This window comes from Pristiophorus japonicus, chromosome 9 (assembly GCF_044704955.1).
Source record: "Pristiophorus japonicus isolate sPriJap1 chromosome 9, sPriJap1.hap1, whole genome shotgun sequence".
Lineage (NCBI taxonomy): Eukaryota > Metazoa > Chordata > Chondrichthyes > Pristiophoridae > Pristiophorus > Pristiophorus japonicus.
This window is the reverse complement of record NC_091985.1, coordinates 198,553,063-198,625,151: the sequence shown is the minus strand read 5'-3', so window position 1 is coordinate 198,625,151 and position 72,089 is coordinate 198,553,063. Positions and strand designations below refer to the sequence as shown.

The window sequence follows — 72,089 nt, the reverse complement described above, 5'->3', positions numbered from 1 at the left end:
CACCAGTAATGTTAAAGTAGGGTCACCACCGCTAAAGTTAGAGAAGGATCACCATCGGTAATATTAGTTTAGGGTCAGCAGCCATACTGTTAGAGTAGGGTCACCACCGGTAATATTAGAGTAGGAACACCACCAGTAATGTTAGATTAGTGTCACCACCGGTAATGTTAGAGTAGTGTCACCACCATTAATGTTAGAGTAGGGTCACCACCAGTAATGTTAGAGTAGAATCATCGCCAGTAATGTTAGATTAGTGTCACCACCGGTAAAGTTAGAGTAGGGTCATCACTAGTAATGTTAGAGTAGGGTCACCACTGGTAATGTTAGATTTGGGTCACCATCGGTAATGATAGTTTAGAGTCACCAGCCATACTGTTAGAGTAGGTTCAACACCAGTAATGTTAAAGTAGGGTCACTAACAGTAATGTTAGAGAAGGGTCACCAGCGGTAATGTTAGTTGAGTGTCACCAGCCATAATGTTAGAATCGCGTCACCACCAGTAATGTTCGATTAGTGTCATCACCAGTAATGTTAGAGTAGGGTCATCACCAGTAATGTTAGATTAGTGTTACCACCATTAATGTTAGAGTCATGTCACCACCAGTAATGTTAGTGTAGGGTCACCACCAGTAATGTTAAAGTAGGGTCACCACCGCTAAAGTTAGAGAAGGATCACCATCGGTAATATTAGTTTAGGGTCAGCAGCCATACTGTTAGAGTAGGGTCACCACCGGTAATATTAGAGTAGGAACACCACCAGTAATGTTAGATTAGTGTCACCACCGGTAATGTTAGAGTAGTGTCACCACCATTAATGTTAGAGTAGGGTCACCACCAGTAATGTTAGAGTAAGGTCACCACCAATAATGTTAGAGTAGGCTCACCACCAGTAATGGTAGATAGTGTCACCACCGGTAATGTTAGAATAGGGTCACCACCAGTAATGTTAAATTAGGGTCACCACCAGTAATGTAAGATTAGTGTCACCACCAGTAATGTTAGAGTAGTGTCACCACCAGTAATGTTAGAGTAGGGTCATCACCAGTAATGTTAGATTAGTGTTACCACCATTAATGTTAGAGTAGTGTCACCACCAGTAATGTTAGTGTAGGGTCAACACCAGTAATGTTAAAGTACGGTCACCACTGGTAATGTTAGAGTAGTGTCACCACCAGTAGTGTTAGATTAGTGTCATCACCGGTAATGTTAGAGTTGGGTCACAAGCGCTAAAGTTAGAGAAGGATCACCATCGGTAATATTAGTTTAGGGTCACCAGCCATACTGTTAGAGTAGGATCACCACCGGTAATATTAGAGTAGGAACACCACTAGTAATGTTAGATTAGTGTCTCCACCGGTAATGTTAGAGTAGGGTCACCACTAGTAATGTTAGAGTAGGGTCACCACTGGTAATGTTAGATTAGGGTCATCATCGGTAATGTTAGTTTAGAGTCACCAGCCATACAGTCAGAGTAGGGTCACTACCAGTAATGTTAGAGTAGGGTCACCACCAGTAATGTTAGAGTAGGGTCACCACCAGTAATGTTAGAGTAAGGTCACCACCAGTAATGTTAGAATAGGGTCACCACAGTAATGTTAGAGTAGTGTCACCTCCAGTAATGTTAAAGTAGGGTCACCACCAGTAATGTTAGTGTAAGGTCACCACCGGTAATGTTAGAATAGGGTCACCACCTGTAATGTTAGAGTAGTGTCACCTCCAGTAATGTTAGAGTCGTGTCACCACCGGTAATGTTAGTGTCGGGTCACCACCAGTAATGTTAAAGTAGGGTCACCACCTGTAATGTTAGATTAGTGTCACCACCATTAATGTTAGAGTAGTGTCACCACCAGTAATGTTAGAGTAAGGTCACCACCAGTAATGTTAGATTAGTGTCACCACCAGTAATGTTAGAGTAGTGTCACCACCAGTAATGTTAGATAGTGTCAGCACCAGCAATGTTAGAGTAGGGTCATCACCAGTAATGTTAGATTAGTGTTACCACCATTAATGTTAGATAGTGTCAGCACTAGTAATGTTATAGTCGTGTCACCACCAGTAATGTTAGAGAAGGATCACCATCGGTAATATTAGTTTAGAGTCACCAGCCACACTGTTAGAGTAGGGTCACCACTGGTAATGTTCGATTAGTGTCACCACCAGTAATGTTAGAGTAGGGTCACCACCAGTAATGTTAGAGTAGTGTCACCACCAGTAATGTTAGAGTAGTGTCACCACCAGTAATGTTAGATAGTGTCAGCACCAGCAATGTTAGAGTAGGGTCATCACCAGTAATGTTAGATTAGTGTCACTACCGGTAATGTTAGAGTCGGTTCACCACCAGTAATGTTAAAGTAGGGTCACTAACAGTAATGTTAGAGAAGGGTCACCAGCGGTAATGTTAGTTTAGTGTCACCAGCCATAATGTTAGAGTCGCGTCACCACCAGTAATGTTCGATTAGTGTCACCACCAGTAATGTTAGAGTAGGGTCATCACCAGTAATGTTAGATTAGTGTTACCACCATTAATGTTAGATTCGTGTCACCACCAGTAATGTTAGATAGTGTCAGCACTAGTAATGTTAGAGTCGTGTCACCACCAGTAATGTTAGTGTAGGGTCACCACCAGTAATGTTAAAGTACGGTCACCACCAGTAATGTTAGATTAGTGTCACCAACGGTAATGGTAGAGTGGGGTCACCACCAGTAATGTTAAAGTAGGGTCACCACCGCTAAAGTTAGAGAAGGATCACCATCGGTAATATTAGTTTAGGGTCACCAGCCATACTGTTAGAGTAGGGTCACCACCGGTAATATTAGAGTAGGAACACCATCAGTAATGTTAGATTAGTGTCACCACCAGTCATGTTAGAGTAGTGTCACCACCAGTAATGTTAGAGTAGGGTCACCACCAGTAATGTTAGAGTAGAATCATCGCCAGTAATGTTAGATTAGTGTCACCACCGGTAAAGTTAGATTAGGGTCATCACTAGTAATGTTAGAGTAGGGTCACCACTGGTAATGTTAGATTTGGGTCACCAACGGTAATGTTAGTTTAGAGTCACCAGCCATACTGTTAGAGTAGGGTCACTACCAGTAATGTTAGAGTAGGATCACCACCGGTAATATTAGAGTAGGGTCACCACCAGTAATGTTAGATTAGTGTCACCACCAGTAATGTTAGAGTAGGGTCACCACCAGTAATGTTAGAGTAAGGTCACCACCAATAATGTTAGAGTAGGCTCACCACCAGTAATGTTAGATAGTGTCACCACCGGTAATGTTAGAATAGGGTCACCACCAGTAATGTTAAAGTAGGGTCACCACCAGTAATGTTAGATTAGTGTCACCACCATTAATGTTAGAGTAGTGTCACCACCAGTAATGTTAGATAGTGTCACCACCGGTAATGTTAGCGTAGGGTCACCACGGGTAATGTTACAGTAGGGTCACCACCGGTAATGTTAGAGTAGAATCATCGCCAGTAATGTTAGATTAGTGTAGCTACCGGTAATGTTAGAGTAGGTTCACCACCAGTAATGTTAAAGTAGGGTCACTAACAGTAATGTTAGAGAAGGGTCACCAGTGGTAATGTTAGTTTAGCGTAACCAGCCATACTGTTAGAGTAGGTGCACCACCAGTAATGTTAGATTAGTGGCACCACCAGTAATGTTAGAGTAAGGTCACCACCAGTAATGTTCGATTAGTGTCACCACCAGTAATGTTAGAGTAGTGTCACCACCAGTAATGTTAGATAGTGTCAGCAACAGCAATGTTAGAGTAGGGTCATCACCAGTAATGTTAGATTAGTGTTACCACCAGTAGTGTTAGATTAGTGTCACCACCGGTAATGTTAGAGTGGGGTCACCACCGCTAAAGTTAGAGAAGGATCACCATCGGTAATATTAGTTTAGGGTCACCAGCCATAATGTTAGAGTAGGGTCACCACCTGTAATATTAGTTTAGAGTCACCAGCCATACTGTTAGAGTAGGGTCACCACCGGTAATATTAGAGTAGGAACACCACCAGTAATGTTAGATTAGTGTCACCACCGGTAATGTTAGAGCAGGGTCACCACTAGTTATGTTAGAGTCAGGTCACCACTGGTAATGTTAGATTATGGTCACCATCGGTAATGTTAGTTTAGAGTCACCAGCCATACTGTTAGAGTAGGGTCACTACCAGTAATGTTAGAGTAGGGTCACCACTGGTAATGTTAGATTTGGGTCACAATCGGTAATGTTAGTTTAGAGTCACCAGCCACACTGTTAGAGTAGGGTCACCACCGGTAATGTTCGATTAGTGTCACCACCAGTAATGTTAGAGTAGGGTCACCACCAGTAATGTTAGAAACATAGAAACATAGAAACATAGAAAATAGGTGCAGGAGTAGGCCATTCGGCCCTTCTAGCCTGCACCGCCATTCAATGAGTTCATGGCTGAACATTCAACTTCAGTACCCCATTCCTGCTTTCTCGCCATACCCCTTGATCCCCCTAGCAGTAAGGACCTCATCTAACTCCTTTTTGAATATATTTAGTGAATTGGCCTCAACAACTTTCTGTGGTAGAGAATTCCACAGGTTCACCACTCTCTGGGTGAAGAAGTTCCTCCGCATCTCGGTCCTAAATGGCTTACCCCTTATCCTTAGACTGTGACCCCTGGTTCTGGACTTCCCCAACATTGGGAACATTCTTCCTGCATCTAACCTGTCTAACCCCGTCAGAATGTTTTATGTTTCTATGAGGTCCCCTCTCCTTCTTCTGAACTCCAGTGAATACAAGCCCAGTTGATCCAGTCTTTCTTGATAGGTCAGTCCCGCCATCCCGGGAATCAGTCTGGTGAACCTTCGCTGCACTCCCTCAATAGCAAGAATGTCCTTCCTCAGGTTAGGAGACCAAAACTGTACACAATACTCCAGGTGTGGCCTCACCAATGCCCTGTACAACTGTAGCAACACCTCCCTGCCCCTTTACTCAAATCCCCTTGCTATGAAGGCCAACATGCCATTTGCTTTCTTAACCGCCTGCTACACCTGCATGCCAACCTTCAATGACTGATGTACCATGACACCCAGGTCTCTTTGCACCTCCCCTTTTCCTAATCTGTCACCATTCAGATAATAGTCTGTCTCTCTGTTTTTACCACCAAAGTGGATAACCTCACATTTATCCACATTATACTTCATCTGCCATGCATTTGCCCACTCACCTAACCTATCCAAGTCGCTCTGCAGCCTCACAGCATCCTCCTCGCAGCTCACACTGCCACCCAACTTAGTGTCATCCGCAAATTTGGAGATACTACATTTAATCCCCTCATCTAAATCATTAATGTACAGTGTAAACAGCTGGGGCCCCAGCACAGAACCTTGCGGTACCCCACTAGTCACTGCCTGCCATTCTGAAAAGTACCCATTTACTCCTACTCTTTGCTTCCTGTCTGACAACCAGTTCTCAATCCATGTCAGTACACTACCCCCAATCCCATGTGCTCTAACTTTGCACATCAATCTCTTGTGTGGGACCTTGTCGAACGCCTTCTGAAAGTCCAAATATACCACATCAACTGGTTCTCCCTTATCCACTCTACTGGAAACATCCTCAAAAAATTCCAGAAGATTTGTCAAGCATGATTTCCCTTTCACAAATCCATGCTGACTTGGACCTATCATGTCACCTCTTTCCAAATGCACTGCTATGACATCCTTAATAATTGATTCCATCATTTTACCCACTACCGATGTCAGGCTGACCGGTCTATAATTCCCTGTTTTCCCTCTCCCTCCTTTTTTAAGTAGAATCATCGCCAGTAATGTTAGATTAGTGTCACTACCGGTAATGTTAGAGTAGGTTCACCACCAGTAATGTTAAAGTAGGGTCACTAACAGTAATGTTAGAGAAGGGTCACCAGCGGTAATGTTAGTTGAGTGTCACCAGCCATAATGTTAGAGTCGCGTCACCACCAGTAATGTTCGATTAGTGTCACCACCAGTAATGTTAGAGTAGGGTCATCACCAGTAATGTTAGATTAGTGTTACCACCATTAATGTTAGAGTCGTGTCACCACCAGTAATGTTAGATAGTGTCAGCACTAGTAATGTTAGAGTCGTGTCACCACCAGTAATGTTAGTGTAGGGTCACCACCAGTAATGTTAAAGTACGGTCACCACCAGTAATGTTAGATTAGTGTCAACAACGGTAATGTTAGAGTGGGGTCACCACCAGTAATGTTAAAGTAGGGTCACCACCGCTAAAGTTAGAGAAGGATCACCATCGGTAATATTAGTTTAGGGTCACCAGCCATACTGTTAGAGTAGGGTCACCACCGGTAATATTAGAGTAGGAACACCATCAGTAATGTTAGATTAGTGTCACCACCAGTCATGTTAGAGTAGTGTCACCACCAGTAATGTTAGAGTAGGGTCACCACCAGTAATGTTAGAGTGGAATCATCGCCAGTAATGTTAGATTAGTGTCACCACCAGTAAAGTTAGATTAGGGTCACCACTAGTAATGTTAGAGGAGGGTCACCACTGGTAATGTTATATTATGGTCACCATCGGTAATGTTAGTTTAGAGTCACCAGCCATACTGTTAGAGTAGGGTCACTACCAGTAATGTTAGAGTAGGGTCACCACTGTTAATGTTAGATTTGGGTCACCATCGGTAATGTTAGTTTAGAGTCACCAGCCATACTGTTAGAGTAGGGTCACTACCAGTAATGTTAGAGTAGGGTCACCACCGGTAATATTAGAGTAGGGTCACCACCAGTAATGTTAGATTAGTGTCACCACCAGTAATGTTAGAGTAGGGTCACCACCAGTAATGTTAGAGTAAGGTCACCACCAATAATGTTAGAGTAGGCTCACCACCAGTAATGGTAGATAGTGTCACCACCGGTAATGTTAGAATAGGGTCACCACCGGTAATGTTAGGGTAGGGTCACCACGGGTAATGTTAGAGTAGGGTCACCACCGGTAATGTTAGAGTAGAATCATCGCCAGTAATGTTAGATTAGTGTCGCTACCGGTAATGTTAGAGTAGGTTCACCACCAGTAATGTTAAAGTAGGGTCACTAACAGTAACGTTAGAGAAGGGTCACCAGTGGTAATGTTAGTTTAGCATCACCAGCCATACTGTTAGAGTAGGTGCACCACCAGTAATGTTAGATTAGTGTTACCACCATTAATGTTAGAGTAGTGTCACCACCAGTAATGTTATATAGTGTCAGCACCAGTAATGTTAGAGTCGTGTCACCACCAGTAATGTTAGTGTAGGGTCACCACCAGTAATGTTAAAGTACGGTCACCACTGGTAATGTTAGAGTAGTGTCACCACCAGTAGTGTTAGATTAATGTCATCACCGGTAATGTTAGAGTTGGGTCACCACCGCTAAAGTTAGAGAAGGATCACCATCGGTAATATTAGTTTAGGGTCACCAGCCATACTGTTAGAGTAGGGTCACCACCGGTAATATTAGAGTATGAACACCACCAGTAATGTTAGAGTAGGGTCACCACTGGTAATGTTAGAGTAGGGTCACCACCAGTAATGTTAGAGTAGGGTCACCACCAGTAATGTTAGAGTAAGGTCACCACAAGTAATGTTAGAATAGGGTCACCACCAGTAATGTTAGAGTAGTGTCACCTCCAGTAATGTTAGATTAGGGTCACCATCGGTAATGTTAGTTTAGAGTCACCACCAGTAATGTTAGAGTAAGGTCACCACCAGTAATGTTAGAATAGGGTCACCACCAGTAATGTTAGAGTAGTGTCACCTCCAGTAATGTTAAAGTAGGGTCACCACCAGTAATGTTAGAGTAAGGTCACCACCAGTAATGTTAGCATAGGGTCACCACCAGTAATGTTAGAGTAGTGTCACCTCCAGTAATGTTAGAGTAGTGTCACCACCAGTAATGTTAGAGTAGTGTCACCTCCAGTAATGTTAGAGTAGGGTCACCACCAGTAATGTTAGAGTAGAATCATCGCCAGTAATATTAGATTAGTGTCACCACCGGTAAAGTTAGAGTAGGGTCATCACTAGTAATGTTAGAGTAGGGTCACCACTGGTAATGTTAGATTAGGGTCACCATCGGTAATGTTAGTTTAGAGTCACCAGCCATACTGTTAGAGTAGGGTCACCACCAGTAATGTTAGAGTAGGGTCACCACCGGTAATGTTAGATTAGTGTCACCACCAGTAATGTTAGATTAGTGTCACTACCGGTAATGTTAGAGTAGGTTCACCACCAGTAATGTTAAAGTAGGGTCACTAACAGTAATGTTAGAGAAGGATTACCAGCGGTAATGTTAGTTTAGTGTCACCAGCCATAATGTTAGAGTCGCGTCACCACCAGTAATGTTCGATTAGTGTTACCACCATTAATGTTAGAGTAGGGTCACCACCAGTAATGTTAGATAGTGTCAGCACCAGCAATGTTAGAGTAGGGTCATCACCAGTAATGTTAGATTAGTGTTACCACCATTAATGTTAGAGTAGTGTCACCACCAGTAATGTTAGATAGTGTCAGCACCAGCAATGTTAGAGTAGGGTCATCACCAGTAATGTTAGATTAGTGTTACCACCATTAATGTTAGATAGTGTCAGCACTAGTAATGTTAGAGTCGTGTCACCACCAGTAATGTTAGTGTAGGGTCACCACCAGTAATGTTAAAGTAGGGTCACCACCGCTAAAGTTAGAGAAGGATCACCATCGGTAATATTAGTTTAGGGTCACCAGCCACACTGTTAGAGTAGGGTCACCACCGGTAATGTTCGATTAGTGTCACCACCAGTAATGTTAGAGTAGTGTCACCACCTGTAATGTTAGAGTAGGGTCACCACCAGTAATGTTAGAGTAGAATCATCGCCAGTAATGTTAGATTAGTGTCACCACCGGTAAAGTTAGAGTAGGGTCACCACTAGTAATGTTAGAGTAGGGTCACCACTGGTGATGTTAGATTTGGGTCACCATCGGTAATGTTAGTTTAGAGTCACCAGCCATACTGTTAGAGTAGGGTCACTACCAGTAATGTTAGAGTAGGGTCACCACCGGTAATATTAGAGTAGGGTCACCACCAGTAATGTTAGATTAGTGTCACCACCAGTAATGTTAGAGTAGGTTCACCACCAGTAATGTTAGAGTAAGGTCACCACCAATAATGTTAGAGTAGGCTCACCACCAGTAATGTTAGATAGTGTCACCACCGGTAATGTTAGAATAGGGTCACCACCAGTAATGTTAAAGTAGGGTCACCACCAGTAATGTTAAAGTAGGGTCACCACCAGTAATGTTAGATTAGTGTCACCACCATTAATGTTAGAGTAGTATCACCACCAGTAATGTTAGATAGTGTCATCACCGGTAATGTTAGGGTAGGGTCACCACGGGTAATGTTAGAGTAGGGTCACCACCGGTAATGTTAGAGTAGAATCATCGCCAGTAATGTTAGATTAGTGTCGCTACCGGTAATGTTAGAGTAGGTTCACCACCAGTAATGTTAAAGTAGGGTCACTAACAGTAATGTTAGAGAAGGGTCACCAGTGGTAATGTTAGTTTAGCGTCACCAGCCATACTGTTAGAGTAGGTGCACCATCAGTAATGTTAGATTAGTGGCACCACCAGTAATGTTAGAGTAAGGTCACCACCAGTAATGTTCGATTAGTGTCACCACCAGTAATGTTAGAGTAGTGTCACCACCAGTAATGTTAGAGTAGGGTCATCACCAGTAATGTTAGATTAGTGTTACCACCATTAATGTTAGAGTAGTGTCACCAACAGTAATGTTAGATAGTGTCAGCACCAGCAATGTTAGAGTAAGGTCATCACCAGTAATGTTAGATTAGTGTTACCACCATTAATGTTAGATAGTGTCAGCACCAGTAATGTTAGAGTCGTGTCACCACTGGTAATGTTAGAGTAGTGTCATAGAAACATAGAAACATAGAAAATAGGTGCAGGAGTAGGCCATTCGGCCCTTCTAGCTTGCACCGCCATTCAATGATTTCATGGCTGTACATGCAACTTCGGTACCCCATTCCTGCTTTCTCACCATACCCCTTGATTCCCCTAGTACTAAGGACTTCATCTAACTCCTTTTTGAATATATTTAGTGAATTGGCCTCAACAACTTTCTGTGGTAGAGAATTCCACAGGTTCACCACTCTCTGGGTGAAGAAATTCCTCCTCATCTCGGTCCTAAATGGCTTCCCCCTTATCCTTAGACTGTGTCCCCTGGTTCTGGACTTCCCCAACATTGGGAACATTCTTCCTGCATCTAACCTGTCTAACCCCGTCAGAATTTTAAACGTTTCTATGAGGTCCCCTCTCATTCTTCTGAACTCCAGTGAATACAAGCCCAGTTGATCCAGTCTTTCTTGATAGGTCAGTCCCGCCATCCCGGGAATCAGTCTGGTGAACCTTCGCTGCACTCCCTCAATAGCAAGAATGTCCTTCCTCAGGTTAGGAGACCAAAACTGTACACAATACTCCAGGTGTGGCCTCACCAAGGCCCTGTACAATTGTAGCAACACCTCCCTGCCCTTGTACTCAAATCCCCTCGCTATGAAGGCCAACATGCCATTTGCTTTCTTAACCGCCTGCTGTACCTGCATGCCAACCTTCAATGACTGATGTACCATGACACCCAGGTCTCTTTGCACCTGCCCGTTTCCTAATCTGTCACCATTCAGATAATAGTCTGTCTCTCTGTTTTTACCACCAAAGTGGATAACCTCACATTTATCCACATTATACTTCATCTGCCATGCATTTGCCCACTCACCTAACCTATCCAAGTCGCTCTGCAGCCTCATAGAATCCTCCTTGCAGCTCACACTGCCACCCAACTTAGTGTCATCCGCAAATTTGGAGATACTACATTTAATCCCCTCGTCTAAATCATTAATGTACAGTGTAAACAGCTGGGGCCCCAGCACAGAACCTTGCGGTACCCCACTAGTCACTGCCTGCCATTCTGAAAAGTCCCCATTTACTCCTACTCTTTGCTTCCTGTCTGACAACCAGTTCTAAATCCATGTCAGCACACTACCCCCAATCCCATGTGCTTTAACTTTGCACATTAATCTCTTGTGTGGGACCTTGTCGAAAGCCTTCTGAAAGTCCAAATATACCACATCAACTGGTTCTCCCTTGTCCACTCTACTGGAAACATCCTCAAAAAATTCCAGAAGATTTGTCAAGCATGATTTCCCTTTCACAAATCCATGCTGACTTGGACCTATCATATTACCTCTTTCCAAATGCACTGCGATGACATCCTCAATAATTGATTCCATCATTTTACCCACGACCGATGTCAGGCTGACCAGTCTGTAATTCCCTGTTTTCTCTCTCCCTCCTTTTTTAAAAAGTGGGGTTACATTGGCTACCCTCCACTCCATAGGAACTGATCCAGAGTCAATGGAATGTTGGAAAATGACTGTCAATGCATCCACTATTTCCAAGGCCACCTCCTTAAGTACTCTGGGATGCAGTCCATCAGGCCCTGGGGATTTATCGGCCTTCAATCCCATCAATTTCCCCAACACAATTTCCCGCCTAATAAGGATTTCCCTCAGTTCCTCCTCCTTACTAGACCCTCCGACCCCTTTTATATCCGGAAGGTTGTTTGTGTCACCACCAGTAGTGTTAGATTAGTGTCACCACCGGTAATGTTAGAGTGGGGTCACCACCGCTAAAGTTAGAGAAGGATCACCATCGGTAATATTAGTTTAGGGTCACCAGCCATACTGTTAGAGTAGGGTCACCACCGGTAATATTAGTTTAGAGTCACCAGCCATACTGTTAGAGTAGGGTCACCACCGGTAATATTAGAGTAGGAACACCACAAGTAATGTTAGATTAGTGTCACCACCGGTAATGTTAGAGTAGGGTCACCACTAGTAATGTTGGAGTAGGGTCACCACTGGTAATGTTAGATTAGGGTCACCATCGGTAATGTTAGTTTAGAGTCACCAGCCATACTGTTAGAGTAGGGTCACTACCAGTAATGTTAGAGTAGGGTCAGCACCGGTAATATTAGAATAGGGTCACCACCAGTAATGTTAGAGTAGGGTCACCACCAGTAATGTTAGAGTAAGGTCACCACCAGTAATGTTAGAATAGGGTCACCACCAGTAATGTTAGAGTAGTGTCACCTCCAGTAATGTTAAAGTAGGGTCACCACCAGTAATGTTAGAGTAAGGTCACCACCAGTAATGTTAGAGTAAGGTCACCACCAGTAATGTTAGAGTAGGGTCACCACCAGTAATGTTAGAGTCAGGTCACCACCAATAATGTTAGAATAGGGTCACCACCAGTAATGTTAGAGTAGTGTCACCTCCAGTAATGTTAGAGTAGGGTCACCTCCAGTAATGTTAAAGTAGGGTCACCACCAGTAATGTTAAAGTAGGGTCACCACCGGTAATGTTAGAGTAAGGTCACCACCAGTAATGTTAAAGTAGGGTCACCAGCCATACTGTTAGAGTAGGGTCACCACCGGTAATATTAGAGTAGGGTCACCACCAGTAATGTTAGATTAGGGTCACCACCAGTAATGTTAGATTCGTGTCACCATCAGTAATGCTCGAGCAGTGTCACCACCAGTAAGGTTAGAGGAGTGTCACCGCCAGTAATGTTAGAGAAGTGTCACCACCGGTAATGTTGGAGGAATGTCACCACCAGTCATGTTGGAGTAGGGTCACCACCGGTAATATTAGAGTAGGGTCACCACCAGTAATGTTTGAGTAGGGTCACCACCAGTAATGTTTGAGTAGTGTCACCACCGGTAATGTTAGAATAGTGTCACCACCAGTAATGTTTGAGTAGGGTCACCTCCGGTAATGTTAGAGTGGTGTCACCACCAGTAATGTTAGAGTAGGATCACCACCGGTAATGTTAGAGAGGGATCACCATCGGTAATATTAGTTTAGGGTCACCAGCCATACTGTTAGAGTCGGGTCACCTCCGGTAATATTAGAGTAAGGTCACAACGAGTAATGTTAGATTAGGATCACCACCAATAATGTTAGATTAGTGTCACCAGCAGTAATGTGAGAGTAGTGTCACCACCAGTAATGTTAGAGTAAGGTCACCACCAGTAATGTTAGAATAGGGTCACCACCAGTAATGTTAGAGTAAGGTCACCGCCAGTGATGTTAGAGTAGTGTCACCACCAGTAATGTTAGGGTCGGGTCACCACTAGTAATGTTAGAGTAGAGTCACCACCGGTAATGTTAAAGTAGGGTCACCACCAGTAATGTTAGAGTAAGGTCACCACCAGTAATGTTAGAGTAAGGTCACCACCAGTAATGTTAGAATAGGGTCACCACCAGTAATGTTCGAGTAGTGTCACCTCCAGTAATGTTAAAGTAGGGTCACCACCAGTAATGTTCGAGTAAGGTCACCACCAGTAATGTTAGAATAGGGTCACCACCAGTAATGTTAGAGTAGTGTCACCTCCAGTAATGTTAGAGTAGGGTCACCTCCAGTAATGTTAAAGTAGGGTCACCACCAGTAATGTTAAAGTAGGGTCACCACTGGTAATGTTAGAGTAAGGTCACCACCAGTAATGTTAAAGTAGGGTCACCACTGGTAATGTTAGAGTAAGGTCACCACCAGTAATGTTAAAGTAGGGTCACCACCAGTAATGTTAAAGTAGGGTCACCACCGGTAATGTTAGAGTAAGGTCACCACCAGTAATGTTAAAGTAGGGTCACCACTGGTAATGTTAGAGTAAGGTCACCAGCAGTAATGTTAGAAGTGGGTCACCACCAGTAATGTTTGAGTAGTGTCACCACCAGTAATGATAGTGTAGGATCACCACCAGTAATGTTAAAGTACGGTCACCACTGCTAATGTTAGAGTAGTGTCACCACCAGTAGTGTTAGATTAGTGTCACCACCGGTAATTTAGAGTGGGGTCACCACCGCTAAAGTTAGAGAAGGATCACCATCGGTAATATTAGTTTAGGGTCACCAACCATACTGTTAGAGTAGGGTCACCAGCGGTAATATTAGTTTAGAGTCACCAGCCATACTGTTAGAGTAGGGTCACCACCGGTAATATTAGAGTAGGAACACCACCAGTAATGTTAGATTAGTGTCACCACCGGTAATGTTAGAGTAGGGTCACCACTAGTAATGTTAGAGTAGGGTCTCCACTGGTAATGTTAGATTAGGGTCACCATCGGTAATGTTAGTTTAGAGTCACCAGCCATACTGTTAGAGTAGGGTCACTACCAGTAATGTTAGAGTAGGGTCACCACCGGTAATATTAGAGTAGGGTCACCACCAGTAATGTTAGAGTAAGGTCACCACCAGTAATGTTAGAATAGGGTCACCACCAGTAATGTTAGAGTAGTGTCACCTCCAGTAATGTTAAAGTAGGGTCACCACCAGTAATGGTAGAGTAAGGTCACCACCAGTAATGTTAGAGTAAGGTCACCACCAGTAATGTTAAAGTAGGGTCACCACCGGTAATGTTAGAGTAAGGTCACCACCAGTAATGTTAAAGTAGGGTCACCACCGGTAATGTTCGAGTAAGGTCACCACCAGTAATGTTAGAGTAGGGTCACCACCAGTAATGTTAGAGTAAGGTCACCACCAGTAATGTTAGAAGAGGGTCACCACCAGTAATGTTTGAGTAGTGTCACCACCAGTAATGTTAGAGTAAGGTCACCACCAGTAATGTTAGAAGAGGGTCACCACCAGTAATGTTTGAGTAGTGTCACCACCAGTAATGTTAGAGTAGGGTCACCACCAGTAATGTTAAAGTAGGGTCACCACCGGTAATGTTAGAGAAGGACCACCATCGGTAATATTAGTTTAGGGTCACCAGCCATACTGTTAGTGTAGGGTCACCACCGGTAATATTAGAGTAGGGTCACCACCAGTAATGTTAGATTAGGGTTACCACCAGTAATGTTAGATTCGTGTCACCACCAGTAATGCTCGAGCAGTGTCACCACCAGTAAGGTTAGAGGAGTGTCACCGCCAGTAATGTTAGAGAAGTGTCACCACCGGTAATGTTGGAGTAGGGTCACCACCGGTAATATTAGAGTAGGGTCACCACCAGTAATGTTTGAGTAGGGTCACCACCAGTAATGTTTGAGTAGTGTCACCGCCAGTAATGTTAGAGAAGTGTCACCACCAGTAATGTTAAAGTAGGGTCACCACCGGTAATGTTAGAGTGGTGTCACCACCAGTAATGTTAGAGTAGGATCACCACCGGTAATGTTAGAGAGGGATCACCATCGGTAATATTAGTTTAGGGTCACCAGCCATACTGTTAGAGTCGGGTCACCTCCGGTAATATTAGAGTAGGGTCACAACGACTAATGTTAGATTAGTGTCACCACCAATAATGTTAGATTAGTGTCACCAGCAGTAATGTGAGAGTAGTGTCACCACCAGTAATGTTAGAGTAAGGTCACCACCAGTAATGTTAGAATAGGGTCACCACCAGTAATGTTAGAGTAAGGTCACCGCCAGTAATGTTAGAGTAGTGTCACCACCAGTAATGTTAAGGTCGGGTCACCACTAGTAATGTTAGAGTAGAGTCACCACCGGTAATGTTAGAGTAGGGTTACCATCATTAATGTTAGGGTAGGATCACCACCAGTAATGTTAGAATAACGTCACCACCAGTAATGTTCGAGTAGCGTCAACACCATTAATGTTAGAGGAATGTCAACACCAGTAATGTTAGAGTAGGGTCACCACCAGTAATGTTAGAGTAGGGTCGCCACCGGTAATGTTAGATTAGGGTCACCATCGGTAATGTTAGTTTAGTGTCACCAGCCATACTGTTCGAGTAGGGTCACTACCAGTAATGTTAGAGTAGGGACACCACCGGTAATATTAGAGTAGGGTCACCACAGTAATGTTAGAGTAAGGTCACCACTAGTAATGTTAGAGTAGCGGCACCACCAGTAATGTTAGACTAGGGTCTCCACTAGTAATGCTGGAGTATGGTCAACACCATTAATGTTAGAGGAATGTCAGCACCAGTAATGTTTGATTATGGTCACCACCAGTAATGTTAGAGTTGGGTCACCACCAGTAATGTTAGAGTAGGGTCACCACCAGTAATGTTAGAATAGGGCCACCACCGGTAATGTGAGAGTAAGGTCACTACCAGTAATGTTAGAGTAGGGTCACCACCAGTAATGTTCGAGTAAGGTCACCACCAGTAATTTTAGAGTAGGGGCACCACCAGTAATGTTAGAGAAGTGTCACCACCGGTAATGTGTGAGTAAGGTCACCACCAGTAATGTTAGAGTAGGATCACCACCAGTAATGTTAGACTACGGTCTCCACCAGTAATGTTAGAGTTGTGTCACCAGTGGTAATGTTAGCGTCGGGTCACCACTATTAATGTTAGAATCGGGTCACTATCAGTAATGTTAGAGTCGGGTCACCACCATTAATGTTATGGTAGGATCACTACCAGTAATGTTAGACTAGGGTCACCACTCGTAATGTTAGAGTAGGGTCAACACCATTAATGTTAGAGGTATGTCACCACCAGTAATATTGGAGTAGTGTCTCCACCGGTAATGTTGGAGGAATGTCACCACCAGTAATGTTAGAGTAGGGTCACCACCAGTAATGTTAGAGTAGGGTCACCACCAGTAATGTTCGATTAATGTCACCACCAGTAATATTAGAGTAGGGTCACCACCAGTAATGTTAGAGTAGTGTCACCACCAGTAATGTTAGAGTAGGGTCACCACCGGTAATGTTAGAGTAGAATCATCGCCAGTAATGTTAGATTAGTGTCACTACCGGTAATGTTAGATAGTGTCAGCACTAGTAATGTTAGAGTGGGGTCACCACCAGTAATGTTAAAGTAGGGTCACTAACAGTAATGTGAGAGAAGGGTCACCAGCGGTAATGTTAGTTTAGTGTCACCAGCCATAATGTTAGAGTCGCGTCACCACCAGTAATGTTCGATTAGTGTCACCACCAGTAATGTTAGATAGTGTCAGCACTAGTAATGTTAGAGTGGGGTCACCACCAGTAATGTTAGAGTAGTGTCACCAACGCTAAAGTTAGAGAAGGATCACGATCGGTAATATTAGTTTAGGGTCACCAGCCATACTGTTAGAGTAGGGTCACCACCGGTAATATTAGAGTAGGAACACCACCAGTAATGTTAGAGTAGGGTCACCACCAGTAATATTAGAGTAGGGTCACCACCAATAATGTTAGATTAGTGTCACCACCAGTAATGTTAGAATAGGGTCACCACCAGTAATGTTAAAGTAGGGTCACCACCAGTAATGTTAGATTAGTGTCACCACCATTAATGTTAGAGTAGTGTCACCACCAGTAATGTTAGATAGTGTCACCACCGGTAATGTTAGGGTAGGGTCACCACGGGTAATGTTACAGTAGGGTCACCACCGGTTATGTTAGAGTAGAATCATCGCCAGTAATGTTAGATTAGTGTCGCTACCGGTAATGTTAGAGTAGGTTCACCACCAGTAATGTTAAAGTAGGGTCACCAACAGTAATGTTAGAGAAGGGTCACCAGTGGTAATGTTAGTTTAGCGTCACCAGCCATACTGTTAGAGTAGGTGCACCACCAGTAATGTTAGATTAGTGGCACCACCAGTAATGTTAGAGTAAGGTCACCACCAGTAATGTTCGATTAGTGTCACCACCAGTAATGTTAGAGTAGGTGCACCACCAGTAATGTTAGATTACTGGCACCACCAGTAATGTTAGAGTAAGGTCACCACCAGTAATGTTCGATTAGTGTCACCACCAGTAATGTTAGAGTAGGGTCATCACCAGTAATGTTAGATTAGTGTTACCACCATTAATGTTAGAGTAGTGTCACCACCAGTAATGTTAGATAGTGTCAGCACCAGCAATGTTAGAGTAGGGTCATCACCAGTAATGTTAGATTAGTGTTACCACCAATAATGTTAGATAGTATCAGCACCAGTAATGTTAGAGTCGTGTCACCACCAGTAATGTTAGTGTAGGGTCACCACCGGTAATGTTAGAGTAAGGTCACCACCAGTAATGTTTGAGTAGTGTCACCACCAGTAATGATAGTGTAGGGTCACCACCAGTAATGTTAAAGTACGGTCACCACTGGTAATGTTAGAGTAGTGTCACCACCAGTAGTGTTAGATTAGTGTCACCACCGGTAATGTTAGAGTGGGGTCACCACCGCTAAAGTTAGAGAAGGATCACCATCGGTAATATTAGTTTAGGGTCACCAGCCATACTGTTAGAGTAGGGTCACCACCGGTAATATTAGTTTAGAGTCACCAGCCATACTGTTAGAGTAGGGTCACCACCGGTAATATTCGAGTAGGAACACCGCCAGTAATGTTAGATTAGTGTCACCACCGGTAATGTTAGAGTAGGGTCACCACTAGTAATGTTAGAGTAGGGTCACCACTGGTAATGTTAGATTAGAGTCACCATCGGTAATGTTAGTTTAGAGTCACCAGCCATACTGTTAGAGTAGGGTCACTACCAGTAATGTTAGAGTAGGGTCACCACCGGTAATATTAGAGTAGAGTCAACACCAGTAATGTTAGAGTAGGGTCACCACCAGTAATTTTAGAGTAAGATCACCACCAATAAAGTTAGAGTCGGGGCACCACCAGTAATGTTAGAATAGGGTCACCACCAGTAATGTTAAAGGAGGGTCACCACCGGTAATGTTAGAGTAAGGTTACCACCAGTAATGTTAGAGTAGCGTCACCACCAGTAATGTTCGATGAAAGTCACCACCAGTAATGTTATAGTAGGGTCACCACCTGTAATGTTAGAGTAGGGTCACCACCAGTAATGTTAGAGTTGCGTCACAACCAGTAATGTTAGAGTAGGGTCACCTTCTGTAATGTTAGAGTAGGGTCACCACCAGTAATGTTAGAGTAGGGTCACCACCAGTAATGTTCGAGTAAGGTCACCACCAGTAATGTTAGAGTAGTGTCACCACCGGTAATGTTAGAGTTGGGTCACCACCAGTAATGTTAGAGTCGGGTCACCACCTGTAATGTTAGAGTCGGGTCACCACCAGTAATGTTCGAGTAGGGTCACCACCAGTAATGTTAGAGTCGGGTCACCACCAGTAATGTTCGAGTAAGGTCACCACCAGTAATGTTCGAGTAGGGGCTCCACCAGTAATGTGAGAGTAGGGTCACCACCAGTAATGTTGGAGTAGGGTCACCACCGGTAATATTAGAGTAGGGTCACCACCAGTAATGTTAGAGTCGGGTCACCACCGGTAATGTTAGATTAGGGTCACCATCGGTAATGTTAGTTTAGGTTCACCAGTCATACTGTTAGCGTAGGGTCACTACCAGTAATGTTAGAGTAAGGTCACCACCAGTAATGTTAGAGTAAGGTCACCACCAGTAATGTTAGAGTAGGGTCACCACCAGTAATGTTAGAGTAAGGTCACCACCAATAATGTTAGAGTCGGGGCACCACCAGTAATGTTAGAATAGGGTCACCACCAGTAATGTTAAAGGAGGGTCACCACCGGTAATGTTAGAGTAAGCTCACCACCAGTAATGTTAGAGTAGCGTCACCACCAGTAATGTTCAATTAATGTCACCACCAGTAATGTTAGAGTAGGGTCACCACCAGTAATGTTCGAGTAAGGTCACCACCAGTAATGTTAGAGTAGGGTCACCACCGGTAATGTTAGAGTAGGGTCACCACCAGTAATGTTAGAGTAGGATCACCACCAGTAATGTTAGAGTAGTGTCACCACCAGTAATGTTAGAGTAGGGTCACCACCAGTAATGTTGGAGGAATGTCACCACCAGTAATGTTAGAGAAGTGTCACCACCGGTAATGTTGGAGGAATGTCACCACCAGTAATGTTGGAGTAGGGAATATTAGAGTAGGGTCACCACCAGTAATTTAGAGTAGGGTCACCACCGGTAATGTTAGAGTAGGGTCACCACCAGTAATGTTAGAGTAGTGTCACCACCAGTAATGTTAGAGTAGGGTCACCACCGGTAATGTTAGAGTAGGGTCACCACCGGTAATGTTAGAGTAGGGTCACCACCAGTAATGCTAGAGTAGTGTCACCACCGGTAATGTTAGAGTAGGGTCACCACCGGTAATGTTAGAGCAGTGTCACCACCGGTAATGTTAGAGTAGGGTCACCACCGGTAATGTTAGAGTAGCGTCACCACCAGTAATGTTAGAGTAGGGTCACCACCGGTAATGTTAGAGTAGTGTCACCACCGGTAATGTTAGAGTAGAGTCACCACCAGTAATGTTAGAGTAGTGTCACCACCGGTAATGTTAGAGTAGGGTCAGCACCGGTAATGTTAGAGTAGGGTCACCACCAGTAATGTTAGAGTAGTGTCACCACCAGTAATGTTAGAGGAGGGTCACCACCAGTAATGTTAGAGGAGGGTCACCACCAGTAATGTTAGAGTAGGGTCACCACCAGTAATGTTGAAGTAGGGTCACCACCAGTAATGTTAGAGTAGCGTCACCACCAGTAATGTTAGAGTAGGGTCACCACCAGTAATGTTAGAGTAGGGTCACCACCGGTAATGTTAGAGTAGGGTCACCACCGGTAATGTTAGTTTAGGTTCACCAGCCATACTGTTAGCCTAGGGTCACCACCAGTAATATTAGAGTAGGGTCACCACCAGTAATGTTAGAGTAGGGTCACCACCAGTAATGTTAGAGTAGGGTCACCACCTGTAATGTTAGTTTAGGTTCACCAGCCATACTGTTAGCCTAGGGTCACTACCAGTAATGTTAGAGTCGGGTCAACACCGGTAATGTTAGATTAGGGTCACCATCGATAATATTCGAATAGGGTCACCACCAGTAATGTTATAGTAGGGTCACCACCAGTAATGTTAAAGTAAGGTCACCATCAGTAATGTTAGAATAGGGTCACCACCAGTAATGTTAGAGTAGTGTCACCGCCAGTAATGTTAGAGAAGTGTCACCACTGGTAATGTTCGAGTAGTGTCACCACCGGTAATGTTAGAGTTGGGTCACCACCAGTAATGTTAAAGTAGGGTCACCACCGGTAATGTTAGAGAAGGATCACCATCGGTAATATTAGTTTAGGGTCACCAGCCATACTGTTAGAGTAGGGTCACCACCGGTAATATTAGAGTAGGGTCACCACCAGTAATGTTAGATTAGGGTCACCAACAGTAATGTTCGATTAGTTTCACCACCAGTAATGTTAGAGTTGTGTCACCACCAATAATGTTAGAGAAGTGTCACCACCAGTAATGTTACAGGAATGTCACCACCAGTAATGTTGGAGTAAAGTCACCACCGGTAATATTAGAGTAGGGTCACCACCAGTAATGTTAGAGTAGGGTCACCACCGGTAATGTTAGATTAGGGTCACCATCGGTAATGTTAGTTTAGGTTCACCAGCCATACTGTTAGCCAAGGGTCACGACCAGTATTGTTAGAGTAAGGTCACCACCAGTAATATTAGATTAGGGTCACCACCAGTAATGCTAGATTAGGCTCACCACCAGTAATGTTACAGTCGGGTCACCACCAGTAATGTTCAAGTAAGGTCACCACCAGTAATGTTAGAGTAGGGGCTCCACCAGTAATGTTAGAGTAGGGTCACCACCGGTAATGTTAGAGTAGTGTCACCACCAGTAATGTTAGAGTAGGGTCACCACCGGTAATGTTAGAGTAGTGTCACCACCAGTAATGTTAGAGTAGTGTCACCACCAGTAATGTTAGAGTAGGGTCACCACCGGTATTGTTAGAGTAATGTCACCACCAGTAATGTTAAAGTAGGGTCACCACCGGTAATGTTAGAGAAGGATCACCATCGGTAATATTAGTTTAGGGTCACCAGCCATACTGTTAGAGTAGGGTCACCACCGGTAATATTAGAGTAGGGTCACCACCAGTAAGGTTAGATTAGGGTCACCAACAGTAATGTTCGATTAGTTTCACCACCAGTAATGTTAGAGTTGTGTCACCACCAATAATGTTAGAGAAGTGTCACCACCAGTAATGTTACAGGAATGTCACCACCAGTAATGTTGGAGTAAAGTCACCACCGGTAATATTAGAGTAGGGTCACCACCAGTAATGTTAGAGTAGGGTCACCACCGGTAATGTTAGATTAGGGTCACCATCGGTAATGTTAGTTTAGGTTCACCAGCCATACTGTTAGCCAAGGGTCACGACCAGTATTGTTAGAGTAAGGTCACCACCAGTAATATTAGAGTAGGGTCACCACCAGTAATGCTAGATTAGGCTCACCACCAGTAATGTTATAGTAGGGTCACCACCAGTAATGTTCAAGTAAGGTCACCACCAGTAATGTTAGAGTAGGGGCTCCACCAGTAATGTTAGAGTAGGGTCACCACCGGTAATGTTAGAGTAGTTTCACCACCAGTAATGTTAGAGTAGGGTCACCACCGGTAATGTTAGAGTAGTGTCACCACCAGTAATGTTAGAGTAGTGTCACCACCAGTAATGTTAGAGTAGGGTCACCACCGGTAATGTTAGAGTAATGTCACCACCAGTAATGTTAGAGTAGGGTCACCACCAGTAATGTTAGAGTAGTGTCACCACCAGTAATGTTAGTGTAGGGTCACCACCGGTAATGTTAGAGTAGTGTCACCACCAGTAATGTTAGAGTAGGGTCACCACCGGTAATGTTAGAGTAGTGTCACCACCAGTAATGTTAGAGTAGGGTCACCACCGGTAATGTTAGTTTAGGTTCACCAGCCATACTGTTAGCGTAGGGTCACTACCAGGAATGTTAGAGTAAGGTCACCACCAGTAATGTTAGAGTAGGGTCACCACCGGTAATGTTAGTTTAGGTTCACCAGCCATACTGTTAGCGTAGGGTCACTACCAGTAATGTTAGAGTAAGGTCACCACCAGTAATGTTAGAGTAGGGTCACCACCGGTAATGTTAGTTTAGGTTCACCAGCCATACTGTTAGCGTAGGGTCACTACCAGGAATGTTAGAGTAAGGTCACCACCGTAATGTTAGAGTAGGGGCACCACCAGTAATAGTATCACCACCAGTAATGTTAGAGTAAGGTCACCACCAGTAATGTTAGAGTAGGGTCACCACTAGTAATGTTAGAGTAGGGTCAACACCATTAATGTAAGAGGAATTTCACCACCAGTAATGTTGGAGTATGGTCACCACCGGTAATGTTAGAGTAGGTTCAACACCGGTAATGTTGGATTAGGGTCACCATCGGTAATGTTCGATTAGGGTCACCACCAGTAATGTTAGAGTAAGGTCACCACCAGTAATGTTAGATTAGGGTCACCACCAGTAATGTTATAGTAGGGTCACCACCAGTAATGTTAAAGTAAGGTCACCATCAGTAATGTTAGAATAGTGTCACCACCAATAATGTTAGAGTAGTGTCACCTCCAGTAATGTTAGAGTAGGGTCACCACCAGTAATGTTAGAGTAGTGTCACCACCAGTAATGTTAGAGTAGGGTCACCACCGGTAATGTTAGATTAGGGTCACCATCGGTAATGTTAGTTTAGGTTCACCAGCCATACTGTTAGCCAAGGGTCACGACCAGTATTGTTAGAGTAAGGTCACCACCAGTAATGTTAGAGTAGGGGCACCACCAGTAATGTTAGAATAGGATCACCACCAGTAATGTTAGAGTAAGGTCACCGCCAGTAAGGTTAGAGTAGTGTCACCACCAGTAATGTTAGACTAGGGTCACCATTAGTAATGTTAGAGTAGGGTCAACACCATTAATGTTGGAGGAATGTCACCACCAGTGATGTTGGAGTAGGGTCACCACCGGTAATATTAGAGTCGGGTCACCACCAGTAATGTTAGTGTAGGGTCATCACCGGTAATGTTAGATTAGGGTCACCATCGGTAATGTTAGTTTAGGGTCACCAGCCATACTGTTAGAATAGGGTCACCACCAGTAATGCTAGAGTAGGGGCACCATCAGTAATGTTAGAATAGGGTCACCACGAGTAAGATTAGAGTAGTGTCACCACCAGTAATGTTAGAGAAGTGTCACCACCGGTAATATTAGAGTAGGATCATCACCAGTAATGTTAGATTAGGGTCACCACCATAATGTTAGAATAGGGCCACCACCAGTAATGTTAGAGTAGTGTCACCAGCGGTAATGTTACGGTTGGGTCACCACTATTAATGTTAGAATAGGGTCACTATCAGTAATGTTAGAGTAGGGTCACCACCATTAATGTTAGGATAGGATCACCAACAGTAATGTTAGACTAGTGTCACCACTAGTAATGTTAGGGTCGGATCACCTCTATTAATGTTAGAGTAAAGTCACCACCAGTAATGTTAGAATAGGGGCACCACCAGTAATGTTAGAATAGGATCACCACCAGTAATGTTAGAGTAAGGTCACCGCCAGTAAGGTTAGAGTAGTGTCACCACCAGTAATGTTGGAGTAGGGTCACCACCGGTACTATTAGAGTCGGGTCACCACCAGTAATGTTAGAGTAGGTTCACCACCGGTAATGTTAGATTAAGGTCACCATCGGTAATGTTAGTTTAGGGTCACCAGCCATACTGTTAGAATAGGTCACTACCAGTAATGTTAGAGTCGGGTCATCACCAGTAAGGTTAGAGTAAGGTCACCACTAGTAATGTTAGAGTAGGGGCACCACCAGTAATGTTAGAATAGGGTCACCACCAGTAATGTTAGAGTAAGGTCACCACCAGTAATGTTAGATTAGGGTCACCACGAGTCATGTTAGAGTAGGGTCACCACCAGTAATGTTAGAGGAATGTCATCACCAGTAATGTTGGAGTAGTGTCACCACCGGTAATGTTAGACTAGGGTCACCACCGGTAATGTCAGAGTAGGGTCACCACCAGTAATGTTAGAGTAGTGTCACCAGCGGTAATGTTAGAGTTGGGTCACCACTATTAATGTTAGAATAGGGTCACTATCAGTAATGTTAGACTCGTGTCACCACTAGTAATGTTAGAGTAGGGTCAACACCATTAATGTTAGAGTAGTGTCACCAGCGGTAATGTTAGAGTAGGGTCAACACCATTAATGTTAGAGGAATGTCACGACCAGTAATGTTAGAGTCGGGTCACCACCGGTAATGTTTGTGTAGTGTCACCACCGGTAATATTAGAGTAGGGTCACCACCAGTAATGTTAAAGTAGTGTCACCACCGGTAATGTTAGGGTTGGGTCACCACTATTAATGTTAGAATAGGGTCACTATCAGTAATGTTAAAGTAGGGTCACCACCATTAATGTTAGAGTAGGATCACCAACAGTAATGTTATGCTAGTGTCACCACTAGCAATGCTGGAGTAGGGTCAACACCATTAATGTTAGAGGAATGTCACCACCAGTAATGTTGAAGTAGTGTCACCACCAGTAATGTTAGAGTATTGTCACCAGCGGTAATGTTAGAGTAGTGTCACCAGCGGTAATGTTAGAGTCGGGTCACCACCGGTAATGTTTGTGTCGTGTCACCACCAGTAATGTTAGAGTAGTGTCACCACCGGTAATGTTAGAGTAGGGTCACCACCAGTAATGTTAGAGTAGGGTCACCACCAGTAATGTTAGAGTAGGGTCACCACCAGTAATGTTAGAGTAGGGTCACCACCGGTAATGTTAGAGTAGGGTCACCACCGGTAATGTTAGAGAAGGATCACCATCGGTAATATTAGTTTAGGGTCACCAGCCATTCTGTTAGAGTAGGGTCACCACCGATAATATTAGAGGTGGGTCACCACCAGTAATGTTAGATTAGTGTCACCACCAGTAATGTTAGAGTAGGGTCACCACCAGTAATGTTAGCTTCGTGTTGGTGAGAGGGGAGCGACCTATCAAAAGCCCAACGGGAGATCGAGAGCCAGCGGCAGTTGGTGAGAGGGGAGCGACCTATCAAAAGCCCAGCGGGAGATCGAGAGCCAGCGGCAGTTGGTGAGAGGGGAACGACGTATCTAAAGCCCAGCGGGAGATTGAGAGCCAGCAGCAGTTGGTGAGAGGCGGGAGCAGTGTCGGAGCGGCCTATAAAGGCCCAGCTGGAGATCGAGGGTCAGCGGCAGTTGGCGAGAGGTGGGAGCAGCGTCGGAGCGACCTATAAAGGCCCAGCGGGAGATCGAGAGCCAGCGGTAGTTGGTGAGAGGGGAGCGACCTATAAAAGGCCCAGCGGGAGATCGAGAGCCAGCGGCAGTTGGTGAGAGGGGAGCGACCTATAAAAGACCCAGCGGGAGATCGAGAGCCAGCGTACCGGTGCAGCTACAGCGGGAGAGAAAGCAAAATAGAAGTAGAAAGTAATCAAAAAGTTACGTTACAGCCAATGGGGTAAGTGATTGGCTGGTGATTGGTGAGTAGCTTTTCTTTTCTTTTTTATATCAGTAAGTGAACTGTAACATTGTTATTATTAATTTAAGGGTATCTAAGGGTTAAGACATGGCAGGAGAGCTCGGTCATATGATATGCTCCTCCTGTACCATGTGGGAACTCGGGGACAATTCCGGTGTCCCTGGGCACTACGTGTGTGGGAAGTGTATCCGCCTCGAGCTCTTGACGGTCCGCGTTGCGGAATTGGAGCTGAGGGTGGATTCACTCTGGAGCATCCACGATGCTGAGAATGACGTGAGTATCACGTGTAGTGAGTTGGTCTTACCGCAGGAGAAGGGTCCACAGCCAGATAGGGAATGGAAGACCAGCAGGAAGAGCAGTGCAAGAAAGATAGTGCAGGGGTCCCCTGTGGTCATCCCCCTGCAAAACAGATACACTGCTTTGAGTACTGTTGGGGAGGATGACTCATCAGGGGAGGGCAGCAGCAGCCAAGTTCATGGCACCGTAGGTGGCTCTGCTGCAAAGGAGGGCAGGAAAAAGATTGGGAGCGCGATAGTGATAGGGGATTCGATGGTGAGGGGAATAGATAGGCGTTTCTGCGGCCGCAACCGAGACTCCAGGATGGTATGTTGCCTCCCTGGTGCAAGGGTCAAGGATGTCTCGGAGCGGGTGCAGGACATTCTGAAATGGGAGGGAGAACAGCCAGTTGTCGTGGTGCACATTGGTACCAACGACATAGGTAAGAAAAGGGATGAGGTCCTACGAAAAGAATTTAAGGAGCTAGGAGCTAAATTAAAAAGAAGGACCTCAAAAGTAGTAATCTCGGGATTGCTACCAGTGTCACGTGCTAGTCAGAGTAGGAATTGCAGGATAGCGCAGATGAATACATGGCTTGAGCAGTGGTGCAGCAGGGAGGGATTCAAATTCCTGGGGCATTGGAACCGGTTCTGGGGGAGGTGGGACCAGTACAAACCGAACGGTCTGCACCTGGGCAGGACCGGAACCAATGTCCTCGGGGGAGTGTTTGCTAGTGCTGTTGGGGAGGAGTTAAACTAATATTGCAGGGGGATGGAAACCTATGCAGGGAGACAGAGGGAGACAAAAATGAGGCAAAAGCAAAAGACAGAAAGGAGATGAGGAAAAGTGGAGGGCAGAGAAACCCAAGGCAAAGAACAAAAAGGGCCACTGTACAGCAAAATTCTAAAAGGACAAAGGGTGTTAAAAAAGCAAGCCTGAAGGCTTTGTGTCTTAATGCAAAGAGTATCCGCAATAAGGTGGATGAATTAACTGTGCAAATAGATGTTAACAAATATGATGTGATTGGGATTACGGAAACGTGGCTCCAGGATTATCAGGGCTGGGAACTCAACATCCAGGGGTATTCAACATTCAGGAAGGATAGAATAAAAGGAAAAGGAGGTGGGGTAGCTTGCTGGTTAAAGAGGAGATTAATGCAATAGTTAGGAAAGACATTAGCTTGGATGATGTGGAATCTATATGGGTAGAGCTGCAGAACACTAAAGGGCAAAAATCGTAAGTGGGAGTTGTGTACAGACCTCCAAACAGTAGTAGTGATGTTGGGGAGGGCATCAAACAGGAAATTAGGAGTGCATGCAATAAAGGTGCAGCAGTTATAATGGGTGACTTTAATATGCACATAGATTGGGCGAGCCAAACTGGAAGCAATACGGTGGAGGAGGATTTCCTGGAGTGCATAAGGGATGGTTTTCTAGACCAATATGTCGAGGAACCAACTAGGGGGGAGGCCATCTTAGACTGGGTGTTATGTAATGAGAGAAGATTAATTAGCAATCTCATTGTGCGAGACCCCTTGGGGAAGAGTGACCATAATATGGTGGAATTCTGCATTAGGATGGAGAATGAAACAGTTAATTCAAAGATCATGGTCCAGAATTTAAAGAAGGGTAACTTTGAAGGTATGAGGCGTGAATTGGCTGAGATAGATTGGCTAATGATACTTAAGGGGTTGACTGTGGATGGGCAATGGCAGACATTTAGAGACCGCATGGATGAATTACAACAATTGTACATTCCTGTCTGGCGTAAAAATAAAAAAGGGAAGGTAGCTCAACTGTGGCTATCAAGGGAAATCAGAGATAGTATTAAAGCCAAGGAAATGGCATACAAATTGGCCAGAAATAGCAGTGAACCTGGTGACTGGGAGAAATTTAAAACTCAGCAGAGGAGGACAAAGGGTTTGATTAGGGCAGGGAAAATGGAGTACGAGAAGAAGCTTGCAGGGAACATTAAGGCGGATTGCAAAAGTTTCTGTAGGTATGTAAAGAGAAAAAGGTTAATAAAGACAAACGTAGGTCCCCTGCAGTCAGAATCAGGGGAAGTCATAACGGGGAACAAAGAAATGGCAGACCAATTGAACAAGTACTTTGGTTCAGTATTCACTAAGGAGGACACAAACAACCTTCCAGATATAAACAAGGTCAGAGGGTCTAGTAAGGAGGAGGAACTGAGGGAAATCTTTATTAGTCGGGAAATTGTGTTGGGGAAATTGATGGGATTGAAGGCCGATAAATCCCCAGGGCCTGATGGATTGCATCCCAGAGTACTTAAGGAGGTGGCCTTGGAAATAGCGGATGCATTGACAGTCATTTTCCAACATTCCATTGACTCTGGATCAGTTCTTATCGAGTGGAGGGTAGCCAATGTAACCCCACTTTTTAAAAAAGGAGGGAGAGAGAAAGCAGGGAATTATAGACCGGTCAGCCTGACCTCAGTAGTGGGTAAAATGATGGAATCAATTATTAAAGATGTCATAGCAGCGCATTTGGAAAATGGTGACATGACAGGTCCAAGTCAGCATGGATTTGTGAAAGGGAGATCATGCTTGACAAATCTTCTGGAATTTTTTGAGGATGTTTCCAATAAAGTGGACAAAGGAGTACCAGTTGATGTGGTATATTTGGACTTTCAGAAGGCTTTCGACTAGGTCCCACACAAGAGATTAATGTGCAAAGTTAAAGCACATGGGATTGGGGGTAGTGTGCTGACGTGGATTGAGAACTGGTTGTCAGACAGGAAGCAAAGAGTAGGAGTAAATGGGTACTTTTCAGAATGGCAGGCAGTGACTAGTGGGGTACCGCAGGGTTCTGTGCTGCGGCCCCAGCTGTTTACATTGTACATTAATGATTTAGACGAGGGGATTAAATGTAGTATCTCCAAATTTGCGGATGACACTAAGCTGGGTGGCAGTGTGAGCTGCGAGGAGGATGCTATGAGGCTGCAGAGTGACTTGGATAGGTTAGGTGAGTGGGCAAATGCGTGGCAGATGAAGTATAATGTGGATAAATGTGAGGTTATCCACTTTGGTGGTAAAAACAGAGAGACAGACTATTATCTGAATGGTGACAGATTAGGAAAAGGGAAGGTGCAACGAGACCTGGGTGTCATGGTACATCAGTCATTGAAGATTGGCATGCAGGTACAGCAGGCGGTTAAGAGGGCAAATGGCATGTTGGCCTTCATAGCGAGGGGATTTGAGTACAGGGGCAGGGAGGTGTTACTACAGTTGTACAGGGCCTTGGTGAGGCCACACCTGGAGTATTGTGTACAGTTTTGGTCTCCTAACTTGAGGAAGGACATTCTTGCTATTGAGGGAGTGCAGCGAAGATTCACCAGACTGATTCCCGGGATGGTGGGACTGACCTATCAAGAAAGACTGGATCAACTGGGCTTGTATTCACTGGAGTTCAGAAGAGTGAGAGGGGACCTCATAGAAACGTTTAAAATTCTGACGGGTTTGGACAGGTTAGATGCAGGAAGAATGTTCCCAATGTTGGGGAAGTCCAGATCCAGAGGTCACAGTCTAAGGATAAGGGGTAAGCCATTTAGGACCGAGATAAGGAGAAACTTCTTCACCCAGAGAGTGGTGAACCTGTGGAATTCTCTACCACAGAAAGTAGTTGAGGCCAATTCACTAAATATATTCAAATGGGAGTTAGATGAAGTCCTTACTACTCGGGGGATCAAGGGGTATGGCGTGAAAGCAGGAAGGGGGTACTGAAGTTTCATGTTCAGCCATGAACTCATTGAATGGCGGTGCAGGCTAGAAGGGCTGAATGGCCTGCTCCTGCACCTATTTTCTATGTTTCTATGTTTCTATGTCACCACCGGTAATGTTAGAGTAGGGTCACCACCAGTGATGTTAGAGTGGTGTCACCACCAGTAATGTTAGTTTAGGGTCACCACCAGTAATGTTAGAGTAGGGTCACCACCGGTAATATTACAGTAGGGTCACCACCAGTAATGTTAGAGTAAGGTCACCACCAGTAATGTTAGAATAGGGTCACCACCAGTAATGTTAGAGTAGTGTCACCACCAGTAATGTTAGATTAGGGGCACCACCAGTAAGATTAGAGTAGTGTCACCACCGGTAATGTTAGAGTAGTGTCACCACCGGTAATGTTAGGATCGGGTCACCTCTATAAATGTTAGAGTAGGGTCACGATCAGTAATGTTAGAGTAGGGGTCAACACCATTAATGTTAGGGTAGGGTCACCACCAGTAATGTTAGGGTAGGGTCAACACCATTAATGTTAGAGGAATGTCACCACCAGTAATGTTGGAGTAGGGTCACCACCAGTAATGTTAGAGTGGTGTCACCACCAGTAATGTTAGAGTGGTGTCACCACCAGTAATGTTGGAGTAGTGTCACCGCCAGTAATGTTAGAGAAGTGTCACCACCAGTAATGTTGGAGTAGGGTCACCACCGGTAATATTAGAGTAGGGTAACCACCAGTAATGTTAGAGTAAGGTCACCACCAGTAATGTTAGAGTCGGGTCACTATCAGTAATGTTAGAGTAGGGTCACCACGATTAATGTTAGGGTAGGATCACCACCAGTAATGTTAGACCAGGGTCACCACTAGTAATGTTAGAGTAGTGTCACCAGCGATAATGTAAGAGTGGTGTCACCAGCGGTAATGTTCGGGTCGGGTCACCACTATTAATGTTGAGTAGGGTCACCACCAGTAATGTTAGAGTAGTGTCGCCAGCGGTAATGTAAGAGTGGTGTCACCAGCGGTAATGTTCAGGTCGGGTCACCACTATTAATGTTAGAATAGGGTCACCACCAGTAATGTTAGAGTAGGGTCACCACCAGTAATGTTAAAGTATGGTCACCAGCGGTAATGTTAGAGAAGGATCACCACCAGTAATGTTAGATTAGTGTCACCACCTGTATTGTTAGAGTAGTGTCACCACCTGTAATGTTAGAGGAATGTCACCACCGGTAATGTTGGATGAGTGTCACCACCGGTAATGTTAGAGGAATGTCACCACCAGTAATGTTGGAGTAGTGTCACCACCGTTAATGTTAGAGTAGGATCACCACCAGTAATGTTAGATTAGTGTCACCAGCGGTAATGTTAGAGTAGTATCACCAACAGTAATGTTAGTGTAGGGTCACCACCAGTAATGTTAGAGCACTGTCACCAACATTTATCACCATAGTACAAAACAACATTGTAACTATCTCATGCATGAGGGAAGGTTTCAGACATTATTATGAGTCATCAAGAACCTTACTCAGTATGCCTGTGGGATGATCCCTTCAGGGATCACAGTGAATGTGCAGGGCACTTTCCAACTGGGACGAGTTTCTGTTCATTAATTTGAAATGATGGAGTTTGATGAACAGAGTTGTACAATTTCACCTTTGTAGTCCCAGGTGCACTGATGTGGAAAGTCTTGCATTGTTGGTTAAGTGACTGTTGCTGACACAACTTGCCGTGTGATTAAATGTCTCACCGGGGCATGGAATACCCTATAAAGGGGAGTGTTTATGGATTGCAGGTACACTCTGACACTAACCGCATACCCGGACACCAGTCACATATTCTTCCACAAAATGGCACTGCCAACAACTGAACTGATCAGCCTCATTTACTACCATGCTCTCGCAGCCTTTGGCATTCCAGGTAAGTCAATGTAACTTGGAGTCTAATCATCATCTTCATCATAGGCAGTCCCTCGGTGTCGAGGAAGACTTGCTTCCACTCTTAACATGAGTTCTTAGCTGGCTGTGCAGTCCAATATGGGAACCACAATCTCTGTCACAGGTGGGACAGATAGTCATTGAGGAAAGGAATGGGTGGGACTGGTTTGCCGCACACTCTTTCCGCTGCCTGCACTTGATTTCTGCATTCTCTCGGCAATGAGACTTGAGGTGCTCAGCGCCCTCCCAGATGCACTTCCTCCACTTGGGCGGTCTTTGGCCAGAGATTCCCAGGTGTCGGTGGGGATGCCGCACTTTATCAGGGAGACTTTGAAGGTGTCCTTGTAAGGTTTCCTCTGCTCACCTTTGATTCATTTGCCGTGAAGGAGTTCCGAGTCGAACGTTTGCTTTGGGAGTCTCGTTTCTGACATGCAGACTATGTGGCCTGCCCAGCGGAGCTGATCAAGTGTGGTCAGTGCTTCAATGCTGGGGTCGTTGGCCTGGTCGAGGACACTAATGTCCTCTGTCCTCCCAGGGGATTTGTAGGATCTTGCGGAGACATCGTTGGTGGTATTTTTCCTGTGACGTGAGGTGACTATCTTACTGATGATCATTATGTGACAGATTCCGAACATGTCTCCAGAGCAGAGCCACTGATCCAGCGGGATAATTCGCTGAATATCAGCGGGAGTCCCATTAGTCCGCGTGGCCACTGAGGCTCTGTTTTGTCGGTTAGATCATGGGCACCGGGTGCTCAACCTTCCTCCCTGTGCTGAGGGAGGGCAAGGCTGACTCCCCGGGCCCTCCAACAGTTCATAGATCACTAAAGCATGTGTTACTCAGTGTGGATGCTGATCGCCTCCATTGTGCCTTCGCTCCCCGTCAATTTTAAGTTGATAATTCCTCGGGCTGCAGGCACCCGCACCCAGCAGGAGACTCTGATGATATTTTAAGCAATAATTGCTGTTCAGGGAGCTGCTCCACTCCGCTCTGTTGCAAAGAAATTTTGCGGCTGCACCAGCTGCCCGCTCATTTACCGAGCAGCTCCCTCGGGGCGATTGTAAATAGAAAAAGCCTGGAGTTTTGACCTAAAGTCAATGACGTTTTCTCAACTGAATGTTTCGTTAGAATTCATAGCTTTTAATAATTGCTGTGTGAATTTATATTGAATATTTGGCGATGTCTGTCTGGAAGACCGCAGAATTTTCAATCCCTCTATATTGAGTACATAAAAAGATAAGAATTAGGAGCTGGTGTCGGCCATTCCGCCCTTCGAGCCTGCTCCGCCATTCAATAAGGTCGTGGTTGATCGGAACTTGGCCTCAACAGGAAAGATGCGATTGCACTCGAGTGCAGAGGAGATTTACGAGGATGTTGCCAGAACTGGACAATCTTACCTATGAGGGAAGGTTGGAAATGCTGGGATGGTTTTCTTTGGAATAGCAGAGGTTGAGGGGAGATTTAATTGAGGTGTATATGATTATGAGGGGCCTAGATAGGGTGGATAGGAAGGACATGTTTTGGGTGTTGGGGTGTATCTATGGGACAATTGAGTATAAAACGAGGTGTACTGTTTTGTCCTTGTACATGACCTTACAGGCCGCACTTGGAATACTATGTCCAGTTTTGGTCTCCTCACACGGTGGGTGATATTGAGGCTCTGGATAGGGTGCAGGAGAGGTCCACTGGACTAATTCCAAGTCTACAGCCTCTTAGTTATCAAGAGAGGCTAAAAGAGTTGGCCTCTTTACATTCGAGTGGCGTAGACCTAGCGGGGATATGATTGTGGTTTATAAGATAATGAAGGAAATAGACAGTGTTCCAGCTGACAGTTTATTTCAATTAAATAGGTTAGGCAGGACTAGGGGCACAAATGTAAGTTGTACAAGACTCGATCTAGGTTAGATGTCAGGAGGTGGTTCTTTCCCCAGAGAATAGTAGACCTCGGGAACAAGCTGTCGTTTCATGTGGTGGATGCAGACCCACTGAATTCCTTCAGGCGAAAGCTGGGTTTGTTTCTGTCTCCGGTGGAGATCACCTCTTACAGAAGGTAGGTACTGCAGGGAATGTAATGGCCAGCATGACCTCCTGGACTGGTTTCGATCTCCGAGATGGGTCGGAGAGGAATTTCCCAGATGTTTTCCCAAATGGGCCTGGGTTTTTTATCTGTTTTTTTGCCTCACGCAGGAGATCACATGGTTTGGGGTGGGGTGGAGTGGACATGTTGTGATACACAGGGTATCTGGATTGTGTGGAGCAGGCTGGATGGACCACACAGTCTTTAACTGACCGTCATTGTTCGTATCTTTGTATGTTCGTATTTCCTTTAGCAGAGAGGTCAATCACCAGGGCACACAGATTAAAACCAGATAGGAGAGGGGGTGAGGGAAAAGAATCACAGAGGGTGGTGGAGGGTGTGGAACTCACTGCCTGAAAGGGTGGTCAAGGCAGAAATCCTCATCTCTTTTAAGAAGTAATTGGACGTGCCCTTGAACAGCCGTGACCTACAGGGCTACGGAGCTGGTGCTGGAAGGTGGGATTAGGTTGGGTAGCTCTTTTTCGACCGACAGGGACACGATGGGCTGAATGGCCTCCTTCTGTCTTGTAATTTTTCCATGATTCTATGATTCCACATTCCTGCCTGTTCCCCATAACCCTTGCCTCCCCTATAGTTCAAGAATGTGTCCATCTTTCCCTTCAATATATTCAGCGACCCAGCCTCCACAGCTCTCTGGGCAGAGAATCCCAAACAATCACGACCCACTTAGAGGAGAAAATCCTCCTCATCTCCATTTCAAATGAGTGACCTCTAAACCTGAAACTATACACCCTAGTTCTAGATTGAACCTCGATGGGAACACCTTATCTGCATCTACCCTCTCAAGCCCCCTCAGTATCTTGTACGTTTCAATAAGATCACCTCTCATTCTTCTAAACTCCAATGAGTGCTCAATGTTTTCTTAAAAATAACTCTTCATTTGCGCTGGCCCATAGAGTAAAACAATCTGTGTGCATGAGCCTAAGTTGCAGCACATGTGAACATTGCCCCCACAATATTCAACTGAGTGTCACTGTTACTGACCACTACAAAATGCGGTGGTACAGAGGGACCTGGGGGTCCTTGTACATGAAATGCATAAAGTTAGTATGCAGGTACAGCAAGTAATCAGCAAATGGAATGTTGGCCTTTATTGCAAGGGGGATAGATTATAAAAGCAGAGAAGTCCTGCTACAACTGTACAGGATATTGGTGAGGCCACACCTGGAGTACTGCATATTGTTTTGGTCTCCTTATTTAAGGAAGGGTATACTTGCATTGGAGGCTGTTCAGAGAAGGTTCACTAGGTTGATTCCTGAGATCAAGGGGTTGTCATTATGGAGAAGGGTTGAGCAGGTTGGGGGCCTATTCTCATTGGCGTTTTGAAGAATGAGAGGTGATCCTATTAAAATATGTAAGATTCTGAGGGGGCTTGACAGGTTGATGCAAAGAGGATCTTTCCCCTCGTGGGGGAATCTAGAACTAGGGGACATCGTCTCAGAATAAGTAGTCACCCACTTAAAACTGAGAGGAGGAGGAATTTCTTCTTTCAGATGGTCGTGGATCTTTGGAATTCTCTCCCCCAGATAACTGTGGAGGCTGGGTCATTGAATATATTTAAGGTGGAGATCAACAGATTGTTGAAAGATAAGGGAGTGAAGGGTATGGGGAGCGGGCGGGGATGTAGAGCTGAGTCCACGATCAGATCAGCCATGATCTTATTGAATGGCAGAGCAGGCTCGAGGGGCCAAGTGGATGACTCCAGTTCCTATTTCTGACGTTCTTCTCCTTTTCCATACAGCGAACCTGATGACAATGGTGATTCTCGCCAGAGGCAAATGTGGCCTTTCTAGTGGCACCTCCGTCTACATGGTTGCCATGGCAGCAGCAGATCTACTGGTCATAACCATCAATGTAATGCTGCACCGCGTTTTTACATATCACTTTCCCCATTCATTCCTCGGCTACACCGCTGTCTGTAGGTCCCTTATATACCTCAATACTGCTGCCCTTGACATGTCGGTATGGTTTACTGTCTCCTTCACATGTGACCGTTTTGTATCCATCTGCTGTGAGAAGTTCAAAGCGAAATACTGCACAGTGAAAAGTGCAGCCGCGATTATAACAACGCTCTCTGTCCTGCTCTGTTTGGACAATATCCCCTTTTGGTATGCATACGAAACTGAACGAATAGTTCACAATATTCACTGGGGGTGCCGCACGAAGATTGGATTTTTCACTTCGGCTGCAGGCACAGCGTACGCCTGGTTAGAAACTGCCCTATCTCCAGGAATTCCCTTCGCTGTGATATTACTGTGTAACGGTTTGACAGTCAGACGTATTCTAGTGGCCAGCAGAGCCCGCAGGGGACTCCGGGGTCAGGCCAGTGAGAGTCAGAGCGATCCAGAGATGGCGAACCGGAGGAAATCCATCATTTTACTGTTCACTGTATCGGGTAGTTTTATACTGTTGTGGGTGACAGCTGCCGTTAGTTATTTAACAAGCTCCCTGGTCGTTTATGCCTTAAGCGATTATACATCTCCGGCATACATCGCCTCTGTAACTGGCTTCATGCTCATGTATTTGAGTTCCTGTACAAACACATGTATCTATGCAGCGACACAAACTAAATTCAGGGAGGAGTTGGTGAAGATGGTGAAGAATCCTTGTACATCGATTCTGACATTGGTTAAAAAAATTTGACGATCAAACCAGAGCTTCCTGTCCTCATTAAAGCTCGATTACAGATTATGTTCCGCTGCAGAATGGCAACTTGCAGTTGAAATGAAAATGTAATTATCGTTGTGAAAGTGAACAGGTATCAGAAAACATTTCTTCCATTTTGTCTCCGCTGCTTTCCCTGGGTGAACATGATCATTTCCTCCCAAATCAGTGCCCATCCCATCTCGAGATTCAAAGAGAACATGTCATAAGAACATAAGAACATAAGAAACAGGAACAGGAGTAGGTCATACGACCCCTCGAGCCTGTTCTGTCATTTAACATGATCATGGCTGATCTGGTCATGGACTCAGCTCCACTTCCCTGCGCACTCCCCATAACCACTTATTCCCTTATCGGTTCAGAAACTGTTATTCTCTGTCTTAAATTTATTCAATGTCCCAGCTTCCACAGCTCTCTGAGGCAACGAATTCCACAGATTTACAACCCTCACAGAAGAAAGTTCTCCTCATCTCAGTTTTAAATGGGTGGCCCCTTATTCTAAGATTTTGCCCTCGAGTTCTAGTCTCCCCCATCAGTGGAAACATCCTCTCTGCATCCACCTTGTCAAGCCCCCTCATAATTTAATACGTTTCGATAAGATTACCTCTCATTCTTCTGAATTCCAATGAGTAGAGGCCCAACCTACTCAACCTTTCCTCATCGGTCTATCCCCTCATCTCTGGAATCAATCGAGTGAACCTTCTCTGAACTGCCTCCAAAGCAAGTATATCCTTTCGTAAAGATGGAAACCAAAACTGCACACAGTATTCCAGGTGTGGCCTCACCAATACCCTGTACAGCTGTAACAAGACTTCCCTGCTTTTATACTCCATCCCCTTTGCAATAAATGCCAAGATTCCATTGGCCTTCCTGATCACTTGATATACCTGCCTTTTGTGTTTCATGCACAAGTACCCCCAGGTCACGCTGTACTGCAGCACTTTGCAATTTTTCTCCATTTAAATAATAACTTGCTCTTTGATGGGTTTTTTGCCAAAGTGCATGACCTCACATTTTCCAACATTGTACTCCATCTGCCAAATTTTTGCCCACTCACTTAGCCTGTCTTTGTCCATTGCAGATTTTGTGTGTCCTGCTCACACATTGCTTTTTCTCCCATCTTTGTATCATCGGTATTGTGTTCCTAACACAGATGAGGCTGCACACTGGGAGGTTAAAGTAACAGTGACCTCAGTCTTTAATAAGACACTCCAGAGTGAGGAACAGCCCTTAGGTGCCGGCTTATATACAGTGCTCTCAAGGGATGCTCGGATCCCTTCAGGGGATGCGATCACTGGTGGCGGAACGTGGGACTGCATGCTTTACAGATACACAACATCACTCCCCCCACAAAGTCAAAATGAAAACTATTTACAAGATGAGGCGGTCGGGAGCCTTTCTTTCCCTGGTGGACTGCCTCGGTACAAATGTCTGTTCTGGTGTTTTAGCTCTGCCCTCGCTGGGCTGGCGTGTTGTTGGCCCTGCAGGTCTGATAGGTGAGCCTGGCCTTGCTGGGCTGTTGGGCGTGATGGGTTCGATGTCCTGGTCCTGCGTGGTGTCGTTGATCCTTTGGGTGTGTGTTGTGGGTGCGAAAAAGGTGGTGTCTGCTGTGGCTTGTTCAGGGCTGTCTGTGAAACGCAGCCTCGTTTGGTCCAGGTGCTTTCTGCAAATTTGTCCGTCGTCTAGGTTGACTACAAACACCCTACTCCCTTCTTTAGCTATCACCGTGCCCGCGATCCACTTGGGACCATGTCCCAGTTTAGCACATACACAGGGTCATTCAGATCAATTTCCCGTGACACAGTGGCGCGACCATCGTTTACATTTTGTTGCTGACGCCTGCTCTCTACCTGATCATGCAGGTTGGGGTGAACCAGCGAGAGTCTGGTTTTAAGTGCCCTTTTAACGAGTAGCTCAGCCAGGGGCACCCCTGTGAGCAAGTGGGGTCTCGTGCGGTAGCTGAGCAGTACTCGGGGCAGGCGGGTTTGGAGTGAGCCTTCTGTGACTTGTTTAAGGCTCTGTTTGATTGTTTGTACTGCCTGCTCTGCCTGCCCATTGGAGGCTGGTTTAAACGGGGCCGAGGTGGTCATGAATTCTTTAATTGCGGTACTGGTGAAACATGGCCCGTTGTCACTGACCAGTATGTCAGGCAGGTCGTGGGTAGCAAACATGGCCCTCAGGCTTTCAATGGTGGCGGTGGTGGTGCTTCCCGACATTATTTCACATTCAATCCATTTTGAAAAAGCACCCACCACCACCAGGAACATTTTACTGAGAAACGGGCCAGCATAGTCGACATTGATCCTCGACCATGGTCTGGAGGGCCAGGACCACGAACGTAGTGGTGCCTTGCTGGGCGCGTTGCTCAACTGAGCACATACGCTGCATTGCCGTACACAGGACTCTAAGTCAGAGTCGATACCGGGCCACCACACATGGAATCTGGCTATTGCTTTCATCATTACTATACCCGCGTGTGTGCTGTGGAGATCGGAGATGAACGTCTACCTGCCCTTTTTTGGTAGCACTACGCAGTTACCCAACAACAGGCAGACTGCCTGAATGGACAGCTCGTAGTTTCGCCGCTGGAATGGCTTGATTGGCTCTTGCATTTCAATGGGATGCTGGCCCAGCTCCCATGCAGCACACAGTTTTTTACTAGGGACAGCACAGGATCTTGGCTGGTCCAAGTCCTAATCTGGCGGGCCGTGACAGGTGAATTATCAGTTTCAATTGCGTCCATGACCATCAACAAGTATGCAGACTGCGCCATTTCCACCCCCGTGGTGGGCAATGGTAGCCGACTGAGAGCATCAGCACAGTTCTCAGTGCCTGGCCTGTGGCGGATGGTATAGTTATACACTGAGAGCGTGAGTGCCCACCTTTTTATGCGGGCTGAGGCATTAGTATTTATCCCCTTGTTTTTAGCGAACAGGGATGTGAGAGGCTTGTGATCGGTTTCCAGCTCAAGTTTGAGGCCAAAGCAGCACTGATGCATTTTCTTTACCCCGAACACACACGCTAATGCCTCTTTCTCAATCATGCTGTAGGCCCTCTCGGCCTTAGACAAGCTCCTGGAAGCATAGGCGATAGGTTGCAACTTCCCCGCAACATTAGCTTGTTGTAATACACACCCGACTCCGTACGATGACGCGACACATGCTAGCACAAGTCTTTTGCACCGGTTCTACAATACCAGCAGTTTGTTGGAGCATAAAATGTTTCTGGCTTTCTCAAAAGCAATTACTTGTTTTTTTTCCCATACCCAGTTCTCGCCTTTGCGCACTAACACATATAGGGGTTCTAAATGGGTGCTTAACCCCGGTAGGAAGTTATCAAAATAGTTGTGGAGTCCCAGGAACGACCGCAGCTCTGTGTCATTCTGTGGCCTGTGTGGGGTCCTGATCTCCTCTGTCTTGGTGTCTGTTCACTGAATGCCGTCCACTACGATCTTTCTCCCCAAAAACTCCACTTCTGTTGCCATGAAGATGTATTTCGACCTCCTCAGCCGCAGGCCGACGCGATCCAGTCGCTGGAGAACCTCCTCCAGGTTTGTAGGTGTCAGTGTTGTCCCAACCCGTGACCAATATGTCCTGAAAGACTACGGTGTGTGGTACGACTTGAGTAGGCTCTCCGTGTTTCTCTGAAAGATCGCTGCAGCCGACCGAATTCCAAACAGGCATCTGTTGTAGATGAACAGTCCCTTGTGCGTGTTGATGCAGTTGAAGCCCTTCGAAGACTCCTCCAGCTCCTGCGTCATGTAAGCCGAAGTCAGGTCGAGCTTGGTGAACGTCTTGCCTCCTGCCAGCATTGCAACTAGGTCATCTGTCTTAGATAGTGTGCATTGGTCCTGTAGCAAGAAACGATTAATAGTTACTTTATAAACGCCACAAATCCTGACCGTGCCATCACTTTTGAGTACTGGAATAATCAGGCTGGCCCACTCACTGAATTCCATTGGGGCGATGATGCCCTCGAGTTGCAGCCTGTCCATCTCTATTTCCACTCTCTCCCTCATCATATGAGGTACCGCCCGCGCCTTGGGGTGAATGGGCCGTGTCTCTGGGACCAAGTGGATCCGCACCTTCACCTCGGAAAAGTTTCAAATGCCTGGCTCAAAAAGGGAAGGAAATTTCTTAAGAAACTGGGTCGATGAGGCCTCATCGACATGTGATAGTTCTCGGTTGTCATCACAGTTCCAGCGGATTTTGCCCAGCCAGCTCTTTCCAAGCAGTGTGGGATAATCCAGTGTGGCAGTTCATGCACCGTGCCCTCATAGGTGACCTTGAACATGGCGCTGCCCAGGACAGTGTTAAGATCTTTGGTGTACTTTCTCAGTTTCGTGTGGATGGGGCTCAGGCCTGGTCTGAATGCCTTGTTGCACCACAGTCTCTCAAACATCATTTTGCTCATGATGGATTGGCTAGCACCAGTGTCCAGTTCCATGGCTACAGGTAAGCCATTCAATGTTACGTTTAGCATTATAGGTGGACATTTCATCGAAAATATGTGCACCCCATGTACTTCAGCATCTGCCTCCTCTCTCTGAGGCTCGAAATTGCTTTGATCCACAATGGACCGATCTTCCTCTGCCATGTGATGGTTAGCAGGTTTTGCAGAGCTTGCATCTCTTTTGCAAGCTCGTTGGAGGTGCCCCATTGTTCCACAGCTCTTGCAAACATACCCTTTGAAGTGGCATGAATAGGCTGAATGGAAGCCTCCACAACGCCAACAAGGTGTGAATTGCCTTGCATTCATCCTTTGTTGCGGACTCTGAGTCATCTGGGTCAACTAAAGCCTGCTGGCAGTTGCAGACTCATGGGTTCTGCCCTGTACATTACTGCTCGCAAACACAGTTCCAGTTAATTTATGAACATTGCTAGCACTTGTGTGCTGAGAGATTTGTTTAGTGTTATCACTGGTGGACATAAATGCCTGTGCTATCGCAATGGCCTTACTGAGGGTCGGTGTCTCTACAGTCAAAAGTTTTCGTAGGATGGTCTCGTGGCCATTGCCCAGTACAAAAAAGTCTCTGAGCATTTGCTCCAGGTCGCCATCAAACTCACATTGTCCTGCAAGTTGCCTGAGCTCGGCGACGTAGCTCGCCAGTTCCTGACCTTCAGATCACTGGCACGTGTAGAACCGATACCTCACCATCAGCACGCTCACCCTCGGATTAAAATGATCCCGAACCAGTGTACACAGCTCACGTTCGACTTATCTGTGGGTTTCACCAGAGCCAGAAGATTCTTCATGAGGCTGTAGGTCAGTTCCCCACAAACCGTGAGGAGGACCGCTCTCCTTTTTGCAGCGCTTCCTTCTCCATCCAACTCATTGGCTACAAAGTAATGGTCTAGCCGTTCGGCATAGGCTTCCCAGGCCTCACCCTCCGAGAACATCTCCAGGATGCTCACAGTTTGCTGCATCTTTGCATTGGATTCGTATTCTCGTCGCCAGTTATTGTGTTCCTAACACAGATGAGGCTGCACACAGGGAGGTTAAATTAACAGTGACCTCAGTCTTTAATAAGATACTCCAGCATGAGGAACAGGCCTTAGGGGCAGGCTTATATACAGTGCTCCGAGGGGATGCTGGGATCCCTTGGGACTTCAGGGGATGAGCTCCCTGGTGGCGGACCATGGGAGTGCATGCTTTACAGATACACAACAGTCTGCAAACTTGGCTACGTTATACACAGACCCTTCAAGTCGTTAATATAACTAGTTGGGGTCCCAGCATTGATCCCTGCGGCACCCAACTAGTTACTGATTGCCAACCCGAGAATGAACAATTTATCCCAACTCTCTGTTTTCTGTTCGTTTACCAATCCTCTATCCATGCTGATATATTACTCCCAACCCCATGAACTTTTATCTTGTGCAGTAACCTTTTATGTGGCACCTTGTCAAATACCCTCTGGAAGTCCAAATACACAACATCCACTGGTTCCCCTTTATCCACCCTGTTTGTTACATCCTCAAAGGGTTACCCTCTTACTCTTAATATATTTATAGAACATTTTAGGGTTTTCCTTAATTTTACTGGCCAAGAATTTTTCATGCTCTCTCTTTGCATTCCTAATATCCTTCTTAACTTTGTCTCTTAATTTTGTATATTCCTCTAAAGATTCTATAGTATTTAGCCATTGGTGTATGACATACGCGTCCCTTTTTTCGTAATAATTCCCTGTAAGTCCCGAGACATCGAGGGGCCTCTAGAATTATTTTGCCCAGCCTTTTTCTTTCAGGGCACATGTTTGGCCTGAGCCTTCTGGATATCCTCCTTGAATGCCTCCCACTGTTCCGACACTGATTTACCCACAAGTAGCTGTTTCCGTCCACTATGGCCAAATCACCCTTGAACTTAGCAAAATTAGCTTTTCCCCAATTCAGGGTTTTTATTCCAGGCCTATTCTTGTCCTTATCCATAACCAACTTGAATCTGACTGAATTATGGTCACTGGCACCCAAATGCTCTCCCACTGATTCCCCTTCAACCTGCCCAGCTTCATTCCCCAAAACTAAAACCAAGACCGCCCCCTCTCGTGTTGGGCTTGCTACAAACTAACTTGCTCTTTGATTTTTTTCTGCCAACATTATACCCCATCTGTGAAATTTGTGTCCACTCACTTAGTCTGTCTCTGTCCTTTTTCAGATTTGTTGTGTCTTCCTCACTCATTGCTTTTCCTCCCATCTATTCAATCGGTTCTTTTGAGACAGCGGGAAAGATCATCGAGAATTGTCCATGTGTCATGCTGCTTCATGAAAGCGGTAATTAAAAAGTATGATTAGAAAGCAGCACCCAAACAGGGCCTTGAACCCTGAACCCTCAGATTAAAAGGTTTAATGCACTGCCGACTAAGCTGTCCGGGATGGCATTTTCTGACTTCCCACAGCGGCCTTCATTGGCTGACATGGAATATTATAACGGACACAGGTTGGAAATGCCACCTGTACAGCCCACTTTACTCAAACACCCAGATCGACTGCCTCACACAGACCTCGTTTCACAAATACTCTCCCTCCACCAACTGTACGATCTTCAACAGCAAATCTGATGTGAAAAAAGAATCCAAAATCTTGATTTAAAGACAAAGCCCAAACAGGGACTTGAATCCTGCACCCTCAGATTAAAAGTCTGATGCTTTACCGGCTGAGCTCTCCGGGCTTCTAGTACACCAGTTCACACAGCGACCTTCAATGCCTAACATGCAATAATACACAAACCACATTTTGACACCTGCTGTTTCCCGAAGGACTGAACAGGGGACCGAACCTTGCACCGTATTTATTGATGGCTTGGACGAAACAATCGGGTGATGTGTATCCAAGTTTGAACATGGCACCAAGTTCGGAAGGACAGTAAGTAGTGCAAATGCCAGCTGTAAATTACAGAGAGACATAGACAGAGTAAGTCACTGGGCAAAATTATATCAAATGCAGTTCATTGTGGGCAAGTGTGAGATTATTGAAACCGAGAAAGATAAATCGCAGCATTTTTTAAATGGTGTGAAGCCTAAATGGTCGGCGAGGTGAGCGGAGCAAAGAGATTTCGAAGTCCAAGTTCATAACTAAAAGCTAGTAGATATTTGCAACAAAAATGAAATTGATATGCTATGTTGACTTTTTTTCTCTCAATTGCGCTGGAACAGAATGGGGAGGAAGTTATGTTTCAGCTGTATAGAATCGTGCTCACTCCTATCAGGTGTGCTATTTATTTTGGGAATCACATCTCACAAAGGATCCACTGGCCTGAAATGGCAGCAGTGATTCACTGAAATTGTGACGGGATTTAACGGGTTCAATTATGAGAATACAAAGGATACAGCAGGGTTGTATTCGCGTGTATAAAAGATTGAGTGGTGATCTTATCAAGCAGGTTAAAATGTTAAAACGATTTGATAGGGTACAAACGGAGAAACTATTTTCTCCTTTGGCAGAATCAAGAACAAGTGGACACAATCAAAAATAGATAAACGCCATTCAGGAGCGAAATTTGGAATCTTTGTTCACACAACGTGTATTGGAAATCTCGACACCTATTCTCATTGAGGCTTCCACAAAAACAAGGGGAAATTATCATAAAATGCAATCTCGGACATTGAGGGGTGAATTCATGAAGTGTTGTGTCATCTAATGGGTAGTCGGAAATTTGGAACTCAGTCCTCAAAACGATTCTGGAAACTCAGACACTTGAACCTTTCAGGGCTGAGAAAGATTCCGGCTTGATGTAGATTTACCAAATCTATTCAATCGTTTCTTTTGATACAGGAGGAAAGATCATAGAGAATTGTCCATGTTTCATGGTGCTTCCTGAAAGGTGGAATTGGAAATGATGATTTGAAAGCAGCGCCCAAACAGGGCCTTGATTCCTGAACCCCTCAGATTAAAAGTTTCAATGCTGTGACTAAGCTATCCGGGATGGCACGTTCTGACTTCCCACAGCGACCTTCATTGGCTGACATGGAATATTACAACCCACACAGGTTGGAAATCCCACCTGTACAGCCCATTTCTCTCAAACACCCAGATCGACTGCCTCCCACAGGCCTCACTTCACAAATACCCTCGCTGCCCCTACTACACGATATTCAACAGCTGCATCTGATGTGAAAACAGAATGGAAAATCTGGACTTGAGCACAAAGCCCGAATAGGGACTTGACATAGTAGCTAGAGGCCCCATCATGATCACTAATATTATTATCACTTGCTATAAATGCCTTTTTTAGTAATAAAATGCCAAATCTAAAATAAAAGTTAATATTAGTATAATTATTAAATATAAGTATAAATCTGAGTGGATCTATCTGTCAAAGACCTTTAAATAACTCACAAATTATAACCCCTCATATTTTAGCAGCCTCGTCCCTTCCTCCGACATTGAAAATAGCGTCCGTAGTGCCCAGTCCTGTGAGGAAGGCCCGGGAAAAGCAATTATTCTCCAGCGCTGTTCTCGGCGAGCGATCAGCCCGGCGATGTGCCGAACTTTGGTCTGGGCGATGTGCGGGCGATCACCTCAGTGATCACCTCAACGATGTGAGCCGAAAGTTGGGGGGAGAATTTACCGGCGATGTTCCAGCCTAACTTTCCACTTTTCAGTAAAATGGGCGATAGCAGGCTGTTTTGGGCGATATATGGACACTGGTGATTCTGTGATATGACAGATTAAAGGTCTGATGCTCGACCGACTGAGATATCAGGGCTCTTCGACAAAATGTAACACAACGGCCTTCACTGACTGACGTGTCACATCACCTCGTTCACATCCTTCAGCACTGATCCCGTCTGAACAGTGCATTTCTCTCACATACCCGCACTTCACAAATACCCTCTGGTTACACATCCTCCTGCCACTGGAGACAGTTTCTCTCTATTTGCCCTGGGAGGACAGACACACCTACATTAGCGTCCTCGTCCAGGCCAACATCCTCAGCATTGAAGCACTGACCACACTTAATCAGCTCCGCTGGGCAGGCCACACAGTTCACATGCCAGACACGAGACTCCCAAAGCAAGTGCTCTACGCGGAACTCGTCCATGATAAACGAGCCAAAGGTGGGCATCAGAAATGTTACAAGGACACCCTCAAAACCGCCCAAATAAAGTGCGACTTGTCTACTGATACCTGTGAGTCCCTGGCCAAACACCGCCCTAAGTGGAGGAAGTGCAACCGGGAGGGCACTGAGCACCTCGAATCTCATCACCGAGAGCATGCAGAAAACAAGCGCAGGCAGCGGAAAGAGCGTGCGGCAAACCAGTCCCACCCACCCTTTCCTTCAACAACTATCTGTCCCACCTGTTACAAAGACTGTGGTTCAACCACCTAAGAATTCACTTTTAGAGTGGAAGCAAGTCTTCCTCGATTCCGAGGGAGTATATATGATGATGATGATGATCTACTCCATCATAACCATTCATAATTTTCAACGCCTCTATCAAATTTCCTCTCAACCTTCTCAGCATTAAGGAGAACAACCCCAGCTTTATGCAATCATAGATTACACAGGATTGCATTGGATATACGGCACAGAAACAGGTCATTTGGCCCAACTAATCCAAGCCGACATTTATGCTTCACTCGAGCCTCCTCCTGTCTTTCCTCACCTAAACAAATCTCAGCTGACACTCCAGTGCAGGGCTGAGGGAGCGCTGCTCTGTTGGAAGTGCTAAATTTCAGATGAGACGTTAAACCGAGACCCCGTCCGCTCTGTCAAGTGCACGTAAAGGATCCCATGGCACTATTTCGAAGAAGAACAGGGGAGTTATCCCCGGTGTCCTGGCCAATATTTATCCCTCAATCAACATAACAAAAACAGATTATCCTGTCATTATCACATTGCTATTTGTGAGAGCTTGCTGTGCGCAAATTGGCTGCCACATTTCCTACATTACAACATGACTATAGTCCAAGTACTTCCTTGGCTGCAAAGCGCTTTGAGATAGACGCTGGAAGTGAAAGGCGCTATAGAAATCCAATCTTTCTTTCTTTAAATCGAGGGGATATTATTAAGACGTTTGCAGATGATACAAAAATTGGCCGTGGGGTTGAATCATAGAATTAAAAAGAAATGACAATACAGAAGGAGGCCATTTGGCCCATCGTGTCCGTGCTAGTTGAGAAAGAGCTCCCCAGCCTTATCCCAGCTTCCAGCACTTGGTCCATAGCCCTGTAGATTACAGCGCTTTAAGTGCACATCCAAGTTCTTTGTAAATGTGATGATAGTTAATATCTACCACCCTTTCAGGCTGTGAGTTCCAGACCCCCACATCCCTCTGGGTGAAGACATTTTTCCCCAGCTCCCCTATAATCCTTCTACCAACTACTTGAAATCTATGCCCCCTGCTTATTGACCCCTCTGGTAAAGGAAATATGTCCTTCCTATCCACTCTATTTCTCAACCTCCTCAGTTCCAAAGGGAACAACCGGAGCCTATCCAATCTTTCCTCATAGCTATAATTCTCCAGTCCAGGCAGCATCCTCGTAAATCTCCTCTGCATCCCCTCCAGTGCAATCGCATCTTTCCCGTATTGTGGTGATCAGAACTGCACGCAGCACTCTAGCTGTGGTCTAACTAGTGTTTTGTACAATTCAAGTATAACCTCCTTGCTCTTGTATTCTATGCTTCGGCTAATAAAGGCAAGTATCCCGTATATCTTCTCAACGACCTTATTGACCTGGCCTGCTACCTTCAGGGATCTTTGGCATGCACTCCAAGGTCCCTTTCTTCGTCTACACTTCTCAGTGTCCTTCAATTTAATGTTTATTCCCTTGTGCCCTTAGCCCTCCCAAATGTATTACTTCACACATCGACAGATTGAACAGTTTGAAGAATGGCATTTCTTGGCCAGTTTTTGAAGTTCAGCATATGAATATATTCCATGGGCTTCAGACTGAACTTTCTGAAGCTGCCAATTGGCAAAGAAAATGTCCAATATAACGGTATAAAACAATGTTGTTAATATCATGTATCCTACATGTTTACTGCTTGGACTATTACGTATGATGTGCCACCAGAGGGCACTACTATGGGAAATTTGTACAGCAGCTGCATGGTCAATGAGGTGTGCCACCAAAGGGCACTGCAGTGGGAGACTTGTAGCTTACCTGTACAGGTGTGCCTGGCCGAGTATAAAAGGCAGGCCACCAGGTGTGATCCTCACTGTGGAGTTATCAATAAAGGACTAAGGTCACTACAGTTCAAGTACAACACATTGCCTCGTGGAGTCATTATCAGAGCATCTAAAGACATAACAATTAATATCTTTCATCACGACATCATTAGCTTTAGCTAAAAACTAGTAAAGGAATAATTGTATGATACAAACGGATGAATACCAGGCTGTAAACCTGTGTAATGTTGAATACATCCAGTAATAGAGCATCAGGATTTATTATGAGGGTGTCGGTCCCAATTCCCTGTGTCGGCCATTGCTTTTCTCAATGAAGACAACACCCATTTTACATGAGAAAGCTGTGACATTAGAAAATACCCTCGATTTAAAAGAAAAAATTGGGCTGTGACAAATCTTTGGGCTGTGACAAATGAGATCAGCGAGAAAGGCACGTCTTTTGTGCTGTTGTCTGAAAGAGTGAACTAAGAATTTTGATTTAAAAGCAACGCCTGAATAGGGACTTGACCCCTACACTCAGATTAAAAGTCTGATGTTCTACCGACTGAGCTATCCACGCTCATTACAAAAACAAGACCGGGCTCATTGTAAAAAGGAGACAGCACCCTTCAAGGGCTGATATTGGGCATGACATCGTTCTGCTTCAGCACCGATCCTGTCTGAGCAGCACATTTCTCTCAGACACCCACACTTCACAAATACTCGCTCGTTACAGACACTCCATCCACTGGAAGCAGTTTTTCTTTATTTACTCTAACGCAGCATTCGGTAGCCTGAGAAGAAGAGTGTTTTGAAGACCAGGCCCTCCAATCTACCACCAGGCTCATGGTCTACAGGGCTGCAGTAATACCGCACTCCTGAATGGCTCAGAGACATGCAGCATGTATAGTAGACACGTCAAGTCGCTGCAGAAATACCACCAACGATGCCTCCGCAAGATGCTACTAATTGCCTGGCAGGACAGACGCACCAACATTAGCTTCCTCGACCAGGCCAACATCCCCAGCATTGAAACACTGACCACACTTGGTCAGCTCTGCTGGGCAGGCCACATAGTTCACATGACAGACACGAGATTCCCAAAGCAAGCGCTCTACTTGGAACTCGTCCACTCGTAAACAAGCCAAAGGTGGGCAGCAGAAACATCACAAGGACACCCTCAAAACCTCCCTAATAAAGTGCGACTTCTCCACTGACACCTGGGAGTCCCTGGCCAAACACCGCCCGAAGTGGAGGAAGTGCATCCGGGAGAGCACTGAGCACCTCGAGTCTCATCACTGAGAGCATGCAGAAACCAAGCGCAGGCAGCAGAAAGAGCGTGCGGCAAACCTGTCCCACCCTCCCTTACCTTCAACAACAATCTGTCCCACCTGTGACAGAGACTGTGGTTGAACGACCAAAGAACTCACTTTTAGAGTGGACACGAGTCGTCCTCGAATCCGAGGGAATGCCGATGATGATGATCATGAGGAGGAGGAGGAGGAGGAGGAGGAGGATGAGGATGAGGATTGGATGAGGATGAGGAGGAGGATGATGATGATGATGATGATGATGATGATGAAAGATTAGGGTCACCATCGGTAATGTTAGTTTAAAGTCACCAGCCATACTGTTAGAGTAGGGTCACCACCGGTAATATTAGAGTAGGGTCACCACCAGTAATGTTAGATTAAGGTCACCACCAGTAATGTTAGAGTCGGGTCACCACCAGTAATGTTAGAGTAAGGTCACCACCAATAATGTTAGTGTAGGGGCACCACCAGTAATGTTAGAATAGGGTCACCACCAGTAATGTTAGAGTAAGGTCACCACCAGTAATGTTAGATTAGGGTCACCACCAGTAATGTTAGAGTAGGGTCACCACCAGTAATGTTAGAGTAAGGTCACCACCAGTAATGTTAGAATAGGGTCACCACCAGTAATGTTAGAGTAGTGTCACCTCCAGTAATGTTAAAGTAGGGTCACCACCAGTAATGTTAGAGTAAGGTCACCACCAGTAATGTTAGAATAGGGTCACCACCAGTAATGTTAGAGTAGTGTCACCTCCAGTAATGTTAGAGTAGGGTCACCTACAGTAATGTTAAAGTAGGGTCACCACCAGTAATGTTAAAGTAGGGTCACCACCGGTAATGTTAGAGTAAGGTCACCACCAGTAATGTTAAAGTAGGGTCACCACCGGTAATGTTAGAGTAAGGTCACCACCAGTAATGTTAGAAGAGGGTCACCACCAGTAATGTTTGAGTAGTGTCACCACCAGTAATGTTAGAGTAGGGTCACCACCAGTAATGTTAAAGTAGGGTCACCACCGGTAATGTTAGAGTAGGGTCACCACCAGTAATGTTAAAGTAGGGTCACCACCGGTAATGTTAGAGAAGGACCACCATCAGTAATATTAGTTTAGGGTCACCAGCCATACTGTTAGAGTATGATCACCACCGGTAATATTAGAGTATGGTCACCACCAGTAATGTTTGAGTAGGGTCACCACCAGTAATGTTTGAGTAGTGTCACCGCAAGTAATGTTAAAGTAGGGTCACCACCGGTAATGTTAGAGTAAGGTCACCACCAGTAATGTTAGAGTAGTGTCACCTCCAGTAATGTTAGAGTAGGGTCACCTCCAGTAATGTTAAAGTAGGGTCACCACCAGTAATGTTAAAGTAGGGTCACCACCGGTAATGTTAGAGTAAGGTCACCACCAGTAATGTTAAAGTAGGGTCACCACCGGTAATGTTAGAGTAAGGTCACCACCAGTAATGTTAGAAGAGGGTCACCACCAGTAATGTTTGAGTAGTGTCACCACCAGTAATGTTAAAGTAGGGTCACCACCGGTAATGTTAGACAAGGACCACCATCGGTAATATTAGTTTAGGGTCACCAGCCTTACTGTTAGAGTAGGATCACCACCGGTAATATTAGAGTAGGGTCACCACCAGTAATGTTTGAGTAGGGTCACCACCAGTAATGTTTGAGTAGTGTCACCGCCAGTAATGTTAAAGTAGGGTCACCACCGGTAATGTTAGAGTAAGGTCACCACCAGTAATGTTAGAGTAGTGTCACCTCCAGTAATGTTAGAGTAGGGTCACCTCCAGTAATGTTAGTTGAGGGTCACCACCAGTAATGTTTGAGTAGTGTCACCGCCAGTAATGTTAAAGTAGGGTCACCACCGGTAATGTTAGAGTAAGGTCACCACCAGTAATGTTAGAGTAGTGTCACCTCCAGTAATGTTAGAGTCGGGTCACCTCCAGTAATGTTAAAGTAGGGTCACCACCAGTAATGTTAAAGTAGGGTCACCACCGGTAATGTTAGAGAAGGACCACCATCGGTAATATTAGTTTAGGGTCACCAGCCATACTGTTAGAGTAGGGTCACCACCGGTAATATTAGAGTAGTGTCACCGCCAGTAATGTTAGAGAAGTGTCACCACCGGTAATGTTAGAGTGGTGTCACCACCAGTAATGTTAGAGTAGGATCACCACCGGTAATGTTAGAGAGGGATCACCATCGGTAATATTAGTTTAGGGTCACCAGCCATACTGTTAGAGTAAGGTTACCACCAGCAATGTTAGAATAGGGTCACCGCCAGTAATGTTAGAGTAGTGTCACCACTAGTAATGTTAGAGTAGAGTCACCACCGGTAATGTTAGAGTAGGGTTACCACCATTAATGTTAGGGTAGGATCACCACCAGTAATGTTAAACTAGGGTCACCACCAGTAATGTTAGAGTAGCGTCAACACCATTAATGTTAGAGGAATGTCAACACCAGTAATGTTAGAGCAGGGTCACCACCAGTAATGTTAGAGTAGGGTCACCACTGGTAATGTTAGATTAGGGTCACCATCAGTAATGTTAGTTTAGTGTCACCAGCCATACTGTTCGAGTAGGGTCACTACCAGTAATGTTAGAGTAGGGACACCACCGGTAATATTAGAGTAAGGTCACCACAGTAATGTTAGAGTAAGGTCACCACTAGTAATGTTAGAGTAGGGGCACCACCAGTAATGTTAGAATAGGGTCACCACCAGTAATGTTAGAGTAAGGTCACCACCAGTAATGTTAGATTATGGTCACCACCAGTAATGTTAGAGTCGGGTCACCACCAGTAATGTTCGAGTAAGGTCCACACCAGTAATGTTAGAATAGGGCCACCACCAGTAATGTTAGAGTAAGGTCACCACCAGTAATGTTAGAGTAGGGTCACCACCGGTAATGTGAGAGTAAGGTCACTACCAGTAATGTTAGAGTAGGGTCACCACCAGTAATGTTAGAGTAAGGTCACCACCAGTAATGTTAGAGTAGGGTCACCACCAGTAATGTTAGAGTAAGGTCACCACCAGTAATGTTAGAGTAGGATCACCACCAGTAATGTTAGACTAGGGTCTCCACTAGTAATGTTAGAGTAGGGTCACCACCAGTAATGTTCGATTAATGTCACCACCAGTAATGTTAGAGTAGGGTCACCACCAATAATGTTCGATTAATGTCACCACCAGTAATGTTAGAGTAGTGTCACCACCAGTAATGTTAGAGTAGGGTCACCACCGGTAATGTTAGAGTAGAATCATCGCCAGTAATGTTAGATTAGTGTCACTACCGGTAATGTTAGAGTAGGTTCACCACCAGTAATGTTAAAGTAGGGTCACTAACAGTAATGTTGGAGAAGGGTCACCAGCGGTAATGTTAGTTTAGTGTCACCAGCCATAATGTTAGAGTCGGGTCACCACCAGTAATGTTCGATTAGTGTCACCACCAGTAATGTTAGAGTAGGGTCATCACCAGTAACGTTAGATTAGTGTTACCACCATTAATGTTAGAGTAGTGTCACCACCAGTAATGTTAGAGTAGGGTCACCACCAGTAATGTTAGATAGTGTCAGCACTAGTAATGTTAGAGTCGTGTCACCACCAGTAATGTTAGAGTCGTGTCACCACCAGTAATGTTAAAGTACGGTCACCACCAGTAATGTTAGATTAGTGTCACCAACGGTAATGTTAGAGTGGGGTCACCACCAGTAATGTTAAAGTAGGGTCACCACCGCTAAAGTTAGAGTAGGGTCACCACCGGTAATATTAGAGTAGGAGCACCACCAGTAATGTTAGATTAGTGTCACCACCAGTAATGTTAGAGTAAGGTCACCACCAATAATGTTAGTGTAGGCTCACCACCAGTAATGTTAGATAGTGTCACCACCGGTAATGTTAGAATAGGGTCACCACCAGTAATGTTAAAGTAGGGTCACCACCAGTAATGTTAGATTAGTGTCACCACCATTAATGTTAGAGTAGTGTCACCACCAGTAATGTTAGATAGTGTCACCACCGGTAATGTTAGGGTAGGGTCACCACGGGTAATGTTAGAGTAGGGTCACCACCGGTAATGTTAGAGTAGAATCATCGCCAGTAATGTTAGATTAGTGTCGGTACCGGTAATGTTAGAGTAGGTTCACCACCAGTAATGTTAAAGTAGGGTCACTAACAGTAATGTTAGAGAAGAGTCACCAGTGTTAATGTTAGCTTAGCGTCACCAGCCATACTGTTAGAGTAGGTGCACCACCAGTAATGTTAGATTAGTGGCACCACCAGTAATGTTAGAGTAAGGTCACCACCAGTAATGTTTGATTAGTGTCACCACCAGTAATGTTAGAGTAGTGTCACCACCAGTAATGTTAGAGTCGGGTCATCACCAGTAATGTTAGATTAGTGTTACCACCATTAATGTAAGAGTAGTGTCACCACCAGCAATGTTAGAGTAGTGTCACCACCGGTAATGTTAGATAGTGTCAGCACCAGCAATGTTAGAGTAGGGTCATCACCAGTAATGTTAGATTAGTGTTACCACCATTAATGTTAGATAGTGTCAGCACCAGTAATGTTAGAGTCGTGTCACCACCAGTAATGTTAGTGTAGGGTCACCACTGGGAATGTTAGAGTAGTGTCACCACCAGTAGTGTTGGATTAGTGTCACCACCGGTAATGTATGAGTGGGGTCACCACCGCTAAAGTTAGAGAAGGATCACCATTGGTAATATTAGTTTAGGGTCACCAGCCATACTGTTAGAGTAGGGTCACCACCGGTAATATTAGAGTAGGAACACCATCAGTAATGTTAGATTAGTGTCACCACCGGTAATGTTAGAGTAGGGTCACCACTAGTAATGTTAGAGTAGGGTCACCACTGGTAATGTTAGATTAGGGTCACCATCGGTAATGTTAGTTTAGAGTCACCAGCCATACTGTTAGAGAAGGGTCACTACCAGTAATGTTAGAGTAGGGTCACCACCGGTAATATTAGAGTAGGGTCACCACCAGTAATGTTAGAGTAGGGTCACCACCAGTAATGTTAGAGTAAGATCACCACCAATAAAGTTAGAGTTGGGGCACCACCAGTAATGTTAGAATAGGGTCACCACCGGTAATGTTAAAGGAGGGTCACCACCGGTAATGTTAGAGTAGGGTTACCACCAGTAATGTTAGACTAGCGTCACCACCAGTAATGTTCGATTAAAGTCACCACCAGTAATGTTAGAGTAGGGTCACCACCAGTAATGTTAGAATAGGGTCACCACCAGTAATGTTAGAGTAAGGTCACCACCAGTAATATTCGAGTAAGGTCACCACCAGTAATGTTCGAGTAAGGTCACCACCAGTAATGTTAGAGTAGTGTCACCGCCAGTAATGTTAGAGTAGGCTCACCACCGGTAATATTAGAGTAGGGTCACCACCAGTAATGTTAGAGTAGGGTCACCACCGGTAATGTTAGATTAGGGTCACCATCGGTAATGTTAGTTTAGGTTCACCAGCCATACTGTTAGCGTAGGGTCACTACCAGTAATGTTAGAGTAAGTTCACCACCAGTAATGTTAGAGTAGGGTCACCACCAGTAATGTTAGAGTAGGGTCACCACCGGTAATGTTAGATTCGGGTCACCATCGGTAATGTTAGTTTAGGTTCACCAGCCATACTGTTAGCGTAGGGTCACTACCAGTAATGTTAGAGTAGGGTCACCACCAGTAATGTTAGAGTAGGGTCACCACCGGTAATGTTAGATTAGGGTCACCATCGGTAATGTTAGTTTAGGTTCACCAGCCATACTGTTAGCATAGGGTCACCACCAGTAATGTTAAAGGAGGGTCACCACCGGTAATGTTAGAGTAAGGTTACCACCAGTAATGTTAGACTAGCGTCACCACCAGTAATGTTCGTTTAGTGTCACCAGCCATACTGTTCGAGTAGGGTCACTACCAGTTATGTTAGAGTAGGGACACCACCGGCAATATTAGAGTAGGGTTACCACCATTAATGTTAGGGTAGGATCACCACCAGTAATGTTAGACTAGGGTCACCACCAGTAATGTTAGAGTAGCGTCAACACCATTAATGTTAGAGGAATGTCAACACCAGTAATGTTAGAGTAGGGTCACCACCAGTAATGTTAGAGTAGGGTCACCACCGGTAATGTTAGATTAGGGTCACCATCGGTAATGTTAGTTCAGTGTCACCAGCCATACTGTTCGAGTAGGGTCACTACCAGTAATGTTAGAGTAGGGACACCACCGGTAATATTAGAGTAGGGTCACCACAGTAATGTTAGAGTAAGGTCACCACTAGTAATGTTAGAGTAGGGGCACCACCAGTAACGTTAGAATAGGGCCACCACCGGTAATGTGAGAGTAAGGTCACAACCAGTAATGTTAGAGTAGGGTCACCACCAGTAATGTTAGAGTAAGGTCACCACCTGTAATGTTAGAGTAGAGTCACCACCAGTAATGTTAGAGTAGGGTCACCACCAGTAATGTTAGAGTAGGGTCACCACCGGTAATGTTAGATTAGGGTCACCATCGGTAATGTTAGTTTAGGTTCACCAGCCATACTGTTAGCATAGGGTCACCACCAGTACTGTTAAAGGAGGGTCACCACCGGTAATGTTAGAGTAAGGTTACCACCAGTAATGTTAGACTAGCGTCACCACCAGTAATGTTAGTTTAGTGTCACCAGCCATACTGTTCGAGTAGGGTCACTACCAGTTATGTTAGAGTAGGGACACCACCGGTAATATTAGAGTAGGGTTACCACCATTAATGTTAGGGTAGGATCACCACCAGTAATGTTAGACTAGGGTCACCACCAGTAATGTTAGAGTAGCGTCAACACCATTAATGTTAGAGGAATGTCAACACCAGTAATGTTAGAGTAGGGTCACCACCAGTAATGTTAGAGTAGGATCACCACCAGTAATGTTAAACTAGGGTCACCACCTGTAATGTTAGAGTAGCGTCAACACCATTAATGTTAGAGGAATGTCAACACCAGTAATGTTAGAGTAGGGTCACCACCAGTAATGTTAGAGTAAATATCACCACCGGTAATGTTAGATTAGGGTCACCATCGGTAATGTTAGTTTAGTGTCACCAGCCATACTGTTCGAGTAGGGTCACTACCAGTAATGTTAGAGTAGGGACACCACCGGTAATATTAGAGTAGGGTCACTACAGTAATGTTAGAGTAAGGTCACCACTAGTAATGTTAGAGTAGGGGCACCACCAGTAATGTTAGAATAGGGTCACCACCAGTAATGTTAGAGTAAGGTCACCACCAGTAATGTTAGATTATGGTCACCACCAGTAATGTTCGAGTAAGGTCACCACCAGTAACGTTAGAATAGGGCCACCACCGGTAATGTGAGAGTAGGGTCACAACCAGTAATGTTAGAGTAGGGTCACCAGCGGTAATGTTAGAGTAGAGTCACCACCAGTAATGTCAGAGTAAGGTCGCCACCAGTAATGTTAGAGTAGTGTCACCAGCGGTAATGTTAGCGTCGGGTCACCACTATTAATGTTAGAATCGGGTCACTATCAGTAATGTTAGAGTAGGGTCACCACCATTAATGTTATGGCAGGATCACTACCAGTAATGTTAGACTAGGGTCACCACTCGTAATGTTAGAGTAGGGTCAACACCATTAATGTTAGAGGTATGTCACCACCAGTAATGTTGGAGTAGTGTCACCACCGGTAATGTTGGAGGAATGTCACCATCAGTAATGTGAGAGTAGGGTCACCACCGGTAATGTTAGAGTAGAATCATCGCCAGTAATGTTAGAGTAGTGTCTCCACCGGTAACGTTAGAGTAGGGTCACCACCAGTAATGTTAGAGTAGGGTCACCACCAGTAATGTTCGATTAATGTCACCACCAGTAATGTTAGAGTAGGGTCACCACCAATAATGTTCGATTAATGTCACCACCAGTAATGTTAGAGTAGGGTCACCACCGGTAATGTTAGAGTAGAATCATCGCCAGTAATGCTAGATTAGTGTCACTACCGGTAATGTTAGAGTAGGTTCACCACCAGTAATGTTAAAGTAGGGTCACTAACAGTAATGTTAGAGAAGGGTCACCAGCGGTAATGTTAGTTTAGTGTCACCACCAGTAATGTTAGATAGTGTCAGCACTAGTAATGTTAGAGTCGTGTCACCACCAGTAATGTTAGAGTCGTGTCACCACCAGTAATGTTAAAGTACGGTCACCACCAGTAATGTTAGATTAGTGTCACCAACGGTAATGTTAGAGTGGGGTCACCACCAGTAATGTTAAAGTAGGGTCACCACCGCTAAAGTTAGAGAAGGATCACCATCAGTAATATTAGTTTAGGGTCACCAGCCATACTGTTAGAGTAGGGTCACCACCGGTAATATTAGAGTAGGAGCACCACCAGTAATGTTAGATTAGTGTCACCACCAGTCATGTTAGAGTAGTGTCACCACCTGTAATGTTAGAGTAGGGTCACCACCAGTAATGTGAGAGTAGAATCATCGCCAGTAATGTTAGATTAGTGTCACCATCGGTAAAGTTAGAGTAGGGTCACCACTAGTAATGTTAGAGTAGGGTCACCACTGGTAATGTTAGATTTGGGTCACCATCGGTAATGTTAGTTTAGAGTCACCAGCCATACTGTTAGAGTAGGGTCACTACCAGTAATGTTAGAGTAGGGTCACCACCGGTAATATTAGAGTAGGGTCACCACCAGTAATGTTAGATTAGTGTCACCACCATTAATGTTAGAGTAGTGTCACCACCAGTAATGTTAGATAGTGTCATCACCGGTAATGTTAGGGTAGGGTCACCACGGGTAATGTTAGAGTAGGGTCACCACCGGTAATGTTAGAGTAGAATCATCGCCAGTAATGTTAGATTAGTGTCGCTACCGGGAATGTAAGAGTAGGTTCACCACCAGTAATGTTAAAGTAGGGTCACTAACAGTAATGTTTGAGAAGGGTCACCAGTGGTAATGTTAGTTTAGCGTCACCAGCCATAATGTTAGAGTAGGTGCACCACCAGTAATGTTAAAGTAGGGTCACTAACAGTAATGTTAGAGAAGGGTCACCAGTGGTAATGTTAGTTTAGCGTCACCAGCCATACTGTTAGAGTAGGTGCACCACCAGTAATGTTAGATTAGTGGCACCACCAGTAATGTTAGAGTAAGGTCACCACCAGTAATGTTCGATTAGTGTCACCACCAGTAGTGTTAGAGTAGTGTCACCACCAGTAATGTTAGAGTAGGGTCATCAGAGTAATGTTAGATTAGTGTTACCACCATTAATGTTAGAGTAGTGTCACCACCAGTAATGTTAGATAGTGTCAGCACCAGCAATGTTAGAGTAGGGTCATCACCAGTAATGTTAGATTAGTGTTACCACCATTAATGTTAGATAGTGTCAGCACCAGTAATGTTAGAGTCGTGTCACCACCAGTAATGTTAGTGTAGGGTCACCACCAGTAATGTTAACGTACGGTCACCACTAGTAATGTTAAAGTAGGGTCACCACCGGTAATGTTAGATTAGTGTCACCACCAGTAATGTTAGAGTAGGGTCACCACCAGTAATGCTAGAGTAGCGTCAACACCAGTAATGTTCGATTAATGTCACCACCAGTAATGTTAGAGTAAGGTCACCACCGGTAATGTTAGAGTGGTGTCACCACCAGTAATGTTAGAGTAAGGTCACTACCAGTAATGTTCGAGTAAGGTCACCACCAGTAATGTTAGAGTAGGGTCACCACCAGTAATATTAGAGTAGGGTCACCACCAGTAATGTTAGAGTAGGGTCACCACCAGTAATGTTATAGTAGGGTCACCACCAGTAATGTTAGAGTAAGGTCACCACCAATAATGTTAGAGTCGGGGCAGCACCAGTAATGTTAGAATAGGGTCACCACCAGTAATGTTAAAGGAGGGTCACCACCGGTAATGTTAGAGTAAGGTCACCACCAGTAATGTTAGAGTAGCGTCACCACCAGTAATGTTCGATTAATGTCACCACCAGTAATGTTAGAGTAGGGTCACCACCAGTAATGTTCGATTAATGTCACCACAAGTAATGTTAGAGTAGGGTCACCACCAGCAATGCTAGAGTAGGCTCACCACCAGTAATGTTACAGTAGGGTCACCACCAGTAATGTTCGAGTAAGGTCACCACCAGTAATGTTAGAGTAGGGTCACCACCGGTAATATTAGATTCGGATCACCAGCAATAATGTTAGAGTAGGGTCACCACCGGTAATGTTAGAGTAGTGTCACCACCAGTAATGTTGGAGTAGGGTCACCACCGGTAATATTAGAGTTGTGTCACCACCAGTAATGTTAGAGTAGGGTCACCACCAGTAATGTTAGAGTAGGGTCACCACCGGTAATGTTAGTTTAGGTTCACCAGCCATACTGTTAGCGTAGAGTCACTACCAGTAATGTTAGAGTAAGGTCACCACCGTAATGTTAGAGTAGGGGCACCACCAGTAATGTTAGAATAGTATCACCACCAGTAATGTTAGAGTAAGGTCACCGCCAGTAATGTTAGAGTAGGGTCAACACCATTAATGTTAGAGGAATTTCACCACCAGTAATGTTGGAGTAGGGTCACCACCGGTAATATTAGAGTAGGGTCACCACCAGTAATGTTAGAGTAGGGTCAACACCGGTAATGTTAGATTAGGGTCACCATCGGTAATGTTCGAATAGGGTCACCACCAGTAATGTTAAAGTAAGGTCACCATCAGTAATGTTAGAGTAGGGTCAACACCGGTAATGTTAGATTAGGGTCACCATCGGTAATGTTCGAATAGGGTCACCACCAGTAATGTTAAAGTAAGGTCACCATCAGTAATGTTAGAGAAGTGTCACCACTGGTAATGTTAGAGTAGTGTCACCACCAGTAATGTTAGGGTTGGGTCACCACTGGTAATGTTAGCTTAGTGTCACCACCGGTAATGTTAGAGTTGGGTCACCACCAGTAATGTTAAAGTAGGGTCACCACCGGTAATGTTAGAGAAGGATCACCATCGGTAATATTAGTTTAGGGTCACCAGCCATACTGTTAGAGTAGGGTTACCACCGGTAATATTAGAGTAGTGTCACCACCAGTAATGTTAGAGTAGGGTCACCACCAGTAATATTAGAGTAGGGGCACCACCAGTAATGTTAGAGTAAGGTCACCACCAGTAATGTTAGATTAGGGTCACCACCAGTAATGTTATAGTAGGGTCACCACCAGTAATGTTAAAGTAAGGTCACCATCAGTAATGTTAGAATAGGGTCACCACCAGTAATGTTAGAGTAGTGTCACCACCAGTAATGTTAGGGTCGGGTCACCACTGGTAATGTTAGCTTAGTATCACCACCGGTAATGTTAGAGTTGGGTCACCACCAGTAATGTTAAAGTAGGGTCACCACCGGTAATGTTAGAGAAGGATCACCATCGGTAATATTAGTTTAGGGTCACCAGCCATACTGTTAGAGTAGGGTCACCACCGGTAATGTTAGATTAGGGTCACCAACAGTAATGTTAGATTAGTGTCACCACCAGTAATGTTAGAGTAGTGTCACCACCAGTAATGTTCGAGTAAGGTCACCACCAGTAATGTTAGAGAAGTGTCACCACTGGTAATGTTGGAGGAATGTCACCACCAGTAATGTTAGAGTAAATATCACCACCGGTAATGTTAGATTAGGGTCACCATCGGTAATGTTAGTTTAGTGTCACCAGCCATACTGTTCGAGTAGGGTCACTACCAGTAATGTTAGAGTAGGGACACCACCGGTAATATTAGAGTAGGGTCACTACAGTAATGTTAGAGTAAGGTCACCACTAGTAATGTTAGAGTAGGGGCACCACCAGTAATGTTAGAATAGGGTCACCACCAGTAATGTTAGAGTAAGGTCACCACCAGTAATGTTAGATTATGGTCACCACCAGTAATGTTCGAGTAAGGTCACCACCAGTAACGTTAGAATAGGGCCACCACCGGTAATGTGAGAGTAAGGTCACAACCAGTAATGTTAGAGTAGGGTCACCACCAGTAATGTTAGAGTAACGTCACCACCTGTAATGTTAGAGTAGTGTCACCACCAGTAATGTCAGAGTAAGGTCGCCACCAGTAATGTTAGAGTAGTGTCACCAGCGGTAATGTTAGAGTAGAGTCACCACCAGTAATGTCAGAGTAAGGTCGCCACCAGTAATGTTAGAGTAGTGTCACCAGCGGTAATGTTAGCGTCGGGTCACCACTATTAATGTTAGAATCGGGTCACTATCAGTAATGTTAGAGTAGGGTCACCACCATTAATGTTATGGCAGGATCACTACCAGTAATGTTAGACTAGGGTCACCACTCGTAATGTTAGAGTAGGGTCAACACCATTAATGTTAGAGGTATGTCACCACCAGTAATGTTGGAGTAGTGTCACCACCGGTAATGTTGGAGGAATGTCACCATCAGTAATGTGAGAGTAGGGTCACCACCGGTAATGTTAGAGTAGAATCATCGCCAGTAATGTTAGAGTAGTGTCTCCACCGGTAACGTTAGAGTAGTGTCACCACCAGTAATGTTAGAGTAGGGTCACCACCAGTAATGTTAGAGTAGGGTCACCACCAATAATGTTCGATTAATGTCACCACCAGTAATGTTAGAGTAGTGTCACCACCAGTAATGTTAGAGTAGGGTCACCACCGGTAATGTTAGAGTAGAATCATCGCCAGTAATGCTAGATTAGTGTCACTACCGGTAATGTTAGAGTAGGTTCACCACCAGTAATGTTAAAGTAGGGTCACTAACAGTAATGTTAGAGAAGGGTCACCAGCGGTAATGTTAGTTTAGTGTCACCACCAGTAATGTTAGATAGTGTCAGCACTAGTAATGTTAGAGTCGTGTCACCACCAGTAATGTTGGTGTAGGGTCACCACCAGTAATGTTAAAGTACGGTCACCACCAGTAATGTTAGATTAGTGTCACCAACGGTAATGTTAGAGTGGGGTCACCACCAGTAATGTTAAAGTAGGGTCACCACCGCTAAAGTTAGAGAAGGATCACCATCAGTAATATTAGTTTAGGGTCACCAGCCATACTGTTAGAGTAGGGTCACCACCGGTAATATTAGAGTAGGAGCACCACCAGTAATGTTAGATTAGTGTCACCACCAGTCATGTTAGAGTAGTGTCACCACCTGTAATGTTAGAGTAGGGTCACCACCAGTAATGTGAGAGTAGAATCATCGCCAGTAATGTTAGATTAGTGTCACCATCGGTAAAGTTAGAGTAGGGTCACCACTAGTAATGTTAGAGTAGGGTCACCACTGGTAATGTTAGATTTGGGTCACCATCGGTAATGTTAGTTTAGAGTCACCAGCCATACTGTTAGAGTAGGGTCACTACCAGTAATGTTAGAGTAGGGTCACCACCGGTAATATTAGAGTAGGGTCACCACCAGTAATGTTAGATTAATGTCACCACCAGTAATGTTAGAGTAGGGTCACCACCAGTAATGTTAAAGTAGGGTCACCACCAGTAATGTTAGATTAGTGTCACCACCATTAATGTTAGAGTAGTGTCACCACCAGTAATGTTAGATAGTGTCATCACCGGTAATGTTAGGGTAGGGTCACCACGGGTAATGTTAGAGTAGGGTCACCACCGGTAATGTTAGAGTAGAATCATCGCCAGTAATGTTAGATTAGTGTCGCTACCGGGAATGTTAGAGTAGGTTCACCACCAGTAATGTTAAAGTAGGGTCACTAACAGTAATGTTAGAGAAGGGTCACCAGTGGTAATGTTAGTTTAGCGTCACCAGCCATACTGTTAGAGTAGGTGCACCACCAGTAATGTTAGATTAGTGGCACCACCAGTAATGTTAGAGTAAGGTCACCACCAGTAATGTTCGATTAGTGTCACCACCAGTAATGTTAGAGTAGGGTCATCAGAGTAATGTTAGATTAGTGTTACCACCATTAATGTTAGAGTAGTGTCACCACCAGTAATGTTAGATAGTGTCAGCACCAGCAATGTTAGAGTAGGGTCATCACCAGTAATGTTAGATAGTGTCAGCACCAGTAATGTTAGAGTCGTGTCACCACCAGTTATATTAGTGTAGGGTCACCACCAGTAATGTTAACGTACGGTCACCACTAGTAATGTTAAAGTAGGGTCACCACCGGTAATGTTAGAGTAGTGTCACCACCAGTAATGTTAGAGTAGGGTCACCACCAGTAATGCTAGAGTAGCGTCAACACCAGTAATGTTCGATTAATGTCACCACCAGTAATGTTAGAGTAAGGTCACCACCGGTAATGTTAGAGTGGTGTCACCACCAGTAATGTTAGAGTAAGGTCACTACCAGTAATGTTCGAGTAAGGTCACCACCAGTAATGTTAGAGTAGGGTCACCACCAGTAATGTTAAAGGAGGGTCACCACCGGTAATGTTAGAGTAGGGTCACCACCAGTAATGTTATAGGAGGGTCACCACCAGTAATGTTCGATTAATGTCACCACCAGTAATGTTAGAGTAGGGTCACCACCAGTAATGTTCGATTAATGTCACCACAAGTAATGTTAGAGTAGGGTCACCACCAGTAATGCTAGAGTAGTGTCACCACCAGTAATGTTGGAGTAGGGTCACCACCGGTAATATTAGAGTTGTGTCACCACCGGTAATGTTAGAGTAGGGTCACCACCAGTAATGTTAGAGTAGGGTCACCACCGGTAATGTTAGTTTAGGTTCACCAGCCATACTGTTAGCGTAGAGTCACTACCAGTAATGTTAGAGTAAGGTCACCACCGTAATGTTAGAGTAGGGGCACCACCAGTAATGTTAGAATAGTATCACCACCAGTAATGTTAGAGTAAGGTCACCGCCAGTAATGTTAGAGTAGGGTCAACACCATTAATGTTAGAGGAATTTCACCACCAGTAATGTTGGAGTAGGGTCACCACCGGTAATATTAGAGTAGGGTCACCACCAGTAATGTTAGAGTAGGGTCAACACCGGTAATGTTAGATTAGGGTCACCATCGGTAATGTTCGAATAGGGTCACCACCAGTAATGTTAAAGTAAGGTCACCATCAGTAATGTTAGAGTAGTGTCACCGCCAGTAATGTTAGGGTCGGGTCACCACCAGTAATATTAGAGTAGGGGCACCACCAGTAATGTTAGAGTAGGGTCAACACCGGTAATGTTAGATTAGGGTCACCATCGGTAATGTTCGAATAGGGTCACCACCAGTAATGTTAGAGTAAGGTCACCACCAGTAATGTTAGGGTCGGGTCACCACCAGTAATGTTAGAGTAGTGTCACCACCAGTAATGTTAGGGTCGGGTCACCACTGGTAATGTTAGCTTAGTATCACCACCGGTAATGTTAGAGTTGGGTCACCACCAGTAATGTTAAAGTAGGGTCACCACCGGTAATGTTAGAGAAGGATCACCATCGGTAATATTAGTTTAGGGTCACCAGCCATACTGTTAGAGTAGGGTCACCACCGGTAATGTTAGATTAGGGTCACCAACAGTAATGTTAGATTAGTGTCACCACCAGTAATGTTAGAGTAGTGTCACCACCAGTAATGTTCGAGTAAGGTCACCACCAGTAATGTTCGAGTAAGGTCACCACCAGTAATGTTAGAGAAGTGTCACCACTGGTAATGTTGGAGGAATGTCACCACCAGTAATGTTGGAGTAAGGTCACCACCGGTAATATTAGAGTGGGGTCACCACCAGTAATGTTAGAGTAGGGTCACCACCGGTAATGTTAGATTAGGGTCATCATCGGTAATGTTAGTTTAGGTTCACCAGCCATACTGTTAGCCAAGGGTCACGACCAGTATTGTTCGAGTAAGGTCACCACCAGTAATGTTAGAGTAGGGGCACCACCAGTAATGTTAGAATAGGATCACCATTAGTAATGTTAGAGTAGGGTCAACACCATTAATGTTGGAGGAATGTCACCACCAGTGATGTTGGAGTAGGGTCACCACCGGTAATATTAGAGTTGGGTCACCACCAGTAATGTTAGTGTAGGGTCACCACCGGTAATGTTAGATTAGGGTCACCATCGGTAATGTTAGTTTAGGGTCACCAGCCATACTGTTAGAATAGGGTCACCACCAGTAATGCTAGAGTAGGGGCACCATCAGTAATGTTAGAATAGGGTCACCACGAGTAAGATTAGAGTAGTGTCACCACCAGTAATGTTAGAGAAGTGTCACCACTGTTAATGTTAGAGTAGTGTCACCACCAGTAATGTTAGGTTCGGGTCACCACCGGTAATATTAGAGTAGGATCATCACCAGTAATGTTAGATTAGGGTCACCACCAGTAATGTTAGAGGAATGTCACCATCAGTAATGTTTGAGTAGTGTCACCACCGGTAATGTTAGAGTTGGGTCACCATTATTAATGTTAGAATAGGGTCACTATCAGTAATGTTAGAGTAGGGTCACCACCATTAATGTTAGGATAGGATCACCAACAGTAATGTTAGACTAGTGTCACCACTAGTAATGTTAGGGTCAGATCACCTCTATTAATGTTAGAGTAAGGTCACCACCAGTGATGTTAGAGTAGGGGCACCACCAGTAATGTTAGAATAGGATCACCACCAGTAGTGTTAGAGTAAGGTCACCGCCAGTAAGGTTAGAGTAGTGTCACCACCGGTAATGTTGGAGTAGGGTCATCACCGGTAATATTAGAGTCGGGTCACCACCAGTAATGTTAGAGTAGGTTCACCACCGGTAATGTTAGATTAGGGTCACCATCGGTAATGTTAGTTTAGGGTCACCAGCCATACTGTTAGAATAGGTCACTACCAGTAATGTTAGAGTCGGGTCATCACCAGTAAGGTTAGAGTAAGGTCACCACTAGTAATGTTAGAGTAGGGGCACCACCAGTAATGTTAGAATAGGGTCACCACCAGTAATGTTAGAGTAAGGTCACCACCAGTAATGTTAGATTAGGGTCACCACGAGTCATGTTAGAGTAGGGTCACCACCAGTAATGTTAGAGAAATGTCATCACCAGTAATGTTGGAGTAGTGTCACCACCGGTAATGTTAGACTAGGGTCACCACCGGTAATGTCAGAGTAGGGTCACCACCAGTAATGTTAGAGTAGTGTCACCAGCGGTAATGTTAGAGTTGGGTCACCACTATTAATGTTAGAATAGGGTCACTATCAGTAATGTTAGACTCGTGTCACCACCATTAATGTTAGGGTAGGATCACCAACAGTAATGTTAGACTCGTGTCACCACTAGTAATGTTAGAGTAGGGTCAACACCATTAATGTTAGAGGAATGTCACCACCAGTAATGTTGGAGTAGTGTCACCACCAGTAATGTTAGAGTCGGGTCACCACCGATAATGTTTGTGTAGTGTCACCACCAGTAATGTTAGAGTGGTGTCACCACCAGTAATGTTAGCTTAGTGTCACCACCGGTAATATTAGAGTAGGGTCACCACCAGTAATGTTAAAGTAGTGTCACCACCGGTAATGTTAGGGTTGGGTCACCACTATTAATGTTAGAATAGGGTCACTATCAGTAATGTTAGAGTCGGGTCACACCATTAATGTTAGGGTAGGATCACCAACAGTAATGTTATGCTAGTGTCACCACTAGTAATGCTGGAGTAGGGTCAACACCATTAATGTTAGAGGAATGTCACCACCAGTAATGTTGAAGTATTGTCACCACCAGTAATGTTAGAGTAGGGTCACCACCAGTAATGTTAGAGTAGGGTCACCAGCGGTAATGTTAGAGTCGGGTCACCACCGGTAATGTTTGTGTCGTGTCACCACCAGTAATGTTAGAGTAGGGTCACCACCAGTAATGTTAGAGTGGTGTCACCACCAGTAATGTTAGAGTAGGGTCACCACCAGTAATGTTAAAGTAGGGTCACCACCGTTAATGTTAGAGAAGGATCACCATCGGTAATATTAGTTTAGGGTCACCAGCCATTCTGTTAGAGTAGGGTCACCACCGGTAATATTAGAGGTGGGTCACCACTAGTAATGTTAGATTAGTGTCACCACCAGTAATGTTAGAGTAGGGTCACCACCAGTAATGTTAGCTTTGTGTTGGTGAGAGGGGAGCGGCCTATCAAAAGCCCAGCGGGAGATCGAGAGCCAGCGGCAGTTGGTGAGAGGGGAACGACCTATCTAAAGCCCAGCGGGAGATCGAGAGCCAGCGGCAGTTGGTGAGAGGGGAACGACCTATCTAAAGCCCAGCGGGAGATCGAGAGCCAGCGGCAGTTGGTGAGAGGGGAACGACCTATCTAAAGCCCAGCGGGAGATCGAGAGCCAGCGGCAGTTGGTGAGAGGGGAACGACCTATCTAAAGCCCAGCGGGAGATTGAGAGCCAGCAGCAGTTGGTGAGAGGTGGGAGCAGTGTCGGAGCGGCCTATAAAGGCCCAGCGGGAGCTCGAGGGTCAGCGGCAGTTGGCGAGAGGTGGGAGCAGCGTCGGAGCGACCTATAAAGGCCCAGCGGGAGATCGAGAGCCAGCGGCAGTTGGTGAGAGGGGAGCGACCTATAAAAGACCCAGCGGGAGATCGAGAGCCAGCGGCAGTTGGTGAGAGGGGAGCGACCTATAAAAGACCCAGCGGGAGATCGAGAGCCAGCGGCAGTTGGTGAGAGGGGAGCGACCTATAAAAGACCCAGCGGGAGATCGAGAGCCAGCGGCAGTTGGTGAGAGGGGAGCGACCTATAAAAGACCCAGCGGGAGATCGAGAGCCAGCGGCAGTTGGTGAGAGGGGAGCGACCTATAAAAGACGTACCGGTGCAGCTACAGCGGGAGAGAAAGCAAAATAGAAGTAGAAAGTAATCAAAAAGTGACGTCACAGCCAATGGGGTAAGTGATTGGCTGGTGATTGGTGAGTAGCTTTTCTTTTATTTTTTATATCAGTAAGTGAACTGTAACATTGTTATTATTAATTTAAGGGTATCTAAGGGTTAAGACATGGCAGGAGAGCTCGGTCACGTGATATGCTCCTCCTGTACCATGTGGGAACTCGGGGACAATTCCGGTGTCCCTGGGCGCTACGTGTGTGGGAAGTGTATCCGCCTCGAGCTCTTGACGGTCCGCGTTGCGGAATTGGAGCTGAGGGTGGATTCACTCTGGAGCATCCACGATGCTGAGAATGACGTGAGTATCACGTGTAGTGAGTTGGTCTTACCGCAGGAGAAGGGTCCACAGCCAGATAGGGAATGGAAGACCAGCAGGAAGAGCAGTGCAAGAAAGATAGTGCAGGGGTCCCCTGTGGTCATCCCCCTGCAAAACAGATACACTGCTTTGAGTACTGTTGGGGAGGATGACTCATCAGGGGAGGGCAGCAGCAGCCAAGTTCATGGCACCGTAGGTGGCTCTGCTGCAAAGGAGGGCAGGAAAAAGATTGGGAGCGCGATAGTGATAGGGGATTCGATGGTGAGGGGAATAGATAGGCGTTTCTGCGGCCGCAACCGAGACTCCAGGATGGTATGTTGCCTCCCTGGTGCAAGGGTCGAGGATGTCTCGGAGCGGGTGCAGGACATTCTGAAATGGGAGGGAGAACAGCCAGTTGTCGTGGTGCACATTGGTACCAACGACATAGGTAAAAAAAGGGATGAGGTCCTACGAAAAGAATTTAAGGAGCTAGGAGCTAAATTAAAAAGTAGGACCTCAAAAGTAGTAATCTCGGGATTGCTACCAGTGCCACGTGCTAGTCAGAGTAGGAATCGCAGGATAGCGCAGATGAATACATGGCTTGAACAGTGGTGCAGCAGGGAGGGATTCAAATTCCTGGGGCATTGGAACCGGTTCTGGGGGAGGTGGGACCAGTACAAACCGGACGGTCTGCACCTGGGCAGCACCGGAACCAATGTCCTAGGGGGAGTGTTTGCTAGTGCTGTTGGGGAGGAGTTAAACTAATATTGCAGGGGGATGGGAACCTATGCAGGGAGACAGAGGGAGACAAAAATTAGGCAAAAGCAAAAGACAGAAAGGAGATGAGGAAAAGTGGAGGGCAGAGAAACCCAAGGCAAAGAACAAAAAGGGCCACTGTACAGCAAAATTCTAAAAGGACAAAGGGTGTTAAAAAAGCAAGCCTGAAGGCTTTGTGTCTTAATGCAAGGAGTATCCGCAATAAGGTGGATGAATTAACTGTGCAAATAGATGTTAACAAATATGATGTGATTGGGATTACGGAGACGTGGCTCCAGGATGATCAGGGCTGGGAACTCAACATCCAGGGGTATTCAACATTCAGGAAGGATAGAATAAAAGGAAAAGGAGGTGGGGTAGCATTGCTGGTTAAAGAGGAGATTAATGCAATAGTTAGAAAAGACATTAGCTTGGATGATGTGGAATCTATATGGGTAGAGCTGCAGAACACTAAAGGGCAAAAATCGTAAGTGGGAGTTGTGTACAGACCTCCAAACAGTAGTAGTGATGTTGGGGAGGGCATCAAACAGGAAATTAGGAGTGCATGCAATAAAGGTGCAGCAGTTATAATGGGTGACTTTAATATGCACATAGATTGGGCGAGCCAAACTGGAAGCAATACGGTGGAGGAGGATTTCCTGGAGTGCATAAGGGATGGTTTTCTAGACCAATATGTCGAGGAACCAACTAGGGGGGAGGCCATCTTAGACTGGGTGTTATGTAATGAGAGAAGATTAATTAGCAATTTCATTGTGCGAGGCCCCTTGGGGAAGAGTGACCATAATATGGTGGAATTCTGCATTAGGATGGAGAATGAAACAGTTAATTCAAAGATCATGGTCCAGAACTTAAAGAAGGGTAACTTTGAAGGTATGAGGCGTGAATTGGCTAGGATAGATTGGCGAATGATACTTAAGGGGTTGACTGTGGATGGGCAATGGCAGACATTTAGAGACTGCATGGATGAATTACAACAATTGTACATTCCTGTCTGGCGTAAAAAGAAAAAAGGGAAGGTAGCTCAACCGTGGCTATCTAGGGAAATCAGGGATAGTATTAAAGCCAAGGAAATGGCATACAAATTGGCCAGAAATAGCAGTGAACCTGGTGACTAGGGAGAAATTTAAAACTCAGCAGAGGAGGACAAAGGGTTTGATTAGGGCAGGGAAAATGGAGTACGAGAAGAAGCTTGCAGGGAACATTAAGGCGGATTGCAAAAGTTTCTATAGGTATGTAAAGAGAAAAACGTAGGTCCCCTGCAGTCAGAATCAGGGGAAGTCATGACGGGGAACAAAGAAATGGCAGACCAATTGAACAAGTACTTTGGTTCAGTATTCACTAAGGAGGACACAAGCAACCTTCCGGATATAAAAGGGGTCAGAGGGTCTAATAAGGAGGAGGAACTGAGGGAAATCTTTATTAGTCGGGAAATTGTGTTGGGGAAATTGATGGGATTGAAGGCCGATAAATCCCCAGGGCCTGATGGATTGCATCCCAGAGTACTTCAGGAGGTGGCCTTGGAAATAGCGGATGCATTGACAGTCATTTTCCAACATTCCATTGACTCTGGATCAGTTCCTATCGAGTGGAGGGTAGCCAATGTAACCCCACTTTTTAAAAAAGGAGGGAGAGAGAAAGCAGGGAATTATAGACCGGTCAGCCTGACCTCAGTAGTGGGTAAAATGATGGAATCAATTATTAAAGATGTGATAGCAGCGCATTTGGAAAATGGTGACATGACAGGTCCAAGTCAGCATGGATTTGTGAAAGGGAGATCATGCTTGACAAATCTTCTGGAATTTTTTGAGGATGTTTCCAATAAAGTGGAAAAAGGAGTACCAGTTGATGTGGTATATTTGGACTTTCAGAAGGCTTTCGACAAGGACCCACACAGGAGATTAATGTGCAAAGTTAAAGCACATGGGATTGGGGGTAGTGTGCTGACGTGGATTGAGAACTGGTTGTCAGACAGGAAGCAAAGAGTAGGAGTAAATGGGTACTTTTCGGAATGGCAGGCAGTGACTAGTGGGGTACCGCAGGGTTCTGTGCTGCGGCCCCAGCTGTTTACATTGTACATTAATGATTTAGACGAGGGGATTAAATGTAGTATCTCCAAATTTGCGGATGACACTAAGTTGGGTGGCAGTGTGAGCTGCGAGGAGGATGCTATGAGGCTGCAGAGTGACTTGGATAGGTT

General features: G+C 45.1%; 1 protein-coding gene and 1 non-coding gene across 2 annotated transcripts; one reads left to right on the top strand and one right to left on the bottom strand.

The window, feature by feature from the left end:
• The first annotated feature begins 36,181 nt into the window (after nucleotides 1–36,181).
• On the top strand, nucleotides 36,182–37,015 carry LOC139274046 (prolactin-releasing peptide receptor-like). The gene has a single exon (XM_070891101.1). It carries the CDS (start codon nucleotides 36,182–36,184, stop codon nucleotides 37,013–37,015), a length of 834 nt encoding a protein of 277 aa, XP_070747202.1.
• Nucleotides 37,016–44,130: 7,115 nt separating this feature from the next.
• Nucleotides 44,131–44,203, bottom strand: trnak-uuu (transfer RNA lysine (anticodon UUU)). The gene has a single exon. It is a non-coding gene; the product is annotated as a tRNA-Lys (tRNA).
• Between the last annotated feature and the right edge of the window lie 27,886 nt (nucleotides 44,204–72,089).

Coding starts and splice junctions, on each gene's coding strand:
- LOC139274046 (XM_070891101.1), top strand. CDS start 36,182: ATGGTTGCCATGGCAGCAGCAGATCTACTGGTCATAACCATCAATGTA.